Source organism: Nerophis ophidion, linkage group LG04 (genome assembly GCF_033978795.1).
Source record: "Nerophis ophidion isolate RoL-2023_Sa linkage group LG04, RoL_Noph_v1.0, whole genome shotgun sequence".
NCBI classification, from domain to species: domain Eukaryota; kingdom Metazoa; phylum Chordata; class Actinopteri; order Syngnathiformes; family Syngnathidae; genus Nerophis; species Nerophis ophidion.
This window is the reverse complement of record NC_084614.1, coordinates 34,136,396-34,208,484: the sequence shown is the minus strand read 5'-3', so window position 1 is coordinate 34,208,484 and position 72,089 is coordinate 34,136,396. Positions and strand designations below refer to the sequence as shown.

At 38.5% G+C, this 72,089-nt stretch overlaps 3 protein-coding genes across 10 annotated transcripts; all 3 read left to right on the top strand.

The window, feature by feature from the left end:
- Positions 1–760: 760 nt before the first annotated feature.
- Positions 761–21,376, top strand: frmd8 (FERM domain containing 8). Of its 4 annotated transcripts, none has more exons than XM_061897904.1 (11): positions 761–884; positions 3,378–3,475; positions 3,552–3,719; positions 5,430–5,531; positions 8,481–8,539; positions 9,201–9,367; positions 12,061–12,276; positions 12,352–12,475; positions 12,560–12,709; positions 18,180–18,408; positions 18,488–21,376. In XM_061897904.1, the coding sequence occupies exons 2-11, from the start codon at positions 3,385–3,387 to the stop codon at positions 18,598–18,600; spliced, it is 1,419 nt and encodes a 472-aa protein (XP_061753888.1). In that variant the 5' UTR covers positions 761–884; positions 3,378–3,384; the 3' UTR covers positions 18,601–21,376. The 4 variants fall into 4 exon arrangements, with proteins under 4 accessions (XP_061753888.1, XP_061753886.1, XP_061753885.1 ...); XM_061897902.1 differs by having other exon boundaries at positions 806–990; XM_061897901.1 differs by having other exon boundaries at positions 806–1,063.
- Positions 21,377–25,656: 4,280 nt separating this feature from the next.
- On the top strand, positions 25,657–42,083 carry vps51 (VPS51 subunit of GARP complex). Of its 3 annotated transcripts, none has more exons than XM_061897899.1 (12): positions 25,657–25,848; positions 25,938–26,139; positions 32,604–32,733; positions 32,812–32,958; positions 33,034–33,253; positions 34,603–35,509; positions 35,734–35,949; positions 36,783–36,866; positions 38,628–38,762; positions 39,420–39,541; positions 41,080–41,167; positions 41,230–42,083. In XM_061897899.1, the coding sequence occupies exons 2-12, from the start codon at positions 25,951–25,953 to the stop codon at positions 41,488–41,490; spliced, it is 2,499 nt and encodes an 832-aa protein (XP_061753883.1). In that variant the 5' UTR covers positions 25,657–25,848; positions 25,938–25,950; the 3' UTR covers positions 41,491–42,083. The 3 variants fall into 3 exon arrangements, with proteins under 3 accessions (XP_061753883.1, XP_061753882.1, XP_061753884.1); XM_061897898.1 differs by having other exon boundaries at positions 25,935–26,139; XM_061897900.1 differs by lacking the exons at positions 25,657–25,848; positions 25,938–26,139 and adding an exon at positions 26,567–26,700.
- Positions 42,084–47,591: 5,508 nt separating this feature from the next.
- On the top strand, positions 47,592–71,001 carry tm7sf2 (transmembrane 7 superfamily member 2). 3 transcript variants are annotated; one of them, XM_061897893.1, is made up of 12 exons: positions 47,592–47,696; positions 52,324–52,386; positions 54,849–55,045; positions 56,786–56,840; positions 57,064–57,258; positions 59,562–59,665; positions 64,439–64,558; positions 64,629–64,797; positions 64,876–64,956; positions 65,041–65,163; positions 68,363–68,526; positions 70,650–71,001. In XM_061897893.1, exons 2-11 carry the CDS (start codon positions 52,335–52,337, stop codon positions 68,521–68,523), a joined length of 1,257 nt encoding a protein of 418 aa, XP_061753877.1. In that variant the 5' UTR covers positions 47,592–47,696; positions 52,324–52,334; the 3' UTR covers positions 68,524–68,526; positions 70,650–71,001. The 3 variants fall into 3 exon arrangements, with proteins under 3 accessions (XP_061753877.1, XP_061753879.1, XP_061753878.1); XM_061897894.1 differs by lacking the exon at positions 47,592–47,696 and adding an exon at positions 51,001–51,090; XM_061897895.1 differs by lacking the exon at positions 52,324–52,386 and having other exon boundaries at positions 47,624–47,696.
- The last annotated feature ends 1,088 nt before the right edge of the window (positions 71,002–72,089 follow it).

Here is a 72,089-nt window from a genome sequence, read left to right as displayed (position 1 = left end):
GCTTCCTCCCACCTCCAAAGACATGCACCTGGGGATAGGTTGATTGGCAACATTAAATTGGCCCTAGTGTGTGAATGTTGTCTGTCTATCTGTGTTGGCCCTACGATGAGGTGGCGACTTGTCCAGGGTGTACCCTGCCTTCCGCCCGATTGTAGCTGAGATAGGCCCCAGCACCCCCTGCAACCCCAAAAGGGAGTAAGCGGTAGGAAATGGATGGATGGATGGATGGATAATATATTCATTACACATAAAAATAAATGAAATAATATATAATCAAAAACAATTATACTACTGTAAAATCATGTAAAAAATACAAAGCAATATAATGGAGTTTATTGTAATATAATAGGATAATAAACACAATTATTTCAAAAGAAAATTATATATAATATAATATAATTTATTATATTATATTATAATATAATATATTATAGTGTGATATAATAACATAAACATAATATATGCCGTAAGAACTATATCGGCTTGGATTATGTGACTGCATAATTATAGCTGCGTTGACGTTCTTATGCTCAAGTAACGGCGTGACGTCATATCATTGACGTCTGGTAACACATGGACTATTCACTTTTGAGAGCCGACCTTCTTGAATCAAATCAGTTCATGTTCGACTGATCGAATATAATCCAGTGATTTTACAGTACATTTCCAGATCATGTCTTCAAGTATGAAAATATATTTAAATTTTGTTACTTAAATGCATCTTCATTGATTCGTGAACATGTAAATGTCTGGTGTTTGAACGAAACCGTCACGACCAGTAAAGACGTATTCAGATAGAACAAGTCGTTCGTTACTCACCAACTCCGAAAGCCATTCGCGGTTGTCCGGAAAGCTAGTTTTGTTTTCAGCCAACCAGTTATACCGTAAGTGACCAAAACGCTACTTTTAAACTATAGTTTTGAATAAATTAAGCGGAAGTATTTGGTGCTGATACAAGACGCGAAGAGAGGAATCCATCCGAACTGACAGGTAGTTGGACAATTACAGAAGTCTTCCTCCAATTGCTAACATCAGAACATATCAACGACATGCTAACGCCAAAGTAAGTCGTTATCGCTAATAGTTGACATGTTACTGTACGCCTATAACAACACCGCCTACAAGGCAGACACAAACATGAACGGGCTGTTCTCTTGTCCTGACTGTTACTGTTGAAATTTAAATGTGGTAAGTGTGGATATTTCCAAGGAATATTTTAACCATATTTTGTGTTTGTTTGGGCATCATCAGCACAATGTGTTTAGCAAGCTAGCTCGCCGTGTATACATCTTTAACACAAGTGCGGTCAGCTGTTAGCTTTATGTGATACATCAGGTCATGTGGAATCTCTTGTTGATGGGCAGAATAGTGACACATTGAAAGGATCGGGCAAGTTGTATGATTGAGGATTGATGTTGTTATCGAACAGAAACAGGGTTGTTGAAGTATCCAAAGTATAAATATGCATGGATATTGGATAAAGGGCTGCACGGTGCTTTTAGGCTGGTGAAATGTATCTCCATTGCGATTCGATTTGCATTTTTTATGTTGTATATCTTGTAAGCACAATACCAATGGCGCGCAATGCGCATTTTGCAAATTTAAAGGCCTACTGAAATGAGATTTTCTTATTTAAACGGGGATAGCAGGTCCATTCTGTGTGTCATACATGATCATTTCGCGATATTGCCATATTTGTGCTGAAAGGATTTAGTAAAGAACATCAACGATAAACTTCGCAACTTTCGGTGTTAAGAGAAATGCCCTGCCTTTACCGGAAGTCACAGACGATGACGTCACACGTGTGGGGGCGCCTCACATATTCACATTATTTTTAATGGGAGCCTACAACAAAAAGTGCTATTCTGACCGAGAAAACGACAATTTCCCCATTAATTTGAGCGAGGATGAAAAATTTGTGTTTGAGAATATTGATAGATTAAAAAAAATACCGTATTTTCTTGAATAGCCGCCGGGGCGCTAATTCATTTAAAATCTCTTCTCACTCCTGCGCTTATTCAAGGGATGCAGTAAAAGTAAGCAGGCGCTAATAATTTTAAAACCTCTTCTCACCCCTGCCCTTACCAATGGCATGCAGTAAAAAATTGAGTGTGATGAAAAAAAACAAAATTAAAAATGTATTCTGCGTCCGGTGCCTGGTGTTTGGGCCCACTGTTCTACAGCATGACATCGCGCCCACTTTTACACCATGCTGTCTGCGTGCCGGCCGGACGCATGAATTTCGCTGCTTCTCATACGAGATTGCAATGCATACTTGGTCACCAGCCATACCTTTCACACTGATGTTTGTGATATAAACAACTGTAAAACTCTTACTAATATGCGCCACATTCTGTGAACCCGCACCAAGCACATTTCTGGAGAGCATTGGCTCTGTGGCACATTAAAAACGCAGGATAGGGATTACCCCTAATGCCTTGTATCCGTGACTCTTGGCTATTTTACACCCGCCCCCAACCCCTCCCACCTCAACCAAGGCAAGGAGTCGTGGATGCATTGCATTGTGGGTAGGTGTTGTGTTGCGTTTGTGGTGTGTTGCAGGGCATATGTTCTCCAAAAATGTGTTTGGTGTGGGTTCACAGAGTGTGGCGCATATTATTAAGAGTGTTGATATACCACAACCATTAGTGTGATCTGTATGGCTGTGGAACAAGACCCCTGGTTTACGCACCCTAGAATCAAACAAACTCCTCCGCCGTTTTGAATTGACGGCAGGGGAAGGGTCATTCGTGACGTCACAAATTTGACCCGGCGGTAAAAGTAAGTATGCGCTTATTAATTAGGGGAGCGAGTTTTGCCCGGCCGTATTCCAAGGCAGGCGCATATTACGTGCCCGGCGGCTATTCAAGGAAATACGGTAAGTAAAAAAAAAAAAAACGCGATTGCATTGGTACGGATTCCGATGTTTTTAGACACATTTACTAGGATACTTCTGGGAAATCCCTTATCTCATAAACATTATTTAGATTCACTCAGAGACCCTCCATCTGATCTGTCAAGATGCCTCTTCTTTCTTGTGAATTGCAAAAAAAACATTTGATAATGCTGTGCTCACTTGCCAATCGCTCAGAAACTCAAAAAATATGCAGAAAAATTATGATCAAAACGCTCACTTGCCTAATATTTAAAGTGTAGACATTGTGTTCAATTAATACCTATCTGACATTTTAATTTAAAACTCAGTGTTATCTTTTTAGTTTGTATTAGATCTTGTTACATTTTGCAAAATATACTTGTCATTTGGAACGAGCAAGGTGCAGTGTTTTTTTCACCTAATTGCTAAAGCAATGCATTGCTGTGCAGTTTCCACATAACTCTGTACTGTATTACAGTAGTGCTTTCTCTGTGTGTTGCAGATTTGAGATGGAAGGAGATGAATGCAGCTTCCCCGCGGACTCATCAGATGACCACTCGCAAAGAGGAAGTGTTGCTTCTTCTGCCACACTCTCCCATTGTATGTGCACTCACTTTGGTCATATGTTTCTCTTATTGCCTTCTTGCTTACATTTTATATCGTCGTTTCATTCTAGCCCAAGATGTGCTCATCTACCTATTTGGCGACAGCGTAGTGCACTTATCTGTAGAAGGGCTCGGCAGTGTCACTGTAATGGAGTTGAGCCGCTCTGTCCGAGAAGCACTTCATGTTCCAGAGTGTGCTCAGGATGCCTTTGGCTTTTGGCTGTCATCTCCCTTGCTTGGTAAATACATACATGTTTGGTCTACAAACGTCATGCCTCTGAGAGAACTGTGACTTTTTCTTTCAGTTTTAGGTTGTTCAGAATCGGAATCAGAAATACTTTATTAATCTCCGAGGGGAAATAAAAATTTTCAGCACAATCCCATTCAAGATCAGACAAACATTACAAGGAGACAGAACAGGATCGCTGACGGGTCTGTTGAAAAGTTGTATCCGATTTTAATTGAAAAAACACCAAACCAATGCCTTTTTAGATTCAAATGATCGATACATACGGTATATATAGCCCTGTTAGAATCATATGATAGATAAATACGGTATATAATATTGAGTGGAGTGTCTCCAGTTAAACTAGATATAAACTTTAGATTTTCCCATACAATTTAATAAACCATTCCAGTGTCAAATTTTCACCACCATAAAACCTTTATATTTAGTACAGACAATGTTACAGTATAAAGTACTGTAGGCTGAGGCTGTAGACTTGCTGCTTTGAATGTAATTGTATGTAGCTTCTAGGGATGTTCCAATCAGGATTTTATGGTGCCGATTCCAAAACTGATCATTGCTGAGTGAGACCGGCTGATACCCTTTACATGTATTACTTGTAAATGATTCCATTTATCTATGGTGACTGAAATTGATAGTTTGAAATAATCAACACAATATTTAGAAAACTTCCTTATTCTAATTAATTAAAATACAATCTTTTGAGCAAACAAAACAAAAGCACAAAATACTTTTATTACTCGTTTTTGACCCGAGGTCCTTCTGTGGCTAAGGAATTATTACCTGAGATTGTAAACATTTACAAAAACATCAACAAAATTAGGAAAATAAAAATATATACCTATTTACTGTTGTAACGGTGATTTACTGATACTACATGTGGTATTGACACCACCAATATATGGATCAACCCACCCTCCTTACATGTTGTGTGCTGACTATGACAATTCTGACACGGCAATCGTTTTTGTTATACTATCCTCTCTAGACCAGTGGTTCTTAAACTTTTTTCACCAAGTACCACTTCAGAAAACATTTGGCTCTCCAAGTATCACCATAATGACCAACTTTAAAATAAAGTAGCGTCGTAGGCCAATGTATTATTTCAAACAAGGCAGAAGTTTTATTCAACAAGTGCAGTTAATATTTTTGGCCACTGTAACATTGTAGCAACATTGTAGTAATTTCTATTAAATTTGAAATATTTACCCTGCAATTAACAATACAGTGGTAACTTGATTTTACTACGGCTATCTTTTTTTTTTTTTTTGAGTTCCCCAATTTCTTTTCCGTTTTTTATTTACAGTCTCGGTTATTGTATGACCAAACATTGTGCAAAACAAACTTGTCCGTTTCCTCTCATAGCATTCCTTGTAATGCAGTGCCCAAGCAAATAATTCCATAAATTGATGCTCACTCGATCCCTGGCTGTAAATTTTTTTTTAATTGATTATGACTGAAAAAAAGGGGCCAAATATGTAAATTGATGTTAATGTTGGAAGTGACTTTTCTGATCTTACAATGGATGAATTCGTTTTACATAAAATCATGGTAAGAAAAAAACAATTCCGATTCCGTACAGTTAAGTTTTTGCCTGTGCTTGGAGCAGCTAACTCTGGAAAACCGAGGTACCACTGTATTTTAAGAAATGTAAACAAATACTGTACTGTACTGTACTGTAGCTCTCTTTTTTACTCAACAGAGCTGCAATTAAAAGCAAGGCATCAACCATACAAGTTGTGTCGCCAGTGGCAAGACTTGCTGTATCGCTTCACTGAAGCATCAGAAGACGACATCTCACAAGGTGAAAGATTGAAATGTGCTTTATCCAGAGACATAATTTTGAGATATGATTTGTAGCCATTCTCAACAAGAGAGGGCTTCACATTGTACACTACAGATAAGTGAGAAGGACAGACTAATTTAATCTCTGGATGTGTTGGTGCAAGGGTCCCCAAACTGTTGTCCTCCAGGCACCGGTTTATTGTATGCATTATTTTCACGGACCAGCTTTTCGCATGTGGCAGATAAAAACAGAAAAAATAAGCATGAAAAATCCACTCACCATAACGCTGAAGTAGTGGGAGCCCGGGACATGTTTCTTTGCAAAGAGATGGTCCTCGGCATGTTGATGACATATACTATATACCAGAGTTTCTTAACCATAGGGCTGGGGCTCAGTGTTGAGCCGCGAGCGCCCCCTAGAATGTAATATACGTGTTTTTCAGCTGTGGTCTGTACAGGCAACAGTGGTACTCAGTTGTAATACACTTATTCACCACTTGTGGCAGTAATGACAATATTAAAACAAACAGAATAAGTCTGGCGCTAATGTCACAGAGACATATCTTAAGCGCGAAAGTTATGACTAAAGTGGTGAAGCTGTATTTTCATTTACAATTCATTTGTATTGACAGTTTAGTTATTATTATTAATTTAGTTTATTTATTTTAGCACAATATAATACATATTGTATATAAATGTATTGTTTATTTGGACTGATTTTTCAAATCAGCCTGACCTAATCCTAAAATGTATTTATTAATATTATTATCTTTGTGATTAACTCCTGCTTTTATATCATTTGACAATGAAGTAAACTGTAAGTATATTAAATATAAATCAACAGTAAGATCAAAATCAAGCGTAAGCTCACTAACTCAGTGTTAATTTTGGAGTGGTCCCGGGCTCCTCAAAAAGCTTAAAGGGAAACATTACCACAATTTCTGAAGGGTTAAAACCAATAAAAATCAGTTCCCAGTGGCTTATTTTATTTTTCAAAGTTTTTCTCAAAATTTTACCCATCACGCAATATCCCGGAAAACGGCTTCAAAGTGCCTGATTTTAACCGTCGTTATATCCACCCGTCCATTATCCCGTGACGTCACAGCGTGATCAAACAGAAACAAACATGGCGGATAGCACAGAAAGATATAGTGATATTAGCTCGGATTCAGACTCTGATTTCAGCGCCGTAAGCGATTGAACAGATTAGGCATGTATTGAAACGGATGGTTGGAGTGTGGAGGCAGGTAGCCAAAATGAAATTGAAGAAGAAACTGAAGCTATTGAGCCATATCACGACAGACAGCGGCACGGGAGGAAGCGCGGACGAATTCGGCGATCGCTTTCTAACCAACGATTGGTATGTGTTTGTTTGTTTAGAGTTCGGAAATCGGTTAAAAAAACATATGGTCTTTTTTCTGCAACATCAAGGTATATATTGACGCTTACATAGGTCTGGTGATAATGTTCCCCTTTAAGCACTCCTGCCATATACAATGAGCCTGCAGGGCACTGCAGATAGAAGTTAGCCTTTGGCTACAATATTGCACATTAAAGGCTTACTGAAATTAGATTTTCTCATTGAAACGGGGATAGCAGGTCCATTCTGTGTGTCATACTTGACCATTTCGCGATATTGCCATATTTTTGCTGAAAGGATGTAGTGGAAAACATCCACGATAAGGTTCGCAACTTTCGGTGTTAAGAGAAATGCCCTGCCTCTACCGGAAGTCGCAGACAATGAAGTCACACGTGTGGGGGCTCCTTACATATTCACATTGTTTTTAATGGGAGCCTCCAAAAAAAAGTGCTATTCGGACCGAGAAAACGACAATTTCCCCATTAATTTGAGCGAGGATGAAACATTTGTGTTTGAGGATATTGATAACGACGGACTAGAAAAAAAAAATGATAAAAAAAAATAAGTTAAAAAAAAAACGCGATTGCTTTGGAACGGATTCCGATGTTTTTAGACACATTTACTAGGATAATTCTGGAAATCCCTTATCTTTCTATTGTGTTGCTAGTGTTTTAGTGAGTTAAATAGTACCTGATAGTCGGAAGGGTGTCTCCACGGGTGTCTGCACGCGCAGTGTCTCAGGGGAGTCGACGGCAGCTATGGACGGCAGACGACTTTTAGCTGTGTGTGTGTGCAGCGCTCATATTTCATAACGGCCCGTGACGTCACGCGTACACGTCATCATTACGTGACGTATTCAAGAAAAAACTCCCGGGAAATTTAAAATTGCAATTTAGTAAACTAAACCGGCCGTTATTGGCATGTGTTGCAATGTTAATATTTCATCATTGATATATAAACTATCAGACTGCGTGGTGGGTAGTCGTGGGTTTCAGTAGGTCTTTAACATTGTATATGTCTATTAATGTGCATTGTCCCATGTACTATAACAAAGGAGTTGTAATATACATCTATTAACAAGCGTATTGATGTGTTTAGTGGGATAGTCGAAAATTAAGTCTGAGAATTTGTAAATTAATTAATGTTTCTGTGCGGCCCGGTAGAAAATGTGTCACGGACCAGTACCGATCCCCGGACCGCTTGTTGGGGACCACTGTGTTAGTGTGTTGTATTTTTGGCAGTATTAAACGGTAAAGTAAAAATACATTAACATTTAAAATTTTACAAGCGTGTAACATAACTACAGTAGTTGTCAAAAAAGCTGTAGTGGCCACGCTATTCATTTAAACAAGATACAACTTTGTTTTCTAGCCTAATCTCATAATAAACCAAGTACAGTATATATTTCAACAGGTGCAGCATTACCTCACCTAACCATGAATTGATTAACGTGGACCCCGACTTAAACAAGTTGAAAAACGTATTCGGGTGTTACCATTTAGTGGTCAATTGTACGGAATATGTACTGTACTGTGCAATCTACTAATAAAAGTATCAATCAATCAATAAAAGTATCAAACCTCATTGTTTTCTCTTTTCTTTTCTCAGATGAGCCATGTCTACAATACCGCCGGAATGTGTTCTATCCCAAATCTAAAGAGCTGCAGGTACTTCAGTGATTTATGCATACACAAAAATTGTATATTCTTTTTAAAAAAAAAATTAATTTATTGTACTTACTATGGGCAGCACGGTGGCACAGGTGTTAGTGTGTGTGCCTCATAATACGGAGGTCTTGAGTTCAATCCTGGGCTCGGCATCTTTTTGTGTTGAGTTTGCATGTTCTCCACGTGGGTTCTTTCCGGGTACTCCGGCTTCCGGGTACTCCGGCTTCCTCCCACCTCCAAAGGCATGCACCCCCAGATAGGTTGATTGGCAACACTTAATGGTCCCTAGTGTGTGATTGTGAGTGTGAATGTTGTCTGTCTATCTGTGTTGGCCCTGTGATGAGATGACGACTTGTCCAGGGTGTACCTTGCCTACCACAGGAATGCAACTGAGATGGGCTCCAGCGGACCCTAACGGGACAAACGGTAGAAAATGGATGAATGTACTTTTTATGATCCCTCAAGTTTCTCAAGGGAACATGAGTGATCATTGAATGATGAAGACACTTTCAAGGCTTTTGCCAGGCATTTAAAGATGTTACTATTTTAAAAAGTATCCTTATCAAAGGTTAGATACTTACCTTTTCTGTAGTTTCATAAGATTTTAGATAGATAAAGATCTATTCTATTCTATTTAATTACTTCTTAACCTGGTTTGCAGATAGAAGATGAAGGAATACTACGACTGCTGTATGAGGAGGCTAAAAGTAACATCATCACAGGAAAATATCCCTGCGATCCCGAACACTCAGCCACTCTCGGAGCCTTGTCTCTTGCTATTGATGAGGGCACAGGCCTGGATGGGCAGACATTGACTACTACAATACGGTAAATAACAATATCTGTATTATTGCTTTGCATGACAAATAACACACATTTTTTTAAATATTTGCTGCTGTTCATGTTTAGTGTTAGTTACTGTTGAAGAGATGATATTTTTCTGTATCTTAATGCACCTGACCTACAGGCATTTTTCAAAAAAAGGTTTTCTAAAAACAGTTTTTGAAGGGAGTTTGACACTATAAACAACAAATATTCCCATTCCAAATATTATATTTTATGCTCCTTACAGTCCTCGGTGTACTGTAATGAGCACCAATCTGCCGATGTTGTCTTTTTTAGAGTTGTAATCTCCTTCTTCCTTCATTGATAAACCATCCATCCATCCATCCATCCATCCATTTCCTACCGCTTATTCCCTTTGGGGTGGCGGGGGGCGCTGGTGCCTATCTCAGTTACAATCGGGCGGAAGGCGGGGTACACCCTGGACAAGTCGCCACCTCATGGCAGATTGATAGTCCAACAGCGCCATTTTAACATGTCTTTTAAAAAGAAAAAATCAACTTTTAGATAACAAATATTGCATAAAATGGTAGATTTAAATCATTAAAAATGTAAATAATCGTATAGCGCTGTTCTACCTTTAAGGTAGGGCTGGGCGATATGGCCTTTTTTTAATATCTCGATATTTTTAGGCCATATCGCGATATACGATATATATCTTGATATTTTGCCTTGGACTTGAATTAAAACGTGATACATGTAACCACACCAGTATGATGATTCTATGTGTCCACATTAAATCATTCTTCTTCATACTGCATTAATATCTGCTTATTTTAAACTTTCACATAGAGAAAGAAATCAAAACTAAGTCAATTGACCAAAACTGTATTTATTAAACAGTTACTAAGCAGTGGCACAAACGTTTCATGTTATTTACAAAACAGAAAGTGCAAGATTGTCAGAGACCTTTTAGGTGTCAAATAAAAATGAGCTGCATAATAGGAAATCAAACAGTGTTTAAATTCTATTTTTTTCATACGGTGTTGATGTGGAAATGTTTGCCTCTGCATTTTGACGGTCTGGTACCGAACAGAGATGTTGATATACAGTTTAAAGCACTCTTCATTCTATAGCGTGTAACTTTTCAAATGATGCTACTTATTAGCAGTAATGCTACTTTTTGTAGAAACGCCGTTTTGCCCCACACTTGACAAATTACGGTTGTCTGTTCGACATATTCCCCCTCTTGAAGCCGAACCACCACCAGATTTGCACCTTCTTTCTCTCGTATTACCACTCCCACGGCTCCGCTAGCATCACAGCTAATGTTACCCATGCTGCTACCTCTCTGCTGCGCGAGGGCGTACACGTACGTGACGTATGACGTTCTTTGCGAAGGAGAGACAGGAAAAAGCGAGGAGAACCTGTAGTGTAATGCCTGTAGCTAAAAGCAACTGCGTGAAAACGTATACTCGAATATCACGTAATAGTCATTTTCTATATCGCACAGAGAAAAACCCACGGTAAATCGTGTATATCGATATATCGCCCAGCCCTTACACATATATATATATATATATATATATATATATATATATATATATATATATATATATATATATATATATATATATATATATATATATATATATATATATATATGTATATATATATATATATATATATATATATATATATATATATATATATATATGTATATATATATATATATATATATATGTATATATATATATATGTATGTATGTATATATATATATATATATATATGTATATATATATATGTATGTATGTATATATATATATATATATATGTATATGTATATATATGTGTATGTATGTATATATGTATATGTATATATATGTATATGTATGTATGTATATATATATATGTATATGTATATATATGTATATGTATGTATGTATATGTATGTATGTATATGTATATATGTGTATGTATGTATATGTATATATATATATATATATATGTGTGTGTGTGTATATATATACATATATATGTATATATATATATATATACATATATATGTATGTATATATATATATATATATATATATATATATATATATATATATATATATATATATATATATATAGCTTAGATAGGCACTAGCGACCCCAAAGGGAATAAGCGGTAGACAATGGATGGATGGAGGAAAATGTGACCAAATCAGCTGGGTCACTCTAACCCAAAAAAATAAGAGTTGTGGAAATTCAAGACAGCCATGACATTATATCCTTCACAAAAGTATACAAACTCTTGACCACGACTGTATGTACACAGGGGTTAGTGTATATGCCTCACAATACGAAGGTACTGTGTTTGATCCCTGGGCTCAGGGTCTTTCTGTGTGGAGTTTGCATGTTCTCCCTGTGACTGCGTGGGTTGCCTCCCGGGGACTCCGGCTTCCTCCCACCTCCAAAGACATGCACCTGGGGATAGGTTGATTGACAACACTAAATTGGCCCTAGTGTGAGTGTGAATGTGAATGTTGTCTGTCTATCCGAGTTGGCCCTGCGATGAGGTGGCGACTTGTCCAGGGTCTACCCTGCCTACCACCCGAATACAGCTGAGATAGGTTCCAGCAATTCCTCTCCCTTTCCCATGCGCCATCTTGCTTGTAACAAAAAAAACACAACACAGGATATATTTTGAGCTACACATGGTTGTGACAATGGTTTGTTACTCAATTCACAGAGAGAAGAAGCTGTCTTCTTTTCTACCAGCGCACATTTCGATTGGGGGTGGCGGTTTATTCTCTACGCTGAGAGGAAAGTTGAGCCGTCAAACAGGGCTAGAGCAGAGCCTGTTTGAAGAATACAGAAAGATCAACACATCTGCTGGAGACTCTCAGCAACACTCGAAGCTTCTTCACCAATACCTCAGCATATGTCACATGCTGCCTTACTATGGGTATGAGATTTATCCATGTAGAAACTATTGTTAACACCTCAGATACCTGAGAACTGAGCTGAACTGTGCAAACAGTTGTGCTTTCTTTGAGGGGGAGATTGACAAACCTGTCCAAGGTATCCTCAAGAGGGGAAAACGCAAATCTGTCAGCGTTGGTATATGCCTCGAGGGAGTCTATGTGATGGATGTGAAAGAGAAGGTAGGTGCACTTTATTTCTATCTTTTGTTTTGCCCCACTCTGCTCCAGAAATTACAAATTGTTCCTCTTGAACACATGTTGCAGCACGTATTGCTTGGCTTGCGCTTCAACGAGCTATCCTGGGATCACAGCTACCCTGAGGAGGAGGGCGATTCACATATTCTGTGGCTTGAGTTTGATGGCGACGAAGATGGCACGCCAGTCAACAAGTTACTGAAGATTTACTCCAAACAGGTGAACAAATGAAGTGTGCATACTGAATTTTCCATTAGTCTACAAAGAATGTGATTCTGCATCTTCAATGATTTAAAGTGTTATATCCTTAATATAGCATTAATTTAATAACTGTTACTCAAAAACAGTAAAACAATTATCAAACCATACCTTATATTTTGAGAACGGCTTTCAGTTCTATCATTGTCATTGCCTTATCATCAAAGGTATCCATGAAAACCATCAGTGGAACGTAAAAATACCCTTTGTAAATAAAGAGATCAGGTGATATCTCACCTGTCTTGTGCATACCAACATTTGAATAAAGGGCTGCAACTAACGATTATTTTGATAGTTGATTAGTCAACGGTTATCTTAACGATCAGTTGACTAATCAAATAATAAAGTGTACACATATTTAATGGCTGTGATTTTTCCATCAACTTCTAAATGCAGCTTAAGTTAGTTAAGGCATGTCCTTACAAACAACAGATAAGACTAATTCATAAATATTTTTTATACTGTAACTGTGCTGCCCATACAGTTAAAATGACTAATACAATGTTGTCCATTTAAAAGAAAGGAAAGGGAAAGTGCTAAAAAAACAAACACATTATTAACCTTGTTTATGTGTTAAAATAGCAGCAATGAAAACACACAACAAAACACAAGTTTCTCAAAAAGAAAAACATTTTGTGATGTTCAAAAAGCTGCACACTGATATATTGACTATTGATTAACTATTGACAGTGTTAGCACTCTGATACTCAATGTGTATGATTTGATCTTCGACTAATTTAAAATATGTTGGCTATTTTATAGATAGTATGTTTAATCTTATAATAATAATAATACCTGGGATTTATATAGCGCTTTTCTAAATACCCAAAGTCACTTTACATGTGTGTGTGGTGGGGGGGTTGGGGGGAAGGGAGGATAAAAACCACTTTATTAGAAAAGAAAACTAAGATAAGCAAGCAAAAAAAGAAAAATAATAAACACTAAGAGCAGGGTCAGTTTGGAAAGGCTAGTGTGAAGAGGTGAGTTTTTAGGGTGGTTTTGAAGGTAGGGTGGGAGGGGGCATCTCTGATGTGCCTGGGGAGAGCGTTCCAGAGAGAGGGGGCAGCCACGGAGAAGGCCCTGTCGCCCCAGGTCCGGCGCCTGGTCTTGGGGACCTCCAGGAGGCCGGCATCACTAGACCTAAGGGAACGGGACGGGACATGTGGCTGGAGGAGGTCAGATAGATAGGGTGGAGCCAGGTTATGGAGTGCCTTGTAGGTGGTGAAGAGTGTTTTAAAGGTGATTCTGTATTTGACAGGCAGCCAGTGGAGGTCATGAAGGACAGGTGTGATGTGCTCTCTAGAGCGGGTTCCGGTGAGCAGGCGGGCAGCGGAGTTCTGGACATATTGCAGTTTATTGAGGGTTTTGAAGGTGATGCCGTAGAGGATGCTGTTGCAGTAGTCTAGCCGGGATGAGATGAAGGCGTGGATGAGGGTTTTGGCAGCAGAGGATGTGAGGGAAGGCCGGAGACGGGCAATGTTTCTGAGGTGGAAGAATGCAGTTTTGGTGGTGTGGTTTACGTGGGGGAGGAATGAGAGGGTAGGATCGAAAGTTACACCTAGATTGCCGATGTGGGTGGAGGTAGTGACAAGGGAGCTGTCTATGTTTAATGATAAGTCGAGTGGAGCGAGTGAGGGAGTCGAGGCCAATGATGATTATTTCAGATTTGTTGCAGTTGAGTTTTAGAAAGTTTTTTTGCATCCAGGTTTTTATGTCTGTGAGGCAGGTGGTGAGAGTTGAGTGGGTGGCTGTGGTGATGGTCGTGGTGGAAAGGTATAGTTGTGTGACGTCGGCATAGCAGTGAAATTGAAGGCCGTGGTGACAGAGGATCTGACCGAGGGGTAGGAGGTAGATGGTGAAGAGTAGGAGGCCAAGTACTGAGCCCTGGGGGACGCCGTGGGTGACTGGGGCAGTGGAGGAGGTGCAGTTGTTGGTTGAGATGAATTGCTGACGGTCAGAGAGGTAGTATTTCATCCAGGAGAGGGCAGTACCGGATAAACCAAGGGAGGAGTGGAGGCATGATAGGAGGATGGAGTAGTTGATGGTGTCGAATGCAGCACTGAGGTCGAGGAGGATGGGGATGGAGAGGGAACCAGAGTCGGCAGAGAGGAGGATGTCGTTGGTGACCTTCAGGAGGGCAGTTTCTGATACCTACGCTTCGGTGCCTGTGTGTGTTAGAGTATGAGTGCATGTGCACGCGCGCTTGCTCGCGCAGTTCCCATTCGTTAAAGTGCCTTTTTTCATGGCATTGCAAATAGATTAAATTCTATATTTGTTTCTTTAAATGTTGTCTATTTAATAAGTTGTTTCTTTATTTTTATGATACCTCCTCATTAGTGCCTGGGTGTGTTTGTGTGTGCGGTTCGCAATTGTTAAAGGGCCTTTTTTTTCGGCATTGCAAATTGACGCTGCTTTGAAACCTCCTTGAATTTATGTAGACAAAGTTTAGCTGGCTAACTTTGGATAAAATGATAGTTAAAGTGACTTTTCAAACAACTGTGTCTCATTCTTGTTAGCGAGCTAGCAAGGTAAATAAATAAATAAATGGGTTGTACTTGTATAGCGCTTTTCTACCTTCAAGGTACTCAAAGCGCTTTGACACTACTTCCACATTTACCCATTCACACACACATTCACACACTGATGGAGGGAGCTGCCATGCAAGGCGCCAACCAGCACCCATCAGGAGCAAGGGTGAAGTGTCTTGCTCAGGACACAACGGACGTAACGAGGTTGGTTCTAGGTGGGATTTGAACCAGTGACCCTCGGGTTGCGCACGGCCACACCCCCACTGCGCCACGCCGTCCCAAGATAGAAGCTAACAATCTTAGGGAGGCTGTATCCGTATCCTTTTTTTTTTTTATTTGTGTCGGCCGTAATTCTTTCGTGACGGGCCGCCACAAATAAATGAATGTGGGAAACCCTGCTTAAACTTAAAATGTTTTCACTTCCAATGTTTTTGCAAGTGATCCATTTCCGTCCGTGAAAACGAGTGATGATGTCTCGATTATTGTCGACAAATATAATTGTCGGTGACAAATTTTATTGTCTACTAATCGTTGCAGCCCTATTTGATCATGGTAAATTCCTCAAGATAATATGGGACATATGGTATTTTCAAAATAAGGTGCTAATTGTTAAACAATACGCAAAACTATCCTTGCCTAGTGTAACTGCGCAAGAGCTGCACATAAAGACCTATTCTTTCGTTTGCGCTCAAGTGATGTTTTAAAATGCTAGAAGTTACGCACGTTTGTCTTATTTGTTATTTAGGCAAAAGTGCTAACTTAAGTTTGTGAAAGAAGGCAATGTTTTTACTAATTAGGTGGACTTTGCCATGACGTCTTTTATTTCTGAGTTGTTTCTTTTTTGTTCTTGGAGTTTTACTAACACTTGTGCATGTTTTTGAAATCCATGAAAAAACTACAAAAATACAGGCCGTATTAATTTGGGCAGTGCCAGTCACATAACGAAACATAGTTTCACATGTTATTATAGCCATCCTAATGTAATGTGTTGTGTTAAGAGTTAAGAGTTAACAGCCGTCAGTATGGCTTTAGACGGCTGTTTGTGTTTGTGTCTTTTGTTAACGTGTGCTTGCGCACATGAGCCTAACAGCTGACATGTTGATATTAATTGTCCCAAAAAATCAACAGAATCAATTGATAGATGCTACTTTATACATGTATTTTATATTTAAAAGGGAACTGCAGTCTTTTTTAAAATGTTGCCTATCGTTCACAAATGAAAGACGTGATGATGGCTGTTATTTTTATTTCTTTTGCATTCTAAATATTAAATAAGTTCGATCAAATGTTAGCTTACATTGGAACCTATGGGAGCCGCGCAATTTTGCCTATAGAGCCCTTAAAAAAACATCCAGACACCATAACTGAGGTTTTATATACAAAATGTAAGTATATATGTAATATAGAAACAGCACATTCATCATAACATTTAATTTGTACATATTTTAAACATTTTAAAAACACATAACGTTATTTATTTTTTTTTCCTTCATCACTGATTATTACTCACTGCAGACCTTGAGAGCCAACAAAAACAATAAAACATCACTTACCATAGAAGGTTTTCTGTTATTAGGATGCCGACTGCTGGGGTGTTCATATATTTCCATTTAGGTGAAGAATGTCTCATAAACCTCTACAAAGAAACAAGATGAGTGGGCGGCGGGATCCAAGCGTCTTTTCGTGTCCTTCTTGTCATTTCCGAGTCCTAAATGGCTGTCAAAGTGTACCAACTTGTTAGAAGACCTACTTAGAATTCTTATGTCCAGGTGAGATGCATGAATTATGATCTAGAATAAACTTACATGGAGCAAGGAAGCAGCAGACCACTCAATGATGTAAACATAAAAAGACACGGAAGTGATCACGATGCCGCTATAAATAAATTGTCTGCGTTAGCGCTTATAATAACATTATCACTAATACTTGGTTAATATTCAAATCATAAAATGTAAATGGAGTATTGTCAGTTTTTGAATGTTTTTTATGGGTGAAATCGAGGAGCTCCCATTGACTCTGCTGTAAGCGGACTTTCATTTAGGTTTATTTAATATTTAGAACGTGTTAAAAAAATCCATCAGTTGTCATGTCTTTTATAATGATTGTGAACCATAGGCAAAATTCCAAATAAAAGTGCAGTTTCCCTTTTAACAGGCACATAGTTCAATTGTCACAGTCCAAATGAAATTGTTTTATGTTCCGTAGCAGGATTTCCAAACACGGCCGATATACGTCTGGTCCCCTTCCGCTGTGGTTGCACTCACGAGACAACGATGTGCATTTACATTTTTAAAATTCAGAGTGGCATTATGGTCCTTTTTTTCCTCATATTAATGGATGTATCCAATTGTTTGTCTCATGTAAAGCAATCAGAAAAGAGTTGATTGCCAAAAACATGCACCTGGGGATAGGTTGATTGGCAACACTAAATTGGTCCTAGTGTGTGAATGTGAGTGTGAATGTTGTCTGTTCAGAGTGTACCCCGCCTTCGGCCCGATTGTAGTTGAGATAGGCTCCAGCGCCCGCCACCCCCACCCCCCCCCCCCCCAACCCCAAAGGAAATAAGCGGTAGGAAATGGATGGATGCTTTTAGAGAGTTTAAAAAAAAAAAAAATCTGACTTTTAAGTGCATTAGAATGTTTTACTTCCCTGGGGCGCTAAACTTATTCCAGCCTCAGAAGCCGAAAATGTACCTAACTCGATGGGAGAATACGCGGACAGGGAATGCCCACATTTAGGGACTTCTTGGGTGAAGGCACGCAATGACAGACTTAATTCAAAGGGCAGAATGGTGCGCAGCCAAAATCTGCCCAATTGTTCCGCAAATGGCTTTGTAAAAGATGACGCATTTACAAACAACACTAAAATAAACTGCAGTTGATGGTATTGTGTCGTTTGAACAGGCAGAGCTTATGAGTGGCTTCATTGAGTTCTGCGTGGAGCTGAGGTCAATGTCTGAGGTAGGAGCTGCGACAGAAACTGACGGTGAGGCAAGTCTTTCTCAACTAGCCTCTGGCCAAGATGGCAGCAGCAAGAACGGACGTGGCGGGAGGCGTGGGATGATCCGTCGACAGGGCAGTGTCATGTGCAGCCGGGTCCATTCACTTCACACCATCAACTATGTGGACAATGGTGAGTCTATGCTTATAATGCAGAGACAAGTCATCACGATCAGAGTCGTTTAATTTGACTGCCTGTTCTTTATTTTCAGGAAAAGAGATCAAATGCTTAAAGCCAAAAAGAGCTGCATCCTTTTTCACCCGACAGGCATCCGCCCCCATGTACTCTTCTGTGCAAGTGACAGAAAGCCTGGAGCAGGGTTAAACTCACCTGTAAGCACTGCCTCCTGCTCAAGCAAAGACCAAAACCAAACTTTTTACACTGATATATAAAGGATAACTTGGACTGTGTGGTAATTTATGAACATACGAAGGACCAAGTAACAACTTGTAGTGTGAGCATATTTATCTTTTGAAGTTTTGTATATTTTGCAGGTAAAAAGTGATGGGTTAACTGATATGCCCAAAAGGTCTAACATACGCATTCATAAAGTGACAAGCGCTAACAAAAAAACTTAATATGTTCAAGACAAGCCTTATAGAAATCATCTGAAGCTGTTTGGCTTTTCTGCATTGGTCTCGTGTTGAAAACATCACAACATAACAGTGGAACTACTACACATTTTCCTGAAAAAGTGTAGCGCCCCCTTTGGGTTGTGCTTAATATTATTTTGAAGACATTCTGGCATCATTGTAATATTTACAGATATCATCAAGGGACAACAGTTCACTGACTTATGGGCAATTGTGATTTTAAGTCCTGTTGCTTGGTGGTGGCCATGTTTAAAAAAAACAAAAAAAAAACGTGCTTGTCAGCCTCCCAAAGGTGTGTGCATTTTGTGATTTTTGTCATTTCAAGTCAGTACAATTTATGGGGTCAAACAGCAGTGCCACCATATATACAAACATGGGTCTGTGTTTTGCCATATTTTCACCCTTTTGTGTACGATGATTCAAGAGTAGAAAAGTTAGTTGTCTATTGTCCTATTTTTTTTTTTTTATGTGACTATACCTCTCTTCCTTTGCACCTATTGTGTCTCTCTGACATTGCAATTTAACCCACTATATGACGATTCCTTGTCAAGAACTACCGGACAAATGCTTTATTTAACTTGCCAGTGCCTTTATACGGTGAACGTCAACAGGGTTACTTACATCAAAAACACGCTGGTTGATTAGTGACTTAGATTTTAACTTTTGTTGTTTGCTGACTCAGGCATGTGAGAATTTAAATAAATATCATATCCTAGTTTGCAGTTGCAGAACAGCAGGGAATTGAGATTGCACTTTTTTCTGTTGGGGACATTAAAGTTAGTCAAAAATAGCACTACCGGTATGCTGCTGTGAAACATAGTGGGCTAAAATTCTGCACCGTTTGTGCCAGTGATTCACCCATGTCTTATTTTGGAATGGTGTCACGCCATAAACCTAAAAAGAAACCATTTCGTTTTTAGTTCAAATAAGCCATTGCTTGTTTTAATAGACATAATTTTTGCAAACTGATTGAAATAGCCTTGAAATCGTGTATCTTTCTTAAACATTTGACCATACCACTCTCTAAAAAAATGTGTAAAAAATACCACCACATTGTTAGACATCAACTGGAATAATATTGTAACTTCATGCATATCCTTTAAGCTAGTGGTTCTCAAACTTTCTTTATTAAACCTCCCTTATGATGAAAACAATTGTATTGATGAAATTGATAACGCTAATAACTTTAGTTATAACGGTGTTTAGATTCAGATCAATTTGCTTTGCTGCCAACCAATAAGATACAGTGTGTCCAGTCTTTTTCCCCCTCCAGTTGAGAAACACTGTTTTAGCCATACTGCCATCCATTACGTTCCCTAATTCCCATGCAACAAACTCAACACTTTTTACTTTTATGTGATCATGTGAGGTTTCAATATGTTTGCTGTGGTATATAAACTACCCGCAATCCAATTTATAACTAATCCTATGCATGTCACATTGTAGAATAGGCATTCCAACATATTCTTAATGATGCACTGTTTGTAAATCTTATCTCTGTCTTCTGTTTTTTTTTTTCAATCTTATCAGCTTTTACTAAAAAGTTTGGTTTGGTGTTAGACAATATCCTTTCCTCGGTTGTTATGCAGACACGTCGAGTGCCTTTATTGTTTTGTGCTTTTTTTGTATTCAGATGGCTGTTTATAGTGCTCGGAAACTATGAATAGACAGGTTTTTTACTGTACTTTATACTTCTCATATTGTGATGTGAGTATGTCATTGACTAGAGGAAACAAAATGTCTTTCTGCTGAGCATATTTGTCAGCATTGCCTGGTGACAATGTTTTAATTTGCACTTCTTACAGAGTGAATGAATTAAATGAGCAAAGTCGTAATACATTTCAGAGTGACTAAATGTCTGGCTTTCATCAAACAATGCCTAACTTGTTATTACATGTCTACTTTTAGTGTTCATACAATAATGTGTAATACAATCCTGATTGATTGATTGAAACTTTTATTAGTAGATTGCACAGTTTAGTACATATTCCGTACAATTGACCACTAAAAGGTAACACCCGAATAAGTTTTTCAACTTGTTTAAGTCGGGGTCCACTTAAATCAATTCATGGTAATGAAGACGGACATGAAAGTTGCTTTGTTTCATTATGAATGCTACTGTGTGTGTGTGTGTGTAATCACCAGTGCAGCATAACAATAGAAACGTTTCAAGTCAACCAATTTGAGAAAGGCAGTCTTCTCACGCCATCTTAATGTTTCATATATTCTTCTCACATATGGAAAATATCTTTTTTACTTTTAGTTTATACAGTATCATAAAGTGTGTATGACTGTTGGACATCCTTACATTTACCTAAAAACAACTCACTGAACCCCAGATGTATCAACACCACTGCAATTGCATTTTATTCTTAACTAATTTGCAAATACCTTTCGTAGGGGTTTGTTACACTTTTTTTTTAAATATTATCCCAGATGCAGTATTCAAATATGTTGTTCTTGTTCTTCTGTTGTTAATCCTTGACCAATAAAAGTTGCTTTAGTTAGTTTGTGCTCCTCCTTCTATTTTAATTTAGCTTTGTGTCTCTTATTTATATATATATATATATATATATATATATATATATATATATATTCAGTCAAGAAAATAAGTATTTGAACACCCTGCTATTTTGCAAGTTTTCCCACTTAGAAATCATGGAGGGGTCTGAAATTTTCACGGTAGGTGCATGTCTACTGTATGAGAGATAACCTAAAAAGAAAAATCCAGAAATCACAATCTAAATGATAAATGGGTTGTACTTGTATAGCGCTTTCCTACCTTCAAGGTACTCAAAGCGCTTTGACACTACTTCCACATTTACCCATTCACACACTGCTGGAGGTACCTGCCATGCAAGGCGCTAACCAGCTCCCATCAGGAGCAAGGGTGAAGTGTCTTGCCCAGAACACAACAGATGTGACGAGGTTGGTACTAGGTGGGGATTGAACCAAGGACCCTCGGGTTGTGCACACCCCCCCTGCACCGCGCCACGCCGTCTATGATTTTTTTAACAATTTATTCGTGTGATACCGCTGAAAATAAGTATTTGAACACCTGTCTATCAGCTAGAATTCTGACCCTCAAAGACCTGTTAGTCCGCCTTTAAAAGTCCTCCTCCACTCCACTGTATTATCCTGAATCAGATGCACCTGGTGAGGTCCTTAGCTGCATAAAGACACCTGTCCACCCCATACAAATACAGTAAGACCCAAACATTCAGCATGGCTAAGAGCAAAGATCTGTCCAAAGACACCAGAGACAAAATTGTACAACTCCACAAGGATGGAAAGGGCTGCGGAGAAATTGCCAAGCAGCTTGGTGAAAAAACGTCCACTGTTAGAGCAATCATTAGAAAATGGAAGAAGCTAAACATGACGGTCAATATCAATCGGATTGGAGCCCCATGCAAGAAATCACCTCGTGGGGTCTCAATGATGCCAAGAAAGGTGATGAATAAGCCCAGGACTACACGGTAGGACTTGGTCAATGACTTAAAAAGAGCTGGGGCCACTGTTTCCATGGTCACTGTTGGTAATACACTAAGAAGTCATGGTTTGAAATCATGCATGGCACGGAAGGTTCCCCTGCTTAAACCAGCACATGTTAAGGCCCGTCTTAAGTTTGCCATTGACCATTTGGATGATCCAGAGGAGTCATGGGAGAAAGTTTTGTGGACGGATGAGACCAAAATTGACCTTTTTGGTCATAATTCCACTATACGTGTTTGGAGGAAGAAGAATGATGCGTACCATCCCAAGAACACCATCCCTACTGTGAAGCGTGGGGGTGGTAGCATCATGCTTTGGGGGTGTTTTTCTGCTCATTGGACAGGACGACTGCAGCCATGTATTGTGAGATTTTGGCCAAAAACCTCCTTCCCTCAGTCAGATCATTGAAGATGAGTCGTGGCTGGATATTCCAACATGACAATGACTCAAAGCACACAGCCAGAAAAACCAAGAAGTGTCTTCATAAGAACCATATCAAGGTTCTGGAGTGGCCTAGCCAGTGTCCAGACCTAAATCCAATTGAAAATCTTTGGAGGGAGCTGAAAGTCTGTGTTACTCAGCGACAGCCCAGAAACCTCACTGATCTAGAGAAGATCTGTGTGGAGAAGTGGGCCAAAATCCCTCTTGCAGTCTGTGCAAACCTGGTAAAGAACTACAGGAAATGTTTGACCTCTGTAATTGCAAACAAAGGCTACTCTACCAAATATTAATGTTGGTGTTCAAATGCTTATTTTCAGCTTTATCACATAAATAAACTGTTAAAAAATCATAGATTTTGGTTTCTGCATTTTTCTTTTTAGGTTATCTCTCATACAGTGGACATGCACCTACAGTGAAAATTTCAGACTCCTCCATGATTTCTAAGTGGGAGAACTTGCAAAATAGCAGGGTGTTCAAATACTTATTTTCTTCACTGTATATATATATATATATATATATATATATATATTTTTTTTTTTAATTTATATTTCGCAAATCTTCAATTGTTAACTACCAGCATTTGAAAGGCATTATTAGTAAATATAACCAACTGACTAAATGTTTTACAGCATTACACGAGAGTATGCGGTGCTTATGTCAAAATTACACTTTTCTTGCTGATGGATTAAATATTTAGCTAATAGTTTTCTTTACATTAGATGTAGAGATTAAATCGTTAAGTAAAAGTTAAAGTACCAATGATTGTCACACACACACCAGGTGTGGTGAGATCAACCTCTGCATTCGACCCATCCCCTTGTTCCACCCCCTGGGAGGTGAGGTGAGCAGTGAGCAGCAGCGGAGGCTGTGCTCAGGAATCAAATTGTGAACAAAAATGTTAAATCAAAATGTTATATTTTGCATATAAATGCTACATTCAAATCTAAACGTAAAGCTAAATATTTAGAAATATGAGGGATATATATCCATCCATCCATTTCTTACCACTTGTCCCTTTTGGAGTCGCGGGGGGTCGCTGGAGCCTATCTCAGCTGCATTCGGGCGGTAGGCGGGGTACACCCTGGACAAGTTGCCACCTCTTCGCAGATACATGTATGTAGCAGTGGGATATTTGCAAATATGTTCTAAATTTTAGCTTTACACTTGGCGAAACATTTCGATTTTAACATGTATTTTTCAATCCAACATTTATTTTTTGGATTCAGCATTTCGATTTAACATCCATCCACCCATCCATTCTTTACTGCATGTATCCATCCATTTCAACCGCTTATTCCCTTTGGGGTCGCGGGCAATTATAATTAATATTTAGGTTCTACATTTAAAGTCACAATTTACTTTTGACCTGAAATGTGAAGAAAATGGGCTCAATGTGAGAGAAGTGAGCTAAAAGTTCAAAATGTATCCGTTAGAACAGTGGTTCCCAACCTTTTTTCAGTGATGTACCCCCTGTGAACATTTTTGTAATTCAAGTAACCCCTAATCCAGGGGCCGGGAACCTTTTTGGCTGAGAGAGCCATGAAAGCCAAATATTTCAAAATGTATTTCCGTGAGAGCCATATAATATTTTTTAACACTGAATACAACTAAATGCGTGCATTTTAAGTAAGACCAACATTTTTAGGCTGTAATAAATTGGGGCGGTATAGGTCGGTTGGTAGAACGGCCGTGCCAGTAACTTGCAGGTTCGATCCCCGCTTCGCCATCCTAGTCCCTGCTGTTGTGTCCTTGGGCAAGACACTTTACCCACTTGCTCCCAGTGCCACCCACACTGGTTTAAATGTAACAATTAGATATTGGGTTTCACTATGTAAAGCGCTTTGAGTCACTAGAGAAAAAGCGCTATACACTTCACATCTTATTCTTTTAAATAACATTGGTATTCCAAAGCTAACCAATAATAAATATAATACCTCTTACCATTAATGCAACTTCTTGAACAGGTGCGATAGAAAATGAATGGTTGGATTAAAATGCATGAGAATGTTTTATAATTTGAATGTTATTTTTAACACTGTGATTACCAGCAGACTTATTCATTACTTATCGTGTTGAGCAATGTCAGCTAAGATTTATCTGAGAGCCAGATGCAGTCATCAAAAGAGCCACATCTGGCTCGTGAGCCATAGGTTCCCTACCCCTGCCCTAATCAGAGCAAAGCATTTTTGGTTGAAAAAAAAGAGATAAAGAAGTAAAATACAGCACTATGTTCTGATTTACAGCACTATGTTCTGATTTACAGCACTATGTTCTGATTTATTAAATTGTATAACAGTGCAAAATATTGCTCATTTGTAGTGGTCTTTCTTGAATTACTTGGAAAAAAAGGATAACAATATCTAAAAACTTGTTGAAAAATAAACAAGTGATTCAATTATAAAAAAAAAATTCTACACATAGAAGTATTCATCAACTTAAAGTGCCCTCTTTGGGGATTGTAATAGAGATCCATCTGGATTCATGAACTACATTCTAAACATTTCTTCACAAAAAAAGAAATCTTTAACAACAATATTTATTGAACATGTCCACAAAAAAATCTAGCTGTCAACACTGAATATTGCATTGTTGCATTTCTTTTCACAGTTTATGAACTTACATTCATATTTTGTTGAAGTATTATTCAATAAATATATTTATACAGGATTTTTGAATTGTTGCTATTTTTATAATATTTTTTTTTAAATCTCACGTACCCCTTGGCATACCTTCAAGTACCCCCAGGGGTACGCGTACCCCCATTTGAGAACCACTGCGTTAAAAAAATTTAATTTCTTGTTTACGTTTAAAGTAGTCTAAAAAAACAACAACATCCGCCTCTTTTACTTCGGAGGTACCCAAGCCGGAAGTACAACATTTCAATGTTAGTGCTTCTCTTGATTCCATGTTAATACTCTTTGGCAACACGACCCTGGGCGTTCTACACACGCGGAAGGAGTGTAGGAAACAATTACTATTGTAGCGCTTTTAATATAATTCGTGAGCCGACCCTGATATTCTGCACCGGGGTTCCCACTTTTGCGCTGTAAGTAATCGTAACTTAATATCTGCTAGCTGGGCGTACCTCATCTGACTCGGTAGTTTGTTTTGGTCATTTTAAACGTCAATCAGCAGGCCGTGGTTGGCTATGGACGCCATTGAAGCTGACGATCCGGCGGCGAGCTCCGAGGACCCCGCGAGGAGGCGCCGGGTGCACGGCATGTTGAAGCTCTATTACGGGCTGAACGAAGAAGGAAAGGCCGGTGAGACGCCACAGTCCCTGGATCCCTGTGACATCAACGGGCCGCATTTTGACCCCGAGCACTACCTAAACAAGGTAAGTGACTATTAAAACTCTTCTCGTCTCAATCGTAAATGCAGTAAAGAACTATGAGGTGCATACTGTGTTAAATATTGCACAGTCACTCAATGGCTACATCATACAAAACCAGTGAAGTTGGCACATTGTGTATATCTTAAATAAAAATACAATACGATGATTTGCAAATATGTTTTAACCTACATTTAATTTAATAGACTGCAAACACAATATACTTAACGTTCGAACTGAAAAAACTTTATTTTTTTTAAATATTAGCTCATTTGGAATTTGATGCCTGCAACCTCCATCCATTCTACCGCTTATTCCATTTGGTGGTGTTGTAAGCATTTCACCAATCTCGCGCACTTTGCAAATTATACGTCATTTCCATTGTGCGCAAACAATTTGCATATCGCAAGACGAGATTTTGTTTGAAAATGGCGCGACCGTGCAAATGGATGGTTTGAGGACGGCTGAAGAAGAATTTGCGGAATTCTGCACAGAAAGCTACATCGAACAGAAGAAGAACAACAAAACAGTCTCCCAACACTGCGTAGATGGCATCAAGGGGTTAGGGTTTGTAGCCAGAACTTCCAACACAATCAATATATAGCCGGAAGCAATTTCCAAAATTGCCAAAACGATTGTGCATTATAGAAATTGCGCCCATTGATTTGCAAAATGTGCACCACACATTATTTAAATATATAGTTGGAAGCAATTTGCAAAAAGATTGCGCATTATATAAATTTGCAAAATGCGGTTGCGCATTTTGCAAATTGCTCACATTGGTATTGTGCCTACAACAGCGTCCCAGGGGGGCGCTGGTGCCTATCTCAGCTACAATCAGGCGGAAGGCCGCGTACACCCTGGACAACACAGGGACAACACAGATACACAGACAACATTCACACTCACATTCACACACTAGGGCCAATTTAGTGTTGCCAATCAACCTATCCCCAGGTGCATGTCTTTGGAAGTGAGAGGAAGCCGGAGTACCCGGAGGGAACCCACGCATTCACGGGGAGAACATGCAAACTCCACACAGAAAGATCCCGAGCCCGGGATTGAACCCAGGACTACTCAGGACCTTCGTATTGTGAGGCAGACGCACTAACCCCTCTCCCACCGTGAAGCCCTGCCTGCAACCTGTTTCAAAAAATGCAATGATTATTGGCAAAAAAAAATGACGTTTTTTAATTCAAACATTGAATATATTGTTTTTGCAGTTTATTCAATTGAATGTAAGTTGAAAAGGATTTGTAAATCATTGTTTTTTGTTTTTATTTTACAAATTTCACAACGTTAAAAAAGTTAAAGTTAGACTACCAATGATTGTCACACACACACTAGGTGTGGTGAAATTTGTCCTCTGCATTTGACCCATCCCCTTGATCACCCTCTGGGAAGTGAGGGGAGCTGTGGGCTGCAGCGGTGCCGCGCCCGGGTATCATTTAAGGTGATTTAACCACCAATTCCAACCCTAGATGCTGAGTGCCAAGCAGGGAGGCAATGGGTCCCTTTTTTTTTATAGTCTTTGGTATGACTCGGCCGGGGTTTGAACTCCCAACCTACCAATCTCAGGGTGGACACTCTAACCACTAGGCCACTGAGTGGATGCCAACTTCACTGATATTGGGTTTTGTACTTATGGCTCAACAGGAAGCAAGATATTCTGATATTGTTCAACTCTTCATTACCGATACCGATATATACAGTTGTGGAATTAACACATTATTATGCCTAATTTTGTTGTGATGCCCCGCTGGATGCATTAAACAATGTAACAAGGGTTTCCAAAATAAATCAACTGAAGTTTTGGAAAAAAATGCCAAAATGGCACTGCCATATTTACTATTGAAGTCACAAAGTGCATTATTTTTTTTTAACATGCGTCAAAAGAGCAGCTTGGAATGTGGGACATGCTCTCCCTGAGAGAGCATGAGGAGGTTGAGGTGGGCTGTGTTGGGGGGGAGGTGGGGGGTAGGGGTTAGCAGGGGTGTATATTTTAGCATCCCGGAAGAGTTAGAGCTGCAAAGGGTTCTGGGTATTTGTTCTGTTGTGTTTATGTTGTGTTACAGTGCGGCTGTTCTCCCAAAATGTGTTTGTCATTTTTGCTTGGTGTGGGTTCACAGTGTGGCACATATTTGTAACAGTGTTGAAGTTGTTTTATACGGCCACCCTCAGTGTGATCTGTATGGCTGTTGATCAAGTATGCGTCACATTCACTTGTGTGTGTGAAAAGCCGCAGATATATATATATAGATAGATATATATCTCGTTTGAAGTCATGTGGATCATCCATCCTTCCATTTTCTACTGCGTATTCCTTTCGAGTTTGCGGGGGATGCTGGAGATTATCTCAGCTTTATTCGGGTGGTAGGCGGGACATTCATCCTGGACAAGTCGCCACCTTTTTACAGAACACTGATTTATTCTGAGAGGTTTTTTGGATAGGATAGAATAGGTTAGATCAGGCTTCACGGTGGAAGAGGGGTTAGTGCGTCTGCCTCACAATACGAAGTTCCTGCAGTCCTGGGTTCAAATCCAGGCTCGGGATCTTTCTGTGTGGAGTTTGCATGTTCTCCCCGTGAATGCGTGGGTTCCCTCCGGGTACTCCGGCTTCCTCCCACCTCCAAAGACATGCACCTGGGGATAGGTTGATTGGCAACACTAAAATTGGCCCTAGTGTGTGAATGTGAGTGTGAATGTTGTCTGTCTATCTGTGTTAGCCCTGCGATGAGGTGGCGACTTGTCCAGGGTGTACCCCGCCTTCCGCCCGATTGTAGCTGAGAGAGGCGCCAGCGCCCCCCGCGACCCCAAAAGGGAATAAGCGGTAGAAAATGGATGGATGGAAGGTTAGATCAGATCAGGGATCTCAAACTGTGGTATGCCAAAGAATTCATTCCATCCATCCATTTCCTACCGCTTGTCGCAGGGGGTGCTGGAGCCTATTTCAGCTGCGCCTAATTAATATATACAGAGTGTTACTGTTCAAACTGTGTTTAACGTTACAGTGGCCAATAATATCAAGTAAACTTGTCAAATAAACATCTGCCTTGTTTTTAATGAATATTTAGACCTACAATGCTACCGTTATGTATTTCAATGTTGATCATTATGGTGGCAATTGGAAAGTGTTTTCTGTGGTACTTGGTCAAAAAAGTTTGAGAACCACTGGGATAGATCATAGACTAGCGTATGTAGTTGCAGTGTAGATACAGAACGTCAAAATACTATTTTGGCTTTTTTAACTGCAGAAAGGTACTGCAGTAAAAGTAATGCACCAATTAAACAACACAACAGAGCCAAAGCAAGACAAACAAAAAAGTTAAAAAAATGACTACTCTGTAAGAACACCTCCACACCGCAAGCACTCATTTGGAGGCAAAAAACTGGAAACTCAACTGAAAATGAATCGCAAAATAGATGGGTAAATAATTTGTCCAGCAGAAATATTACCCAACCAGAAAAAGATGTATTGGCAAAATGGTTGAACTTTGCAATGATGCCACATCTGGTTTCTACAGTTGATTTGATCACAGCCATTCGGTAACAACCTAACAGAAACCAAAGGCGAGCAAATATGGTTGAAAGTGACTGCAGCTCTTTCTAATGCCAAGCCCACCCCAAAACTTCTCCTTGGAGGAGAGGAAGGCAGTAACATCACTGAGCAAGGAAAACATTACGATACTGCCAGCTAAAAAGGGGAGATGCATAGTAATTTTCAAAACAACTGACTACCCGAACCAATTGCTTACAGTCCTCAAAGACTCCAACACTTATAAAATACTCAAAAGAGACCCCACAAGTGGGTACAAGTGAATAACTATAGAGTACTTACAAACTCTACAAAAGTCAGAAGCCATCAACTGGGCATCATATTACTGATTATACCTACAAGAAACCATCTCTGGTATTTATGGCCTTCCAAAATCACACAAACATGGTGCTCCCCTCAGACCGATTGTCAGTAGCATTAAACGGTAAATGGGTTGTACTGGTATAGTGCTTATCTACCCCTTTTTAAGGAGCCCAAAGCGCTTTGACAATATTTCCACATTCGCCCATTCACACACACATTCACACACTGACGGTGGGAGCTGCCATGCAAGGTGCTCACCAGGACCCATCAGGAGCAAGGGTGAAGTGTCTTGCCCAAGGACACAACGAACGTGACTAGGATGGTAGAAGGTGGGGATTGAACCAGTAACCCTCAGATTGCTGGCACAGCTACTCTACCAACTTCGCCACGCCGTCCCCTAACTCGGTGACGTACAATATTGCTAAGTATTTGGCCAATGAGAGATCTAAAACTGGACAAAAATGAAACTATTCATAGTCAACTCTCTGTTCACCTGTATTCCAACCAAGGATGCAGTAGAGGCAATGAGGCAACATCTACTACGTGATCACACCTTGAATAATTGATTCACACTATACACAGAACAGATTTGCCTTTTGCTGGAACTTTGCCTTAACACTACTCACTTTCAATTCATGGTAACGTTTTACAGACAAGAACATGGTTGTGCCATGGAATCACTTGTATCCCAAATAGCAGCAAACCTTGACATGAAAGGAGAGCTTGGAGCTCCTTTAAGGGAACAGCACCAAGTCATTGGTACAGATATGTAGATGGCACATGAGTGAAAATCAAAAACCAAGAAGTGTACCTCAGTGGACAAAAACATCAAGTTCACACTTGAGAATGTTAAGACAATAAGTTGCCTTTGTTGACTGATGTCCACCGATCAATACCTACTGGAACACAAACTGGGCGTTATCAGAACCCTACAACACAGAGCTGATAATGTTCCCAACAGCCAAAAGACCAAAGAGAAAGAACATAGACATTTGAGGGAAGCACTTAAAACCTGTGGTCACCCCAGCTGGTCTTTTGTGAAAAGTGTATCCAGTTCCAGAAATAACAAGAACAGATTGCATAAGGAGGAAAAATGTGACGGATGCAAACATATTGTCATTCGATGTGTATCAGGTCTATCTGAGAAACTCAGAATAATTTTTGACCAAAACAACATCCCAGTAGACTTCAAACCAGGCAACACTATAAGACAGAGACTAGTGTATCCTAAAGACCGTACACTCCACACCCACAAAAACAATCTGGTGTATGTTATCCAATGTAATGATGAATGCACTGATTCATATACTGGGGAAAAAAAACCCCACTAAGCCGACACATGGCACAGCATACAGTAGATGGGCAAACACATCAGGCCAAGACTCAGCTGTCTACCTGCACCTTAGGGAAAACAGCATTCCTTCGAGAACAAAAATTTACAGATTATGGAAAGGGAGGATGGATGGTATGAAAAAGGAGTGAGGTAAGCCATCTATATCAAGGTTCAAGAACCATTCCTGAACAGATGAGTTGGTCTGCAACACCATCTGTCACCTACATACAACAATGTCCTTTCAACAATTCCTGACTATTTTGGACAGGTAGTAGTCGATCCACAGCGATCTTTCTGCCACATAATACCTCAATGCTAACAATGGGAAATTACACTTTGACTGTTGTTGGCTTTGACGGTTAGGATTGCTCAATTGCATCAAAACAGTTGTTTTTCTCACTACGATAGGGCGAAACCATCCTTGCCCAGGCACACTCTCCTGGTTTTGGAGTTTAATTATTTGGGGTTTTGGCACCAACCGCTAAATTAGATCTGACTAATCTAAGTCTATGAGCACAAACTAATAAAGCCTACTCGCATGAGAGGTGAAACGTCTTCTGGGTCTGGGACTGACCAAACAGTCCAGTTGCGATCGATTGAATGCCCTGAGATGACACTGACCTTGGGAGCATTCATAGACTTATGCACCACTGCAAACAAAAAACTATGATAATAAGAATAAAGTAGTAGAGCCCTACTCTTTGCTAGGGTTATGTTCCAAAATAGCAAAAAAGCGACAAATTAGTGCACCCATATAACTATTTAAAAATGCATTTATGATACTCTAAGCCGGAGATATTCAACTGAACTGTTTCGGGGGATACATTTACAAAACTACGAATTGGGGGGGCCGGACTTGTTTTTTCACTTTAGTCTTCTACAGTAGACCTTTGATTTTGGTCTGTTTATTCTATTTACGGAAGCGCTCTGCTGTTTTTAAGGACCTTCTGCAAAAAAGATTGTCAAAAATCACCTCTATGACTACACTTAAGATCTGAACGGTGATTTTTTTTCATACAGTATACAGTATTGTCCTTACTAAAAGTGCAGTTACTCAACATCACATCTAGTATCTTCTGCTGGAAAATGTGAGAGAAATTGTGAGACGGCGCCCTCTGCTGGATTCATAGCTGCAGCAGTCTTTTTCCACAGCAGATAGCAACATCAAACCACTTTCTAGTTCTTTATCCCAAAAATACTAATTGTATAAGTTCTTTTGTTTTAAATGAGCTTTGTTTGTGACATCTGTTTTTTTTTAAATTTTCTGTCCCAATGCAGCTTCGAAGAGAATGCACTCTATCGGAGCTGATGGATCAGGAGACCTGCATGGTCAAGCAGATCCGTTCTTTGGATAGCGACATGCAAACGCTGGTGTATGAAAACTACAACAAGTTCATATCTGCTACAGGTGAGGGAGGAACTTACAGTCTAATGTGCTGTCCAAACAGCTACATCTTGATTATTCAACAATTGTCTCTTTCTTCAGACACCATAAGAAAGATGAAGAATGATTTCAAAAAGATGGAAGATGAAATGGACTGTCTCTCTGCTAACATGGCGGCCATCACCGATTTTAGCGCTTGCATCAGTGGTACCCTTGAAGACCAGCATGCTCAGATTACAAAACTTTCTGGTGAGACTCTGAAACCGGAATGTTTGTTTTGTGGAGTTGCTTCATGGCCTTTGATTGTGCTTTTTCGTTCCTTAGGGGTGCATACTTTGTTAAGGAAGTTGCAGTTCTTATTTGAACTACCTGCCAGGTTAAACAAATGTTTGGAGTTGCAGGCCTATGCTCAGGCAGTGAGCTCTCACCGCCGTGCTCGCTGTGTGCTAAAGCAGTACAGCCACCTTCCCTCTTTCAAGGGCATCCAGGATGACTGCCTCGCGATCATGGAGAAACTGGCGCAGGAGCTGCGGCTTAAATTCAGGTCAGATTTTTATCCAAATTGACTTCACTGTCTTTGTCAAATGTGATACAGTGAAAGAAAGACTTTCGGTAGTGCGAAGTTAATTGTACAAATTAATACATGAGACAGAACATTCTTATTACTTCATATTTACAGTTGTTCCTTTTTTATCTGTTTTAATTGGTTGTGGACATGACTGCAATAAACAAGTGTATCCAAAGTAGAAAAATAATAAATCGAATATTTCTTTAGCTGGAGCTTAACAAACAGTGTATTACTTTCTAAATACGCTTTTCAACATTATGAGAGCCCTTTTGACATGAGATAATATTCATTAGTCACCTTTACACTCCAATATAGTATTGCTGCCTGAAGCTGAGCCAATCAGTGGCCACGATATTGAGCAGTTTGCTCTGATTAGTTTGGTATCATCTCGTGGCCAAAACTACTATAGTATTGATATTTTTAGTTTATTTAGCCATTTGTACAAAACCAGTGAGCTCCCAGACCCCCGGCTAATTTTCAGTCTTTTTCACGAAGTTTAAATAACATGCCTGCTTAGTTACCGCAGTTTGCGGCCAGTGTGCCCATCAGACAGCCTAGCTGAGGAAGGATCCGGCTGGCAGGAAGGGTCTACCTCGCATTGCCGACATCGACTCCCTTGCCACATTTGCCTTTGTGCACAGCTGACTTGCCCGCACCGTAAATCCAGCGGATGGTGGGGGCGGACTTATTACTACTTATTTTCCACCATAATTTACAAATAAATTATTTAAAATTCCTACAGTGTGAATTCCTGGATTTTTATGTCACATTCTGTCTCTCACAGTTGAAGTGTACCTATGATGAAAATTACAGACCTCTGTCATCATTTTAAGTGGGAGAACTTGCACAATCGGTGGCTGACTAAATACTTTTTTGCCCCACTGTAAGTAAGGGGTCCATGCTCTTTATTTCCATCAGTTTGGGGTGTTTTGCCTGGGAAACATTTAAGACCCCTGATTTAAATCAAACGTGTAGTCCGTGTATAACTTTTACAGCAGTATACATCTGCTATCCACTGAGAATTGTTTAACACAGCCGTTATTAGTAGAAAATAGCTGGTTATATAAATTAGTACAGAGACAAGTGTCTTGTCAACAAAGTTTTTATAGCAGTCTATATCTACAATCCAGGTTTTGGTCAATGTCATCTTTATTGCATCTAAAGTGTGTCCATTCCTACCAGAATTGCACTGATTATAATTGACTATAATGTCTTGTTGCAAATTTCAATCTGATGTTTTTCAAAGTAAGAATGTGCCTACAGAAGCTGGGGGAGGTTTTTTGTGTACATAATTGTGCTCTATTTCTTTGTTGGGGTCCTCACAGGGATGGTGGCTCCAGTGCTAAAGATTTATCAGAATGCGTGGAGCTGCTGTTGCAGTTGGATGAGCCGGCAGAGGAGCTCTGTGAGAAGTATCTTAACCATGCCCGTTCTCGCCTCGAAGTGGACCTGCAAGGTCTGGAGGCTGAGATAAGACCGAGCCCGAATGTTTCAGTGGCGAAAGATGCTGCTGTGCGCAAACCTTCCCCGAATAGCGCTGCTTTGTCGCCTGCTGACACTGTCCCCAAAACCAGATCCCTCCCCTCTCCTACCTTAAACACAGACATCCTGGAGTTTATCGACAGAGGCTGTAATGAATTTGTCAGCAGCCTATGTTTAGTAATTGCTTCTTATCAACAACTTTTCATCAATCATGCTCAGACCGGCGAGCTCGCATCCAAAAATATTCATCAGATGGCAAACAGCAAGCTGCACACTTTTGTGGATGACCTCGCCGTCCGATATTTCTCGCTTGTCGAGCGGAGGATACAAGAGGAAAAGGGGGTCGCGGATAACTCCCTCTTGGTCCGCGCCCTCGATCGCTTCCACCGCAGACTCCAGGCCGTGGCCAAGCTCATGCCAGGCTCCTCTGTGCCAAACCAAGGCACCCAGATCGTGATCCGCGCCGCAAACGAACGAGTCAAGCAGTACCTTGCTGCTCTTCAGAGTTTCTACATGGATAGCTTAACAGACGTGAGGCAGGCCCTTGCGACGCCTCGCCTATCGATGGCTGGTCAAGGGGGCGGGGGTCATCTAGGTGGTCCAGCCTCCAGCAGAGATGCTCCAAGCAGCCTCCCAGAGCTGCTCTCCTCCCTCTCAGCCTCGATCCTAAACCAAATAAAATCAGTGTTGGCCTCGGTTCACCTCTTCACAGCCAAGGACATCACTTTCTCCAACAAGCCATACTTTAAGGTAAATGGTTGCTTGGTTGTGTTTTAATCGGTAGTATGTGTTTTTTGTTTTAGTTTTAATGACAAATGTAATGTTTTTAAAGGTGTGATTTGTCATTCATATTTACAATTTGCATGCATGTCAATGACCGTAACAATGAATGTGAAGGGCATTTGTATCTTTGAAGGTGTACCCCTACGTGTTGGTTGTTCATCATCAGTCTGAGGCTTTTTGTCATCTTGCAGGGTGAATTCTGTTGCCAGGGTGTTCGGGAAAGCCTGATCGTGAGCTTTATAAAGTTTGTGTGTCAGTCCGCTCGCCAGTTTTGTGAGAGTGCAGGAGACAAGGGAGGGTCTACTCCTCCGTCGCTCTTGTTGCTGCTCTCTCGGCTCTGCTTGGACTACGAAACCTCCACTATCTCTTACATACTCACTCTTACAGATGAACAGTTCCTGGCACAGGTACGGTAATAACCTCTCAATACAATTATCTAATTAATCTATAAATCTTGGCTTCTCTTTCATTTCATGTAATGGAATATACTGTACAGTACTACCTTGCTAGTAGCCTGTTTTTTGTGACAGAGCTCTTAAGTCAAAGCACTTGTATCTCAATACATCACCCATTGAAAATGTATCAAAATTTAATTGGTGCTTGGCCTCCCTAAAACAGCACCATTTTAACATGTAAGATGCCTTTAAAAAAAAAAAAACTTTTAGCTGAAAACTATTGCAAAAAAAGCAATACAATCGCATGTACTACTCACAACTACTGTAGTTTTATGAAGTAATGTATTAATAATGTTTAGCATTTACTTTGGAGAACAGAATTCTATGGTATCTCCTTCCAGCTGCTCCTCTGTCTGTACTTATCATAGATATAGATATTATTTTGACATCCTTGGCTGGCATTAGCCTCATTCCGCTTCAATATGATCCAAAATATTTTTGAAGATTTATTTTTTTATTTCAATGAATATCATCTGCTTCTTTTTATTGGCACTATCCTTCACACTCCTTTTCTTCCTTCCCATGGTTGGAAAAAACAACATTTAATCCATTTATTGCTATTCGCTAATGCGAGTAAGACCGGACAGATCTTAAATGGTTGACTGTGACGTTTGCTTAGCCAACTAATGGCGAGGATGCATGTAACACATTTTTGCTTGCAACTTAAAGCGTAGTAATCAGTTAAGAGACAGCTCTAATCTCAAAACATTCTGAGGTTGTGTGACTCTTAAGTTGAGGTACCACAGTAGTTCTTGCTAATTGTGTCCTTTTTACTATGCTAACAGCACCACAGTCCAGTAACAGCCGTCACTGCTCTGTGTGCAGAAGCCAGGGAGGCATCACAGAAGCTACTGAACCACTATGTCAAGGTAGCTACTTAATTTGTTTAAGTATTAATTAGCAATGATTTGTTTTACATGGCACTTTAATTGTGGTTGTAGTTTGCATTGCTGTAGAACCACACAGTTTTTATTTTAAATTGTACCATACATCAGTTATCCATTACAGACTGCAACCAATATAATTATATATTATTACTTGTGACAGTTATAATCCAAATGTATAATGTTATGGTTTTGATGATTAAGCTCTTACATCTTACATCAAATAGAGACTCTAAGAGTATGTTTACATTCCAGGCTAAAGTTGCTCAAATCAAACTTTTTGGAAATCAGATTTTTTTCCAGCTTACTGTTTACATTGCAAGTGTAATCTTTTACATATCACTTGCATGCACAGTTCGATAAATAAAAAATAAAGGAGGTCGACCAGATTCCGTGAATGAACAAAGAAGTCGCTACTACTACTACAAAACAATAATAAAAAGTTGCCACACCTTAGAAATTAGTGGTGTTTTAACGATAAAATTACATTTAAATATTATAATGTATAAATGGAGATATATATATTAGGGGTGTGGGGAAAAATCGATTCGAATTTGAATCGCGATTCTCATGTTATGCGATTCAGAATCTAGTCTCATTTTGAAAAAAAATTATTTTTTTATTTTTAATTTTTTATTGCTTTATTTTTATTTTTTTTATCAATTCAACAAAACAATACCCAGCAATACCATAACAATGCAATCCAATTCCAAAACCAAACCTGACCCTGCAACACTCAGAACTGCAATAAACAGAGCAATTGAAGAGACACAAATACGACACAGAACAAACCAAAAGTAGTGAAACAAAAATGAATATTATCAACAGCAGTATCAATATTAGTTATAATTTCAGCATAGCAGTGATTAAAAATCCCTCATTGACATTATCATTAGACATTTATAAAAAAAAAAAAAAAAAAAAAAAGAACAATAGTGTCACAGTGACTTACACATGCATCGCATCTCATAAGCTTGACAACACACTGTGTCCAATGTTTTCACTAAAATAAAATAAATCACATTTTTGGTTCGTTTCATAGTTAAAACAAATTTACATTATTGCAATCAGTTGACAAAACATTGTCCTTTACAATTATAAAAGCTCTTTACAAAAATCTACTACTCTGCTAGCATGTCAGCAGACTGGGAAGGTTCTCATATTTCTATGGCTGTTATGTAAAGGTAACACGGACATCAGCGTTAGCTTTATTTTTCAACTCACATATGTAAACAATTTACACAATGTACGTAACATGTAAGCAAATACCCGAGAGTGTCAACTGCGGTCCTTCAAACAGCCTATTTGCGCACTATTCACAAGTGATGTACCAAAATTTGGCCGTCGAAAATAGACTTTGCTCACTGAAACCGGATGTTGTGATGAAGTATCCACTTCTGCTGGCGAGCTGCGTATTTCCCTGTGCACACGAAGAACGTAGCGCGCTCAAACTTGACGAAAAAGTCACATACGGTCGCGTTCAGGTTGCAATGCCGTTTAGACTAAAGACACATTTTAAAAGATCCGTTTCCAACCAGATTCAGACTACCTCCTAAATCTGATGTGAAAAGATCAGATTTGAAGCACTTTTGAACGTTGAGACTGGCAAAAAAATCCAATCTTTGCCACTTTATGGCAAAAAAATCAGTTTTGGTGTGCATTGTAAACGGGGCCTAATTGTCATGTTTGTCTTTAAAATGAATTAACGGATTGATAAAGTAGATCTTTCTGTGTTCATGTTTACAGGTTCAGGGACTTATTATTTCCCAGATGCTTCGAAAGAGTGTTGAAACACGAGACTGGGTCAACACCATCGAGCCACGAAATGTCCGCGCGGTGATGAAGAGAGTGGTAGAAGACACCACCTCCATTGATGTGCAGGTGACGTTTTTGACGCCTTTCTTCAAGCTTTCATTTGTGCAGAGCTCCTCATGGACCTATTCTTACTGCTGTCAAATGATAAAAACAAAAATTTGGATTGATTATGATATGTAATTAATAGATTTATAATACAGTAATTTATTTATTTAATCTCACTTAAAAATGCTGAGAAAAGCCCTCATCTGGAAGTAAACTTCATGTGAATGCATTACATTATCATGGCAGAACAAAAGATTGATTTTAACCAATGAAAAGTGGCTTCATAAAGTCATTTATTGCTACTAACATACTTTAAACTGGTGCAGTCTTATGCTTGCCTTTTACTACAAAAAACATCAGGTCAAGAAAACATGCTGTAGTTAAGATGTCAAAAAATGGTGAAAGGACTTTTCTTTGAAAAAAAGGATATTGAACGTTAATCTAATTGCTTTCTGTCTGTTTTAGATTACATTAAATAAATAAAACAAACCCATCAATCACAGCGCTGTAAATTACAGGAGAACATCAAATATATAGATGTTCATCATCACAAAATAACACGATGAGACTACAGAGACAATAGCGTTAAATATTAACAATTAGATTAATGCTGTTAAAAACAATGCACTAAATATGACTATATTTAATCTGACACCCCTATGTATTATGTCACTATAGGTTGGTCTTCTGTACGAGGAAGGTGTCAGGAAAGCACACAGCAGTGACTCCAGTAAAAGGACTTTCTCCGTCTACAGCAGCTCAAGGCAACAAGTCCGCTACGCTGCGAGCTACACACCAAGGTAAGCAGCTCAACACAAATGAATTGTACCGAAAGAAAAAAAAAAAGATAGTCTCTGATTCTTTGTACCCACTGCCAAATATTTTACATTGTATCATTATTTCAAACCTCACGTCAGGGTAAAAACATACTCATATGTTCACTTCCTGTCCTCTGGCATGTATGGAAATTGGAAACCAGGGATCGATATACTTAGTTGTACACTTGCACGTTAGAGATGTTGACCTGTGATGACGATCTCTCATCGTCTCCCATTCACCATTACAAATTCCTATGGCTCTCTCTCAACAGTTCACAAATGCTCTTACTTGCAGGGGTAAATTAGTTAGAACACAAATGAACGTTTAAACCAATAATAAACACAGAGAACGTCCACAATGTGTAGACGACAAAGCAGTATTTCTTTCTGTAATTATGATTCATTATTACGATCAATACTTAGAATTAATTTTGAAACAGTACAGTAATTTGACATTGAGCTCTGGGTATCAGAGCCCTGTATAGAGAAAGTATGGCCAACTCAGATTCGAAGTTGGAAGCAAACATAACGGCCCGTATTCACGTGAGGGGCTTTTGACCAATCAGAGAGAGTATAGTCAAAGGATCTCCGAAATGATTGATCAAAAGCCCCTCATGTGACTACAGGGCGCCATGTTTGCTTCCAACTTTGAAACCCAGTTGGCCATACTCTCTCTATACACGGCTCTGCTGGGTATGGCCTTAAACTGTGTTGTTGTTTTCTATGTGCGGTATAAAATGAGTAAAACATCAATACAGGAATTGGTTTAGTGCATCTGCCTCACAATACGAAAGTCCTGAGTTCAATCCTGGGCTCCGGATCTTTCTGTGTGGAGTTTGCATGTTCTCTCTGTGACTGCGTGGGTTCCCTCCGGGTACTCCGGCTTCCTCCCACCTCCAAAGACATGAACCTGGGGATAGGTTGATTGGCAACATTAAATTGGCCCTAGTGTGTGAATGTGGGTGTGAATATTGTCCGTCTATCTGTGTTGGCCCTGCGATGAGGTGGCGACTTTTCCAGGGTGTACCCCGCCTATCACCCGAATGCAGGCTTCAGCAACCCCCCGCGTCTCCAAAAGGGACAAGCGGTAGGAAATGGCCGGATGGATGGAACCCGCAACACCTGCAGTGAGCAAACTCGTCAAGAAGATGGCAGCATAGCACAAACAACACACCATTTCAGTTCTCTGCGTGTATTTAATGAAAACTATTGAACACAAAACATTACAGTATTTAGCAAAGAAAAATCCATAAATGAGTTGCATTGTTTAATTAGCCGCAGTATTTAAAGTGTAGGAAAAAAGTAGCGGCTTATAGCTCGAAATTTAAGGTACTCAATATTTGAAAACATTCTATATAATTTATATTTGCACATCTAACACTCGACACAATTGCTCCTTATTCAAGTTATGAATGATTACGGCCACATTGGACAACTACATCAACCTAATGACTCAAAATGTATGTACGTTTTATTTTGATTTTGGTGCTTCTTTCGTGACTTCTGTCATCTCTGTGCAGTGCTCCCATGGACACCAACCTACTCAGCAACATACACAAGCTGTTTTCTGAGAGGATTGACATCTTCAGCTCGGTGGAGTTCAACAAGGTTTGTCCACTTCTTTATCACATCTTCCTGTCCCCACTGATAATGACAGGGCTGTGTTTCAGGTGTCTGTGATAACGGGAATCATCAAAATCAGCTTAAAGACATTCCTGGAGTGTGTTCGGCTGCGCACCTTTGGCCGCTACGGGTTGCAGCAAATCCAAGTGGACTGCCACTACCTGCAGATGTACTTGTGGCGCTTTGTGTCTGATGAGAACCTCGTGCATTTCCTGCTGGATGAGATAGTGGGGAGCTCCGCCCACCGCTGCCTCGATCCGGCCCCGATGGAGCAGAGCGTCATCGAAGTCATCTGCGAACGAGGTTAAAGCTCAAAGTTCAACACCAACTGGTCTCCCAGAACACACTACTGGATATTAGCAAATACTGGAGTTGGAGATGATGTTTATTTATTACTGCTAAATGTCCATTTAATCTGTTATGGTGTCTATACAATACAACACCCTTATTAGATAAGTTTAACTTATAATTGCTTTGAAATGTTTCAGACACTAAAAAAAAGTTAAGTGACCACTATTAGTGATTGGGGCCTAAATGTCTGACTAATTTAGGCATTTAAATGGCTTTTACACAAACTTAATGTTAATATGAACATAGTCCCAACATTTGATGTAATAAAAGGTAGCCAATGGTGGAATTATTTCTCTAAATGTGATATATTTACTAATCATACTTGGTGTACTGAAAAATAACGATGAATATCAATCCCTATAGATCACAATTTGGGATTTGGGTCAAGTGTGGTAATGAGTCAAATGATACTCTACTGAATCGTTGATGCATTATGAAACAGAGTGATACTGTCTCTCTCGCACTCTCATGTGCCATTTACATGTGAAGTTATCAGGAAGCACTTTCAGCTCACAAGTTGCTATTTGTAATAAAATAAGTCTTAAGAGTGGTGTGTTGCGTTTGACATTGTTTTTTCTCTTCATTAGTCTAAATGGAACTAGTTTGGAAGTCAGATCTTTTTACTGAACTGCAAATTTGCTCAAAACTTAGTTACATTAAGTATGGTACAAATTAAGTGCACATTATGAAAGTATTTGCAGTTGGCAATAATCTTGCAAACAAGGTACAGTTACTAATCAATAATTTAGTAAACACACTCATACAAAACTTATAGTGTACCATTTACTCTTCTACACAGGATAAACCAACTGTGTTGTACAGTTGGTTTATCCTTGCTGTAATATTGCCTCTGCAAAGTATTGTAAGACAAATTTGCTGTGGGGATATGAATGACATCTTCTTGCAGGACTTGGTCTTTACAGATGTTATATGTCCAACATGCGGTGCCTGTCTGTTTAGCAAAGGCATATGTTCACCTTAACTGTCATACTTTTGTTGACACATTGAATGAGTAAACAGTAAACTCAACTGCTTTTTGTGGATGTAGCTAGAATGTTGCTAACAGCGCAAAGACAGCAGCAGCCGTCACTGTTCACTGTTGGTGATTGCTGCTTTTATATATATATATATATATATATATATATATATATATATATATATATATATATATATATATATAATATACACATGTATGTATGTATATATATATATATATGTACAAACCCTGTTTCCATATGAGTTGGGAAATTGTGTTAGATGTAAATATAAACAGAATACAATGATTTGCAAATCCTTTTCAACCCATATTCAATTGAATGCACTAAAAAGACAAGATATTTGATGTTCAAACTCATAAACTTTATTTTCTTTTTGCAAATAATAATTAACTTAGAATTTCATGGCTGCAACATGTGCCAAAGTAGTTGGGAAAGGGCATGTTCACCACTGTGTTTCATCACCTTTTCTTTTAACACCACTCAATAAACCTTTGGGAATTGAGGAGAGACATTTTTGAAGCTTTTCAGGTGGAATTCTTTCCCATTCTTGTTTTATGTACAGCTTAAGTTTTTCAACAGTCCGGGGTCTCCTTTGTGGTATTTTAGGCTTCATAATGCACTACACATTTTCAATGGGAGACAGGTCTGGACTACAGGCTAGCCCAGTGGTCACCAACCTTTTTGATTAATGTGAAGGGCTACCAGTTTGATACACACTTCAAAAAATTGCCACAAATAGCCAATTTGCTCAATTTACCGTTAATAAATAAGTCTATATATATATATATATATACATATATATATATATATATATATACACATATGTATACAGTATACATATATATATAAAATTGGTATTTCTGTCTGTCATTCCGTCGTACATTTTTTTTTCCTTTTACTGAAGGTTTTTTGTAGAGAATAAATGATGAAAAAAACACTTAATTGAACGGTTTAAAAGAGGAGAAACTGAAAAAAAATACAATTTTGAAACATAGTTTATCTTCAATTTCGACTCTTTAAAATTCAAAATTCAACCGGAAAAAAAATGAAGAGAAAAACTAGCTAATTCGAATCTTTTTGAAAAAATAATTTATGGAACATCATAAGTAATTTTTCCTGATTAAGATTAATTTCAGAATTTTGATGACATGTTTTAAATAGGTTTAAATCCAATCTGCATTTTGTTAGAATATATAACAAATTGGACCAAGCTATATTACTAACAAAAACAAATCATTATTTCTTCTACATTATCCAGAACAATTTTTTTTTTAAGAAATTCACAAGACTTTGAAATAAGATTTACATTTGATTCTACAGATGTTCTAGATTTACCAGAATATTTTTTTTTATTTTAATCATAAGTTTGAAGAAATATTTCACAAATATTCTTCGTCGAAAAAACAGAAGCTAAAATGAAGAATTAAATTAAGATGTATTTATTATTCTTTACAATAGAAAAAAAATACTTTAACACTGATTTCAATTTTCAGGAAAGAAGAGGAAGGAATATAAAAGGTAAAAAGGTATATGTGTTTAAAAATCCTAAGATCATATTTAAGGTTGTATTTTTTTCCCTAAAATTGTCTTTCTGAAAGTTATTAGAAGTAAAGTGAAAAAATAAATCAATCGATCAATTAATGTTTATTTATATAGCCCTAAATCACAAGTGTCTCAAAGGGCTGCACAAACCACAACGACATCCTCGGTAGAGCCCACATAAGGGCAAGGAAAAACTCACCCCAGTGGGACGTCGACAATGATGACTATGAGAAACCTTTGAGAGGACCGCATATGTGGGCAAGATCCACTCCCCTCCCCACCCCCCAGGGGACCGAAAGCAATGGATGTCGAGCGGATCTAACATGATTTTGTGAAAATCTAATCCATAGAGGATCTAACATAACCGTGAGAATCCAGACCAAAGTGGATCCAATATAGTAGCGAGTGTCCCGTCCAAAGTGGAATCAGCAAGAAACCATCCCAAGCAGAGGCGGATCAGCAGCGCAGAGATGTCCCCAACCGATACACAGGCGAGCGGTCCATCCTGGGTCCTGGACAGCCAGTACTTGGCCACCGGACTTCATTTATTTATTGTTGAATGAATTTATTTAAACAAGTGAAGACTTAAGTCTTTAAAATATTTTCTTGGATTTTCAAATTCTATTTGAGTTTTGTCTCTCTTAGAATTAAAAAAGTCGAGCAAAGCGAGAGCAGCTTGCTAGTAAATAAATAACACTTAAAAAATAGAGGCAGCTCACTGGTAAGTGCTGCTATTTGAGCTATTTTTAGAACAGGCCAGCGAGCTACTCATCTGTTTCTTACGGGCTACCTGGTGCCCGCGGGCACCGCCTTGGTGACCCCTGGGCTAGCCAGTCTCATACCCGCACTCTTTTACTTGCTTGGATGACAACTAATGTTGCTCCAAAACCTGTATGTACCTTTCAGCATTAATGGTGCCTTCACAGATGTGTAAGTTACCCATGCCTTGGGCACTAATACACCCCCATACCATCACAGATGCTGGCTTTTGAACTTTGCACCTAGAACAGACCTGATGGTTATTTTCCTCTTTGGTCCGGAGGACACAACGTTCACCGTTTCCAAAAAACAATTGGAAATGTGGAGTCGTCAGACCACAGAACACTTTTCCACTTTGCATCAGTCCATCTTAGATGATCTCGTGTCCAGCGAAGCCGGCGGTGTTTCTGGGTGTTGCTGATAAATGGGTTTTGCTTTGCATAGTAGAGTTTTAACTTGCACTTACAGATGTAGCGACAAACTGTAGTTACTGAAGTGTTCCTGAGCCCATGTGGTGATATCCTTTACACACTGATGTCGCTTTTTGATGCAGTACCGCCTGAGGGAACGAAGGTCCGTAATATCATCGCTTACGTGCAGTGATTTCTCCAGGTTTTCTGAACCGTTTGATAATATTACAGACCATAGATGGTGAAATCCCTAAATTCCCTGCAATAGCCTGTTGAGAAATGTTGTTTTTAAAGTGTTTGACAATTTGCTCATGCATTTGTTCACAAAGTGGTGACCGTTTCCCAATCCTTGTTTGTGAAAGACTGAGCATTTTTTGGGAAGCTGCTTTTATACCCAATCATGGCACCCACCTGTTCACAATTAGCCTGCACACCTGTGGGATGTTCCAAATAAGTGTTTGATGAGAATTCCTCAATTTTATCAGTATTTATTGCCACCTTTGCCAACTTCTTTGTCACATGTTGCTGGCATCAAATTCAAAAGTTAATGATTATTTGCAACAAAAAAAAAGTGTTTATCAGTTTGAACATCAAATATGTTGTCTTTGTAGCATATTCAACTGAATATGGGTTGAAAATGATTTGCAAATCATTGTATTCCGTTTATATGTACATCTAACACAATTTCCGTATATATATATATATATATATATATATATATATATATATATATATATATATATGTACACAGTGGGGCAAAAAAGTATTTAGTCAGCCACCGATTGTGCAAGTTCTCCCACTTAAAATGATGACAGAGGTCTGTAATTTTCATCATAGGTACACTTCAACTGTGAGAGACAGAATGCGAAAAAAAAATCCAGGAATTCACATTGTAGGAATTTTGAAGAATTTAGTGCTAAATTATGGTGGAAAATAAGTATTTGGTCAATAACAAAAATTCAACTCAATACTTTGTAATATAACCTTTGTTGGAAATAACAGAGGTCAAACGATTACTATAGGTCTTTACCAAGTTTGCACACACAGTAGCTGGTATTTAGGCCCATTCCTCTATGCAAATACTTATTTTCCACCATAATTTACAAATACATTATTTAAAATTCCAACAATGTGAATTCCTGGATTTTTTTTTTCACATTCTGTCTCTCACAGTTGAAGTGTACCTATGATGAAAATTACAGACCTCTGTCATCATTTTAAGTGGGAGAACTTGTACAATCGGTGGATGACTAAATACTTTTTTGCCCCACTGTATATATATATATATATATATATATATATATATATATATATATATATATATATATACATATATATATATATATATATATATATACATATATATATATATATATATATATATATATATATATGCCATTCATTTTGATGTGCAGGTCGGATTTCATGAGTAGCGTAATCCAACCGATGACGTATGACCAATATGAAACTGCCAATGTGCTATCTGTACCAACAGTGTGCCATACATTCACGGAGGTGTCATTTACCCATCGCTATAGTCAAACGAGGGCTTAACGGTGGAAGAGGGGTTGGTGCGTCTGCCTCACAATACGAAGGTCCTGCATTCCTGGGTTCAATCCCAGGCTCGGGATCTTTCTGTGTTGAGTTTGCATGTCCTCCCGTGAATGCGTGGGTTCCCTCCGGGTACCCCGGCTTCCTCCCACCTCCAAAGACATGCATCTGGAGATAGGTTGATTGGCAACACTAAATTGGCCCTAGTGTGTGAATGTGAGTGTGAATGTTGTCTGTCTATATGTGTTGGCCCTGGGATGAGGTGGCGACTTGTCCAGGGTGTACCCCGCCTTCCGCCCGAATGTAGCTGAGATAGGCGCCAGCGCCCCTGCGACCCCAAAAGGGAATAAGCGGTAGAAATGGATGGATGGATGGATATAGTCAAACGAGAATAAATTTGCCATGTATTTTACATGTAATACCGATTGGTAATTCAGTTGAACAAACTGGCTACTGAAACAGTGTAGAACTGTGTTTGATTAACTTCCTTATTGATCCCTATATATTTTTAATTGACTTTTGTTCAGCTTCTGCCACTATGTGCTCCTGCTGCCTCTCCTTTTCTTGCTCTGTGGGCTATAAACAAATCATCTTTAGAAATGGTGCCTACTTGTTAAATAAAATTGTATGTAAGTCAAGTTTATTTTTGTGTGTGCTGTCTGTACAATAAACTACATTTTCTGACGTTCAGGTGGTTCACAACAGCTGAACGTATGCAGCCATTAATGACGCCACATCATCATCTAATCTGATTGGACAACGTCTTCTGATCCCCGCCCTCTTCTGATCCTGTTAAGAGATTTGATTCGCTGTCGTAGCACGCGGCACCGAGACACTGAGGAGGCGGTCCGTCATTTAAGACAGTTAGACATCTGTTTAATATCTCCGACCTACTTCTTCCCGGTAAGTTACCACCATACTTTGTTTTGTAATTTAAAGCCAAATACCGTATTTTTTACTCTTAAGTCAAAATACGGTATGTTTTACTCTTTTGTCAGCTACAAATTTGACATTTCTGAAGCCTCGAATATTTGGCAGGCAGTTTTACCTGCACGTTGTCGAGTCAGGTTAGGTTGGTGAAGCTAGCACTAAGTGACCAACACATGTATTTATGGCCAAGCACCAGAGCAAGCACTGCAAAGGCCCTACTGAAATTGTTGTGTTTATTATTATTATTATTATTATTGTTATAATATTATTAATACTAATAATTATTATTATTATTAACATGCACAAAAAGTCCCCACATTTTGCAAGCGCGTCAAGTTCGGCGAAAATTGTTATACCATGGGTGTCCAGAAATTGAACTTTTAAAAATAGCTTTATCAATCACTCAATCAAAGTTTATTTATATAGCCCTTAATCACAAGTGTCTCAAAGGGCTGCACACGCCACAACAACATCCTCGACTCAGATCCCACACTAGGGCAAGAAAAATCTCAACCCAATGGGATACAATGAGAAACCTTGGAGGGTGACCGGTGTTGTACCGAAATCTGTTACCCATCGCCATTTGTAACTCCAGGGGGCGATGTTCCCATGGCATTTGTTTGATGGTTAAACGGCAAGGCCAAAGAGGAGGAGAAGAACAACGCTTGCGTAAATGGCGTAAACTATCCTTAAAGGCCTACTGAAATTAGATGTTCTTATTTAAACGGGGATAGCAGGTCCATTCTATGTGTCATACTTGATCATTTTGCGATATTGCCATATATTTTCTGAAAGGATTTAGTAGAGAACATCCACGATAAAGTTCGCAACTTTCGGTGCTAAGAGAAACGCCCTGCCTCTGCCGGAAGTCGCAGACGATGACGTCACATGTTTGATGGCTCCTCACATATTCACATTGTTTTTAATGGGAACCTCCTACAAAAAGTGCTATTCGGACCGAGAAAACGACTATTTCCCAATTAATTTGAGCGAGGATGAAAGATTCGTGTTTGAGGATATTGATAGCGACGGACTAGAAAAAAAAAAAAAAACGCGATTGCATTGGGACGGATTCCGATGTTTTTAGACACATTTACTAGGTTAATTCTAGGAAATCCCTTATCTTTCTATTGTGTTGTTAGTGTTTTAGTGAGTTAAATATTACCTGATAGTCGGATGGGTGTCTCCATGGATGTGTTGACGCACAGTGTCTCAGGGGAGTCGATGGCAGCTATGGACAGCACAAGCTCAGCTTTTCTCTGGTAAAAACTGACTTTTTAACCACAATTTTCTCACCGAAACGTGCTGATTAACATGTGGTTGGGATCCATGTTCTCTTGACTGCGCTCTGATCCATAGGAGAGTTTCACCTCCAGGAATTTTAAACAAGGAATCACCGTGTTTGTGTGTGGCTAAAAGCTAAAGCTTCCCAACTTCATCTTTCTACTGTGACTTCTCCAATATTAATTTAACAAATTGCAAAAGATTCAGCAACAGAGATGTCCAAAATACTGCATAATTATGCCGTTAAAGCAGACGACATTTAGCTGTGTGTGTGCGCAGCGCTCATACTTCCTAAAAACCCGTGACGTCTTGCGTACACGTCATTACACGACGTTTCGAAGATGAAACTCCCGGGAAATTTAAGATTGCAATTTAGTAAACTAAAAAGGCCGTATTGGCATGTGTTGCAATGTTAATATTTCATCATTGATATATAAACTATCAGACTGCGTGGTAGGTAGTAGTGGGTTTCAGTAGGCCTTTAATGCTGAAACGTCAGTTGTCAGAATTTCAGCATTAATATATTACACGTATTCTTGAAATCAATGACTTACTTTCATTATAGTATGAGTCCATTGTATCAGCTGTTGATTCTCTCTCACACACATACATTTTCCGGATTAAAAGCTATCATGGAATGAAACGTCAGTTGTAAGAAGTAAGTCATTTATTTCAAGAATATGTAATTTATTAATGCTGAAATTCTGACAACTGACGTTTCAGCATTAAGGATAGTTTACACCATTTACGCAAGCGTTCTTCTTCTCCTCTTTGGCCTTGCCGTTTAACAATCAAACAAAGGCCATGGGAACATCGCCCCCTGGAGTTACAAATTCCGATGGGTAACAGAATTGATTTAATTGATTAACGTGGACCCCAACTTAAACAAGTTGAAAAACTTAATCGGGTGTTACCATTTAGGGCTCAATTTTACGGAATATGTACCGTACTGTGCAATTTACTAATAAAAGTTTCAATCAATCAATCAATCAAGAGTGGATCTCGTTAATAGTGTGAGAGTCCAGTCCATAGTGGGGCCAGCAGGAGATCATCTTGAGTGGAAACAAGTCAACAGTGCAGACACGTCCCCAACTGATGTACAGATGAGTGGTCTACCCCGGGTCCCGACTTTGAACAGCTTGCGCTATATTGTCATCTAATGAATAAAATAAGTAAATAATAAAAACAGGCCCTGCGATGAGGTGGCGACTTGTCCAGGGTGTAAACCACCTTCCGCCCGATTGTAGCTGATATGGGCGCCAGCGCCCCCCGCGACCCCAAAAGGGAATAAGCGGTAGAAAATGGATGAATGAATAATAAAAACATTTTTAACATAACTCTTCAGGTTAGGGAGGTTTTTAGGGCACGTCCAACCGGTAGGAGGCCACGGGGAAGACCCAGGAAAAGTTGGTAAGACTGTATCTCCCGGCTGGCCTGGGAACGCCTCGGGATCCCCCGGGAAGGGCTAGGCGAAGTGGCTGGGGAGAGGGAAGTTTGGGTTTCCCTGCTTAGGCTGCTGCCCCCGCGACCCGACCTCGAATAAGTGGAAGAAGATGGATGGATGGATGGATGGATGGATGGATCTTCAAGTTAGTAGATCATAGTATGGAAATATTATCCAGCCATTTATTTTCTACCGCTTGTCCCTTTTTGGGTCGCGGGGGGTGCTTGTGCCTATCTTTCTAGCAATTATTATTTGATAACATGTCTTCCAATCTTTGTGTGTGTGATCCAATTCACGTGTGTGTGTGTGTTCAGATGTGTGTGTCATATCAATTTCTGTATTTTTGTGTGTTTTTAAGTTGTCTGTCCGTATTATGATTTGTCTGTGTGATCGGCTTGTGTGTAAAAAAATAAAATGTGCGCGTATTTAGATGTGTTTTTACGCGTAACTTTTGCAACACTTCTGCTGTGTACAGCTGTCTATCAGTACAGCGATTTGAAGTGTAAAATGACTTGTCTTTAACTTCCCTTTTCCTTTCCTTAAACTCACCACGAGTCGGCGCCTTGCAGCCAATCCTAAATCCTCAATACATTAAAAGTTCTTTGGAATGAGCTCATCTCCATCTCATTAGGGTCACAGGTAGGTTGGAGCCTATCCCCACTGATTTCTATGTGGACTGATTGCTAGCCACACAGAGGGCACATACTGGATAAAGTCTATACAATATGTAGTATGGGTATTCAAAGTCTGCGATGAGGTGACGACTTGTCCAGGGTGTACCCCGCCTTCCACCCGATTGTATACTGTAACACTCAATATTTTGAGTTTGAGTTTATTTCGAACATGCAAGCATACAACATGATACATCACTATTTCCAGTTTCTCTTTCCAACATGTTCGAAAAGGAGGAGGAAGAAGCAGAGCTTATTTAATCCTACCCCTTTTCTTTACATAACAGTTGCTAAAACTTTTGTTCACTTCCTGTTCTCAATGTATTCACAATGTATACTCCATAAGTAATAAGTAATCACAATACAAATAAATAAATAAATAAATAATTGCTTAAATTTTAATCCATACGATGAGATAAATCAGATTACTTTGAAAATGAATGTGTGAGTAAAATCAGAATGTTTATCATGGTTCTTAATTTTTGTACTTTGTTAACACTTCCAGTTTGAAGAGTTTCTTGAAATGGATCATATTAGTACATTGTTTGATTGCTTTGCTTAATCCATTCCATAATTTAATTCCACATACTGATATACTGAAGGTTTTAAGTGTTGTACGTGCGTACAAATGTTTTAAATTACATTTTTCTCTAAGATTATATTTCTCTTCTTTTGTTGAGAAGAATTGTTGTATATTCTTGGGAAGCAGGTTATAGTTTGCTTTGTGTATAATCTTAGCTGTTTGCAATTCCACTATTGTAGCTGAGATCCGCCCCCCGCTACCCCAAAGGGAATAAGCGGTAGAAAATGGATGGATGGATGGATGGATGGTATTCAAAGTTGGCCCGCCAAGTTGTTTCACTTGAGCGCCAAAGAGTGGCTTCCCAAATGTAAAACGTATTCATTCTGGCCTCATTCAAGCTTACACAAATATTGATGACTCGTTGCAGTCAAGAGATAAACCGATTAAGTCATTTTGAATGGCTCTTTTAAGTGAACAGTGATAACTGATTTGTAGTTATTTGTACTTTTTTGTATACATTAAATTCTAATTATTTGTGCTGAAAAAACTTTGGGGTGTGGTGGCAAGCCAGAACACCTATAGAAAATCCTTGCAGGCATGGGTAAAGAATGCAAACTCCCGGGCCAAATTATATCTTATGTTAATTTTGTTGTCTTTTTTTTTTTTTTTTTTTACAAGAAAAACTTGCAATGAGTCCAAAGAATCAAGCAGCCACCGAGAGGGAATTTGGAGGAACCTTAGGTGAGTCTCCTCTTTTCACTTTCAATGTCATTTTATTTGACATATTACGGCATTTTACGGGTTACTTTTAACACATCATACAATTAACTAAATAAATACTTAAGTGTGACTATTTTTCATAAATGTTACAATTGCAGTGCCTTCGATTCAAGATGGTTCTTTCATTTCAATAGATAAGGAAAACCTTGGATCATCACCAATAGTGATGCTCTGTTTCAGAGCATCAGCATCTCCAGTGTTTACAAGCTTGTATACACATGTATGTATATATATATATATATAATGTGTGTGTATATGTTGGGAAATTGTGTTAGACGTAAATATGAACAGAATACAATGATTTCCAATTCTTTTTCAACCCATATTCAATTGAATGCACTACAAAGACAAGAAATTTGATGTTCAAACTCATAAACTTTATTTTTTTTGCAAATAATAATTAACTTAGAATTTCATGGCTGCAACACGTGCCAAAGTAGTTGGGAAAGGGCATGTTCACCACTGTGTTACATCACCTTTTCTTTTAACAACACTCAATAAATGTTTGGGAACTGAGGAAAGTAATTGTTGAAGCTTTGAAAGTGGAATTCTTTCTCATTCTTGTTTTATGCAGAGCTTTAGTCGTTCAACGGTCCGGGGTCTCCGCTGTCGTATTTTAGGCTTCATAATGCGCCACACGTTTTCGATGGGAGACAGGTCTGGACTGCAGGCGGCCCAGGAAAGTACCCGCACTCTTTTACTACGAAACCACGCTGTTGTAACACGTGGCTTGCCATTGGCTTGCTGAAATAAGCAGGGGCGTCCATGGTAACGTTGCTTAGATGACAACAAAAGTTGCTCCAAAACCTGTATGGACCTTTCAGCATTAATGGTGCCTTTACAGATGTGTAAGTTACCCATGCCTTGGGCACTAATACACCCTCATACCATCACAGATGCTGGCTTTTCAACTTTGCGCCTATAACAATCTGGATGGTTATTTTCCTCTTTATTCCGAAGGACACCACGTCCACAGTTTCCAAATATAATTTGAAATGTGGACTCGTCAGACCACAGAACACTTTTCCACTTTGCATCAGTCCATGTTAGATGAGCTCCGGCCCAGCGAAGCCGGCGACGTTCCTGTGTGTTGTTGATAAATGGCTTTCGCTTTGCATAGTAAAGTTTTAACTTGCACTTACAGATGTAGTTACTGACAGTGGTTTTATGAAATGTTCCTGAGCCCATGTGGTGCTATCCTTTACACACTGATGTCGGTTTTTGATGCAGTACCGCCTGAGGGCTCAAAGGTCCGTAATATCATCGCTTACGTGCAGTGATTTCTCCACATTCTCTTAACCTTTTGATGATTTTACGGACCGTAGATAGTAATATCCCTAAATTCCCTGCAATAGCTCGTTGAGAAATGTTGTTTTAAAACTGTTCGACAATTTGCTTACAAAGTGGTGACCCTCGCCCCATTCTTGTTTGTGAATTACTTAGCATTTTTTGGAAGCTGCTTTTATACCCAATCATGGCACCCACCTGTTCCCAATTAGCCTGCACACCTGTGGGATGTTCCATATAAGAGTTTGATAAGCATTTTCTCAACTTTATCAGTATTTATTGCCACCTTTCCCAACTTCTTTGTCACGTGTTGCTGGCATCAAATTCTGAAGTTATTTGCACAAAAAAAAGTTTATCAGTTTGAACATCAAATATGTTGTAGCATATTCAACTGAATGAGTTGAAAATGATTTGCAAATCATTGTATTCCGTTTATATTTACATCTAACACAATTTCCCAAATCATATGGAAACGATATATATATATATATATGTGTGTGTGTATATATATATATATATTATATATATTATATATATATATATATATATATATATATATATATATATATATATTATATAATATATATATATTATATATATATATTATATATATATATATATATATATATATAAGTTCTATTGGGTTCAGGTCAGGACTCTGCAGGCCAGTCAAGTTCACCCACACCAGACTATTTCATCCATGTATTTATGGACCTTGCTTTGTGCACTGGTGCACAGTACTGTTGGAAGAGAAAGGGGCCCTGATTGCGGCCCATTCTTTCACAAATGTTTGTATAAACGGTCTCCATGCCTAAGTGCTTGATTTTATACACCTGTGGCCGGGTCAAGTGATTAGGACACCTGATTCTGATAATTTGAATGGGTGGCCAAATACTTTTGACAATATAGTGTATGTATGTATATGTATATATTATGCATACATTCATACATGTGTGTGTATGAATGTATCTATGTATGCTGCTCTTCTTTTCAATTAGGCATCAAAACAATTGTTCTTTAAAAAAAATAACACTTTGGCTGACACCGAAAAGCTTCACAGGCTTTAAAAGTGATCTGCTTGTTGTAACTCCAATTTCTTCAATTTACAATATTCCATTTCTGTATTGTTTCCCAAGGGGCCGTTTGCATTCCCATCTTTCTGCCATTAACGGTGCTTTTCTTGGTCTGCGTGAGTCGATCTCCTGAGGCAGCTGTACTCCAGTGGCCCCCGCCTCTCCCTACCATTGACCAGCTCTGGGACCCCCTGGCGGCTCTCCTCATGCTGAGTTGGATATCTTTGCATGCTGTCCTGTATTTGTTGCCATTTGGAAAGGTACATCATGCAGTACAAGAGGGAAGAACCTGCTTAAGTTAATAGAAAATTATATGTAGGGATGTGCAGATCGATTGGTCACCGATCAGTATCGCCCAGTTTTCTTGGAAAAGTATGTGATCACCTTTGCAAATGAACACCTTTTTACGCTGATCAAAAACACCATTGCCCTCTGGCTGATGTTGTATTTATTTTTAGTTCTCCTGGTTAATTAGTGGGTAGCAGCTAATAATGAATGTTCATATGGGTTTTACAGCGTATTACTGGAAATAGAAAAACAGTACGACTGTTTCTTTTTAATGTCTGGTAACTGAGCTGCCAGGTTTTTTTTTTTTACCTCCATTTTTCCATTTACAGTAATACACTGTAGAACAAGAATCACAGATTTTACGGTAAAAACAACCTGGCAGCTTAGTTGCCATAACTTTAATGTAAAAAAAACAACGGTAGAGTTTTTCCCAAATTACAGTATATGCTGTAAAAACTGTACATTTTAGCCTGAAATATTTTGTCATTTTTACAATTAGCTTTGAAATTATAAGTCAAGAAGATGTTAAAGTATTTATTTTTATTTTCACGAAAAATGTTTACAAAGTATGACAATATAATAATTGACGCAATATTGGGGAATATCAAACTTTAAAATGTATGCAATTTCTTACAGTGCATATACATATTTTTGTCAAAATGGAAATAATACATTTATCAGGAAAAGACAAAGTTCTTTATTGACACATCTTATTTCCAGGCATTCGCGGGCCACATAAAATAATGTGGGCCTTAATTTGGACACATGTGGTCCAGATATAGGTAATATAACAACAACTATTAGTGTGTCAGCATTGTCACAGTCAGTATGAGGAGGGGGTATTGATCCATTAATTGATCGTGTTGATACCAATGGTAGTATCAGTGGATGATTGATACTAGAGTGATTAGGTAAATACAAACCACGTTTCCATAGGAGTTGGGAAATTGTGTTAGATGTAAATATAAACGGAATACAATGATTCGCTAATCATTTTCAACCCATCTTCAGTTGAATATGCTAGAAAGACAACATATTTGATGTTCAAACTAATAAACATAGATTTTTTTTTTAAATAATCATTAAATTTAGAATTTGATACCAGCAACACGTGACAAAGAAGTTGGGAAAGGTGGCGATAAATACTGATAAAGTTGAGGAATGCTCATCAAACACTTATTTGGAACATCCCACAGGGATGCAGGCTAATTGGGAACAGGTGGGTGCCATGATTTGGTATAAAAACAGCTTCCCAAAAAATGCTCAGTCCTTCACAAGAAAGGATGGGGCGAGGTACACCCCTTTGTCCACAACTGCATGTGCAAATATTCAAACAGTTTAAGAACAACGTTTCTCAAAGTGCGATTGCAAGAAATTTAGGGATTTCAACATCTACGGTCCATAATATCATCAAAAGGTTCAGAGAATCTGGAGAAATCACTACACGTAAGCGGCATGGCCGGAAACCAACATTGACTGACCGTGACCTTCGATCCCTCGGATGGCACTGTATCAAAATCTCTAAAGGATATCACCACATGGGCTCAGGAACATTTCAGAAAACCACTGTCACTAAATACAGTTTGTCGCTACATCTGTAAGTGCAAGTTAAAGCTCTACTATGCAAAGCGAAAGCAATTTATCAACAACATCCAGAAACGCCGCCGGCTTCTCTGGGCCCGTGATCATCTAAGATGGACTGTTCTCCACAGGTCTCTGAGGGATTAGTGCTGCGGGATGGAACACGCCTCAAGTACCCAATAAACGGTACAGTTTGCTTTTTGGGAAAAGTGTCATATTTTAGGTTTGATTATATACATGATGAAGGCCTCTGATATTTGCCATCTATTTGTATAATGTGAACACTGTTTCCATGCCAGACCCTTTAGCTCATTTACATTAATACTTTCTAAAGCCTTTATATTTTTAAACTATCCAATATACCTTCACTGAGGCCAACATTTATTCCATGTGTGTTTTTTTGCCTTAGGTTTCCACAGCCTGTGCATCAGTGGTGTGCTTCTGATTTTGCTTCTGATGCTCAAGGCTCCTTTGGGGCGTCTGTACGAGCTGACGTTGCCTCTGGCTGCGTGTGCAATAGGAGTCTCCTTCATACTCTCCGTCTTCCTATACTTTCGTTCCTTTTTGGCTCCTCCTCATGCTCTGGCATTAGGGGGCACCACAGGTAAGAAAGAAGGTTTATCTTTATCTAGAAGAAGCTACTACTGATGTGTATATATTTGCTGCAGTGTGTGCTAAATGTTCCTTTGGGTAAGTGGTGGAGAGGTGTGAAACGGCAGTGGGGAACCAGAATCATGTTCTTGTGATGTAACAGCTTTCCAGCAGCTTACACTTGAGGCATGACGCGAACATTCTCAATAAGCATACACTTGTATATCCACTGCACTTGGATCTGCAGCACCAGAGAGCTGAACTTTAAGAACATCTAGTTTGCTATTTAGCCACAACTAAATGGGTGACAATTGCACACTCTGTTAGTATGCTATTAGCCAATAAAGTATCCAAAATATTACAAAACAACCTTGAGAACGATGCAGTATAGTTCTACACTACAAAACACACTGTTTGGAGACTGTTAATCAAAAAATATCTTGCTTTAGTGGTTTCTTAATGCAAATGTATGTATATCTACAAAGGTGCACAAAAGGAAGGAGGAATTTTGCTGTCAGTTGTCCCACTAAATAAGTTGTGTGCATTCAGACAAAAAAAATATTTAATATGCATGAAAGAAGAAAAGTAAATTACAAGATAGTGATGAATAGACATAAAGATTGTCGCGTAGAAGGGGAGTCCAAAGTGAGGCCCACAACTCCAGTTTTGTTGGCCCGCAGCGTTTTGTTGAAATAAAATTAAACAAAAAAAAACAGCAAAAATTAAAAGAAAAAAACCCAAAACACTTAATGTAATGAGAAAAAACTCACATTTTGAAACTAATAATAATATGCATTGTCACCAACAGCACAACGCTGTTTTGTCACAGGGATGGAAGGAAATTAAGATTTTTTTTATCACGGTTATTGTGAACAGAAATTATGACGGTTACCAATACTGTGATAATAATAAGTGTATAAATGTAGTAATACATTTGATAAGAGGCGCTAATCAGCGCACTAGCTGTGCACTACTTAAGCTGCATCCTGGCAGGATCACCGCGCGGTGAGTTTCTTGAAGTGCCGTAATCATACACTAAAAATAATAATATTTTAATTGTTTTTTTATTGTTTTATTGGTGGGCAGCACAGTGTAACAGAGGTTAGTGCATGTGCCTCACACTATAAAGGTCTGAGTAGCCCTGAGATCAGGATCTTTCTGTTTGGAGTTTGCATGTTCTCACCGTGTTCTGCGTGGGTACTCCGGCTTCCTCCCACCGCCAAAACCATGGACCTGGGGATAGGTTGATTGGCAACACTAAATTGGCCTTAGTGTGTGAATGTTGTCTCTGTGTTGGTCCTGCGATGAAGTGGCGACTTGTCCATCGTGTACCTCGCCTTCCGCCCGAATGCAGCTGAGAGAGGCTCCAGCATCCCCTGCGACCCCAAAAGGGACAAGCGGTAGAAAATGAATGGATGGATGGATTTTAATTGGTAATACTAACAGTTAGGAATTTGTACTGCATTTTATCAATAATACCAGTAACCGTTACATTTCAATTGTCTTTAAACATATGTCTAATTTTTTATTTATTTTTATTTTTTTAGAAATTAAAAGAAATGGCCACCATGTGGTTTGGCTTTTCAGTATGCGGCCCTTGATGGAAAAAGTTTGAAGAGAAAAAAGAGGCAAAACTGATTGAGTCAGACAAAAAATATGTATGTTTTGTATTGGTTATTACTTATTGATTTTTGCCACTTTTCCCTTGACCAACCCCAGCACGACCCCCACCACCAAGGCAAGACTGACCGCCACACATCACCCACGTGCAATAAATTAAGCATTGTGCTTACTCTGTATTTTTGCGTGTATTCCTGTACTTGTGCAGTGCATTAAAAAGAGAGGTCGGTGGTGCGAATGGAACACTACTATTCTACAAAACACAAATCGGGCATTGTTCATTTAACAGGATCTTGCTTTAGTGGTCTTTTCACGCAAATGTCACTTAGTAGATTCACAAAACATACTTAACCAAAAGTAACAGTTTCAAAGTGTAATAATCATTCATTAAACCTTGATCCTCGAAACATCTGCTTTAGACTAAACATTGCCGAAAAAGCACAGGTTTGGCATATTTTATCATCCTTTGTTCAATATAACAGTAATTCTATTTATCGTGAGCATATTCTATTTAGTAAGTGTTTGAATATACTGTAATTTTATTATCTATGTTTCCTTCCCTTTGCAAACAGGTTTTGGCTAATTACAAATAAATGACTCGAAGAAGCTTTCCTTTTTTGCTGTAAACACAGTAGCTGTGATAACCCAACGCTGAGATGTCTTTTTAATTCTATCAATCTTTTGCAATTTTTTTAGGAAATTCCCTCTATGACTTCTTTATCGGACGGGAGCTCAACCCACGTATTGGTCATTTTGACCTGAAGTTTTTCTGTGAGCTCAGACCAGGACTGATTGGCTGGGTGAGTTGACACAGTTGCTATTGTTTTGTATCAGAAGAAGTAGTCCACTAAAAAAGAGCTGACAAAATATAAGATAAAAAGACCAGAATTCAGGAAACAAATACTAAAAAATAGTGAAATTATCCGTCCATGCAGCTAGTTAATTTTACTTGATAAGACATCCTAAATTAAAATTTATACATCTAGAAATTAGCATGACTTTAAAGATAGAAATACATATTTTATTCCGTAAACAAGCAGATTTTTAAACAGGATATTACATTTGGAGAAAACCAAAATAGCTTATTTGAATAGTTACTTTCTCAGTTTTAACATTTTTAATCTAAAATAGACAAAATATAAAATATTTATGCTAGAATTTGGTTTATGATGTAAACTAGGAACATAAAAATATTGCCAAGTGGCAAATAATTTGCAGTGTATTACAATCTTGTGAGGTGTGGAGATGATAACCTAATACTTCCACAAGGTGGCTATATTAGCCTACTTAAGACATTACAGTATTTTATTTCTTTGACCTTGGATTAAAAAAATGTTTTCCTGTTGAACTGACTTAAGCTATTTAATAGGGGACATACCTGTAGTTACAATTTATCTTCTGTGTGTGTGTTTTTGAGACTCATTACAGTTTTTAAAGATACAGATTTCACAGAGTTACAAAAAAGTAATAAATCAGCATAAGTATGTGTTTTAACACAAAACAGTGGTTGTGTAACTCCAAACAATAATTTTTTATCAGGTGAACATCAATCTTCATCTTCATTTTACAGCAAAAATATCTGATAGTTTTAAAGACAAGTGTGGAGGAGAGGACACAAAAACCTCCCACTAACTGTGTGTGGGAGATAATGGTTGCATTTTTTTGACAGCATCTCGAATTGCTTGAATATCTGACTCTTTTACAGACTCACCTTAAAACTAATTGCAGCATATACAGTTTGTGAGTAATCATCCAATGTTGTCATAATGTAAACTTTCTAACAAACAACGCTTAAATATGTGGCTCCTCATCTAGGAACCCTGATCTAAAGTTAATTTTCAATGCAGGAAGGATTTATTTAAGTGCAGTCACACGGTTTAGTCCTCTGTCGAAGTCTGTTTGGCATGTGACGCAAACAAAAGCATGACATGGAACAGATGGAACATCAATATATGATATTGTTTTGTCCAGGGTGCAGTTCATGTAAGAATCACTGGGAGGGTAAACTCAGATCAATTATAGATCAGTGTTATGATTAAGCTGATGAGAAAGATCAACAATAATGATACTTTATACCAAATCAATGCAATAACTGTCCCACTTTAATGAACGCTTAGTCCTTGTTTCCATCTAGTCTCGAAAGGAATCAAGGACAGAGAGAAGAGATGCAACATTCTCATCAGGTCTTTCTTGGTTCTCATGCCATCAGTATCTTCAACCTGAACGTGAGCAATGTAGAAGGATGTAAAATAACTTTATTTTAATTCAGGGTATGGATGAATAAATACTGCGGTAAGGTGGCGACTTGTCCAGGGTTGACCCTACCTTCAGCCCGATTGTAGCTGATAGGCACCAGCACCCCCCGCGACCTCAAAGGGAATAAGCGATAGAAAATGGATGGATGGATGAATAAATAATAAAGCATACACTTTTTGTCTTTATGCAACTTAACCAGTCTTTCTGTGGCCCAAAATAATTTCACTCTTTATATAACTTGCTGTAAATTATCAATAATAATGCTTTGACAGTAATCAGTAGACTGAGACAAGTGATCGGAAATAAGTACCTAAACACTGCTATACTGGAACAACCATATACAATCAAGTTATTTTTTGAGTTAGCTAACAGCATTTAGTGCATCGTAAGTAATATGTAGTTTTTTTCTGTTGGCAAATTATTTTGCTTATTTTAAGAAGTGCACTAAAAAAATAGATACTTATTTTTAAAATGTAAAAACTTTCATAAAATGGCCACAAAAAAAAACTATGTGTATGAAATTTCATGTGTTGAGCTATTGAATTTATTTATTTGGTTTGTTGTACTACAGCAAGTTCATTAAAAGAATTTACAATGAGGATTAAAAAATCAGTGCAACTGTATACTTCAGAATTTAGTACATACAGTATAATCTAAAGATCTATGTTGATAATTTCCATTTTCCACACTTCCTTTCGATGTAAATCAGTGATTGTCAAACTTCCTTCACCAAGTACCACCTCAGAAAACACATAGCTCTCCATGTGCGACCATAGTGACCAATATTAAAATACAGTAGCGTAGTAGGACTAGGAAGTGTTTTTATTTGTTGAGCGAGAACAACCAATTCTCTCTATATTTGCTTGATACTTTCATTTTTATGAAAGTCAAACACTAACTTTTAGGTGAGTCAAAAAAAATATTTAGGATTTTCAGATTTTATCGCGATTCTTATTTGTAACAATTCTTAATCGATTAAAAAAATAGTTAAAAAGATTTTTTTTTGTTTTTTTGTTTTTTTCCAAATCTGTCCTGTCCATCCACTCAAACAAATCCTATTGTTGATGTACATGCCCATATCTGCTGTACAGATTTACTTTAGAAAAGAGAAGTGTTGGATACTTCTCTTGTTAAATTCTTATTAAATGTGTGTGAAGAATTTTATTAAACAAAACCAGTATACTTTTAAGTAATACAGAAATTGATAGTAACTTTTATCTATTTTCATGGAAGAATGTAGATTATCATAGAACTGCAGTCCAATGTTATTACAAAAAGTATAGATTTTGAATCAAGAATTGTTTCTGAATCCAATTGTTTACCCCATGAATCAAATCTAGTCAAATCGTTATGTGCTCAATTTAAGATTCACTGCTGTACTAAGTTCCCCTCACACCCGAATAACCATTTTTTTGGAGCCATTGTTCAACGCGCAACCATTAAAGTCGCAAACAGCAATGCAACGTACAGCTTGAAGCAGAGAGGAAGATGGGGCTGATCGAGGGCTAGCATTCCCATATAAGTACGTACATTGACTCAGTGTGACACCGTAGTAAAAAAAAAGGAAAAGCTTTCAGAGGCATCCAAAACTTCTTGCAGGCTCACATCCAAATGCTTGAACCTTATCATTTGTTGTTTGCCACGTATCCGATATTGTAACATTTATAAGTCACAAAAGTGGAAAATAATTTTAGGTACCCTTTAAACACATTGCTAGGATTGGTAAGAAAAAAATATTATTGTTTAATACCGGTTTTCGTAACGATATCCAATATGCTGATACTGTCCAGCACTTAAATTTCAATACCGATATAAACTGAAATCGATATATGATACATCTCTCCACTTAAGCTAACACCAGTTCTTATATCGTGTAAGGAATGAACACATTGTGCCTTTTCTACTGCAATACACTAAACACTGTTTCTGCAAAATAGGACCATTACTGCAGTCTAAGTTACAGAAAAACTGTCATATTTTGGTCATTAAATGCAGTAGTAATTCAAAATAATATAAGCAATAGAAAACTAAAATACCATGTTCTCCTAATATAAAGTAGTAATATAGATTAATCTTTGGAATAAATCCGATTTAAATAAGCCTGACAACTATGACATTTTAAGTTGTCATTTTTTATGTGGCACAAACATCCTTATCAAAACAAAGTAAAATGCAAAGTAAGAAACTCCTGAGTAACACAGTATGTCAAAACACACCAACAGGTACCACCGCTCCCTTCTTAATAGTTTGCTGCATAAATGCTGTGTGTGGTTCTTCCTGGGACCTGTTATTCGATTAGAGTGCTAAGGAAGGTGCCATGGCAAGACATGCTTGAGCTTGCTCCATGACCCCAGGATGCAGAGACAGAAGTCATTGTGCAGGTACAAATATTTAGTGATGAAAAATCAGGTTGCACCTGCTTGGACAAAGCAGTGTCCCACGGGTGAGTTACAATGCCAAATGGGAGCCATTGCCTTCTTGCTTGGCACTCAGCATCAAGGGTTGGAATTGGGGGTTAAATCACCTTTAATGATTCCCGGGCGCGGCACCGCTGCTTACCACTTCACCCCCTAAATTCCCAGGGGGTGATCAAGGGGATGGGTTAAATGCAGAGGACACATTTCACCACACCTATTGTGTGTGTGTGACAATCATTGGTACTTTCACTGGGCAAACATGTAAATCAGTAACCAGAGCATTGGCAAAAACTTACTGGCATGTAGCTGTGTGGAGCAACGCATATGCCGGGTGTAAAAACAGTGCTCTCTAACTGACAACGCTGCTTTATAAACACACCTGATTGCCAATCAGGACCAGGTTAGGAACCAGTGTTCAAAGATACAGTAAACATTTATCAACATTTTATAAACAGTGCCTCCTGCTCGTCATTATAAAGAAGTGCAGTGTTGTTTTTGTGGCTTCCGGCTAACGCTGCGGCGCTAACGGTGTCATGAGGTCTACAGTTGGTGGGTAATAGTCAGCAATGAAGTTTAAAAAGAGCGTCAGACTGTGTGTGCTTCTGTCAGGTTACTCACAAGACGTTACTTGTACATTAGTGCCGCTTGTTGCAGGTGGCTGAGTACATTTCTTTCGCACTAAAATGAGGCACAGATTGTCTTCTTTTTTGGTCTGGTTGCTGTGGTTTAAGTTGGTACCAGTATTTTTATGGAATCTGGTTTTAGTGCCAATCCCGACTAATATGACACAATGTCTCCTTAAAACTGAAAAAAGTTTGACCTTTCTTTATCAAGTGACTGTAAAAAGATAAAAAGGATGATTGACAGTATTCAGTCTTTACTTCTGTTGCGTTCTCTCAGGTGGTCATAAACCTCGGCATGCTGATGAAAGAAGTGGAACTTCAGGGTTCCCCCTCGCTTGCCATGATTCTTGTCAATAGTTTTCAGCTGCTGTATGTGGCTGACGCTCTGTGGAATGAGGTAAGACGTCCATAAAGATGACTTACAGCTTCAGTCCGTTTTCAGCATTATGAGTTGTGATTGTTCACAGGAAGCTGTTCTGACTACGATGGACATTGTGCATGACGGTTTCGGCTTCATGCTGGTCTTTGGTGACCTGGCCTGGGTTCCCTTCACATACGGCTTGCAGGCGGCCTTTTTGGTCCTACATCCTCAGGCTTTAAGTCCCCTAGGAGCAGCAGCAATAATAACGCTGAATGGTAACCACACACTGTAAATTTTCCTATTTAATGTTAGTTTCCATAGTTAAAAATACAATTCATCTCCTTGTTTTTTAGGTATTGGATATTATATATTCAGGAAATCCAATTCACAGAAGAATCAGTTTAGAAGAAATCCTGCACATCCAAGTGTTGCGAGTTAGTCATCACATTTTTCTTGAGAGATGATAATTAGTTGAAGTGATTGCAAGATTCTTCTCTGTTATCCACGGCTCCTCGTAGGGCTGGAGACCATCGCCACAGCAACAGGGAAGCGTTTGCTGGTGTCTGGCTGGTGGGGGCTTGTTCGCCATCCTAATTACTTGGGTGATCTCCTCATGGCTTTGGCATGGTCTCTGCCATGTGGTAAGAGCACACATGCTTACATTTTATTCAATTCTTAAGTTATTCAGTGGGATGATGAAGCCCTTTAAAATAATTGGGTTAGTTATGCAACAATTTAACGATGTGAGATTGTATGTACAGGACTGAATTTCATTGATAGTATGTACTGTATGTATTGTATTGATAGTAAGTGTATGAAACCTCCAAAGTTGACACACTTTCTTTCTTTCTTTCTTTCTCTTAGTTTATTTCGAACATGAACACACTTACAACATAATACATCAAACAATCCCACATCATGTCTGAAAAGGAGTAGGAAGAAGCAAAGCTTATTTAATCCTACCCCTTTCCCACTTTGGAATTCATGAAAGAATACAAACCATAACTTTCCTGGCTGTAAATTATAATATGGCAAAAATGAAAATAAGTTGTAATGTACACAGGGAAATGGTGCCAAAAAAAACTCACCTCTTCATCAAAGGATACTATTAACAGTGTTAACTTATTTTTCTCTATGTATTCCACTACAGTATTTCAACGTGTTACTTGTCAGTTTCAATAATTTCCTTTGGGAAGAAAAAAAATTATCCTCAATCCAATCAAATCGTTTGTCCCCCTGATAAAGGCCAGATGTCTGAAACGTGTTGGGGCTGATTTAAAGGTCCACTTTTAAATTATAGAACAATTTTAACTGAAGAACAAAGTGCCTTGTTTGTTTTGTTTTTTGCATTTAAAAGAAATGTATGTCCCAAAGAGTGCCTCTTTTTGATTACCTTTCAATTTTTTAAGGCCCCAGCATCTTCAACCTTTTTTGACATCGTACTGTAAGTCCAGGAAGTTTTTTTTTTTTTTTTTTTTGCTTTTTAAAAAAAATGTATGTCCCAAAGAGCGCCTCTTTTTTGATTACCGGTACCTTTTCAATTTTTTAAGGCCCCAGCAGCTTCAACCTCTTTTGACATTGTCCAAGAAGTTCACCTGAGAGATTCCATGTTGTTCGCCTACCTAGCTGTCTTAAACCTTCTTACCTTCACCAGGAGGTTGTGTATTCGCCATGGTTTGTCTGTCTGATTGTTTATTTATTTTTATTTTTTTTTTGCTATTTTGCCAGACAAGTCAAAAAATTATTTATTTTGATGAACATTTTAGGAAATGACCCGGATCATTTGTACTAGTACGTCTTTGTGTGAGTAGGTTAGTGGCCCCGCCTACACCCACAAAGACAACTACAGCGGATGACCGACAACAGGGTTCACTCTGATTATTCCTTTTTGCTATAAAACAAATGCACCCGACTGCTGAGACCGATACAAAGAGTGGACCCTCTTGCAGCCTGTTGGGAAGTGAGACATGAAGAAAACAAACACACACCGACTTTTACTTTTGGAATAAAGAGGCTGTTTGCAACCTTTACGCAGATGCTGAGAGGGCGCTAACTTTCCAATATAATTTAATCATCATATTCAACCCACGCACAGCTTTTAGGACATCTCATTTTTATTCACTATAATAACTTTGAAAATTTGAAAAATATAAACATTTAAAAATATATGTATATATTTTCTGTTAAACCGCTAATAGTAACACAAGCTAGCCAGTGGTGCTCTTGTTATATTTATTGGTTTAAAACAATTAACAAATTGCAGGCAGCACCTTTAATTACTCCTGCCAGGAGGTTTTGTATTTGTTGGGGTTTGTTAGTTAGCAACATAGCACAAAAGTTTAGGTAGAATTTTAAAGAAATTTTCAGGACATGGCAAAAGTGAAAATTAAAAAAAAGTGGAATACAGGATTTTTTTAAGGGATTCTTTACTAATAGATATAGGGCCTGGCTGAGTGTTTTTGTAATTTAGGATTTTTTTTATACCAACGAGTTTAGGAAGCAATTTATCTTAATTTTGGAACTGTAAAGGGCACTTATATACAGGCCGCACCTACTTAATTTTTGGACAAATTTGATTATGTACACATCGCTTGCACATGTCTATTAACTGAACATTGAATTATGAAATACCACACTTCCTTGTGGTGTAAATTACATGTAATGGTGTTTTTTTGGTCATAGATTCCATAGATTTTTTAAATTTTTTTAATTTTTTTTTACAGACCATCTTCAAGCTGCTTTCTAACTGTCTCTTCAGAATTCAATGTTTTGTGGGCAGTCTTATTTACCTGTCAAAATCCTCCTGGCAAAAACCCATTCGAGTGCATCTGCACCGCGTCAGCCATGTTGTATTTTATATCAAGTCTACTGACAAATATAACTAAGAACTTTACGCTACTTTGTATTAGAAAAAGCAACAGTGGAAGATCCATGTCCATGTATGAGCCAGTCTGCCCCACAACAAGAGGATAAAGAGAAATAATTAATTTGACTACAACTCTATTAAAATGGCGGACTAAACCTTAACCTTTACCATGTATGGCGAAGTCTGCTTCCGCAACTAAGGCAACATCGACACTAAGGTCTCAAATTCCAAATGGCTCGTTTGGAGCATGTTTGGAAGATTGAAATAACGTTTTAGAAAATTATGGGGATCCCAAATACCCCAACAGGTAAGAAAAGTTAGTTTAGCATAATAGGGCCCCTTTAACACATAACGCAACCTCGTTGATCTGAACCTTAGATGGAACAATAAAAAATGTTGGAAAATTGTTAACACTTCATACTCCTCCCCATTATTGATAACTGAAGTGTTTCATTCCGATTACCACAAATACCAAAATCTGTACATTAAGAACACCTACTCCAAGTTTTATTGATGGATTATTTGTTGAAAGAAATCGTTTATAAACCACAGCGCTGCCATTCTTTCATTATTCAATAATGGGTTTGTCTGCTTGACGCAGCGACGGTTTGGTCTCATTGTTTCTGTCTAGCATGCATTTTTCCAAATTGATGCTGTCAGTCCTTTGTTACCACTGATGCGTACCGCTCCGTCTATTGTTACTCATTATTTGGCTGCTTTTGTAACTGAGAAGTACAAAGGTTTCATAAAAAATAAATCTGGAAACATGCAATTAGGAAACCCTCTGACCAAACTAACTCAAAGGGCTGTTCAATCTAGGACACAGAAAATAAAACCCCTTATTTAGTCAAAGCTGGGAATGATCACACCCACCCACCATATAGCGAAAACATGCACAGGTTGAATATAGCTATTTGGAAAAATAAAGATCCTCCTTTCCTCCCTCATCTTTACCATCTGCTTCTTTTCAATAGGTTTCTCACATCTTCTGCCTTACTTCTACGTGATATATTTCACCGTCTTGCTGATCCACCGCGAGGCCCGTGACGAGAGACATTGTCGAGCCAAATATGGACTTGCATGGGAGACATACTGTCAACATGTCCCCTACAGGATCCTCCCTTATATTTATTAAAAGGTAAAGAAGCCCACAAGAGGACAGAACTGTCCAATGGGGACTTTGTAAGTTTTTCAGTACACATTCACGCCTTTACAGAAAATTGCTGTCCAGTTACAGTAGGAGTTTCTATCCAGAAATAACTGATTCTTTTGTCTTTATTTTGAAGGCCAAAAAAAAAATTGAAAGATTAACTGCTTTTGAAATACTCCTTGCTTTTAATAGACAATATGAGATTTCTCAAATTATAATTAAAAAAAAAAAAACGATTAATCACACAATTTTAATTTGGATAATTGTGATTAATCACAGGTTATTACTCACTTGCATGATTTCAATTAACCCAAAAGAAATAAAACATGATTTAAAAAAGTAATAACGACAAAATATGAAAAAAAGCTTTTTTCATTGAACAAACAAAAAAAAAAATTAAATTACAAAAGTAAAAAATATGGACACAAATGCAATTTTATCGTCAGAATGTCATCCACGGACATTTTCTAAATATGTTTTACTTGAATACATGTTATTTATTTGCTAAAAACTTGGTAACTGTTTTATCTGAAGTCCACTTACAGTTTATTTTGAAGTAAAATGTGCCATTGAGCACACCACTATTCCGGGTCTCCTCAGTCATCTTTGCATGTGTGCATTGACCTGTACAACAACCTTTCAGGTAAAATCTGCGGTTAAGGTAAAGTAGCGCGTTCAGTGAAAATTAATTGCGGGATCAATCTGCGTATATACGTGATTGTGATGAGTGTTTTGTGATTAATCACATGAGTTAGTGTAATTTTTGAAAGCCCAGGAAAACATGTCTAGTTTTGATGCAACTGTTTCTTTTGCAACATCCATGCTAATCTCATTGTATCACTTAGGTCAGGTTTTAAAAAAAAATTTTAATGACCGTTTTGAGACCAATTTGATGTGGCCCTGCGATGAGGTGGTGACTTGTCCAGGGTGTACCTCACCTTCCGCCCGATTGTAGCTGAGATAGCCACCAGTGCCCCCCGCGACCCTAAAGAGAAAAAGCGGTAGAAAATGGATGGATTTTGAGACCAATTGGATGTTTTATTCAATTATACTCCAGTCCTGTATAAATATTTGTACATTTTGAGTACCTCAAAGATAGAATAATATGATAGCGGCAGGCCTTATGTTGTTGAAAATCATCATCTTTGTAAGGTACTTGACTCAAAGTAACCCCTGATAAAATAAAAGTTCATGTTAAATTTGTTAACCGTGACCGGTCAGTTGTTTGATTTACAGCCGTGTTTTATTCACTGACTTTTGCATTGGATTGAAGAAAAACAAAACATGCATTTGATTTGCCTTTACTGTCTCTAAACAACATTGTTCTTGACCTGTAAATATTATTTCTGTCACATGCAACGAGTTGTGCATATAGAGGTGAGAGTGTACCATGTTGATGGACACTTTCTATTGTCACCTTCATGCACCCACTTAAGTACTCATTGCTTCTGGCTTCGCCCACGCCGCACTCAAGGTATTTTGTGCTGTTTTTCATCCGCAGTGTGCTAATGAAAAACGGGCTGGGATGTCATGCCTACGTTGTGTCTGTAAAATAACTTGAAAGATACATTAGCATCATACATGGGTATGTGCAGATAAGGACACGCGTGCAGAATATATTATACTGATCTTTTTGGACAGCCTATTGTGGCATTATGATTATACTGTTAATCATAACGGGAGTTGAATTGATACTGTTGTATTATTAGGATGTGGAAAAGCAGCACATAAATAATTTGAAGTACAGTCAGTATAATGTGTGGCTTATAGTGTAATGCAAGTAAAAAACAAGAATCTGAACTATGAGCAAAAGTATCACATTGTATTTCATCCAGTGCACTACTGCAATGTCAATATGGCCGCCAAACAATTATTTTTTCCCCTTTTTATCAGATTTATTAATTATGTACGTTTATATTTAATAACCATTTTAGCTGTCAAATGGAATATATTGGTCAACACTTTTGATATAATAGAGTGCAGCCTTGTGCTTCACATCTGCACAAGTAAAAAAAATAATAATATGCATCAACCGACACTGTCTTGTGTAATAATGAATTAGCTATTCACTGTGTGTGCACTGATGTGTATGCCAATCTTACCGTTTCCAGCCTTGCAGTTGTAGCCAGTTTCCATGGCAACGTGTCTGTGAGAGTGCAGTGACGTGGGAAGAGAGGGGAAAGGAGTTGAGACAATTATGGCGGCACGGAGGAAGAAGAAAAAGGAAGAGCCCAGACTGATGAGTGTGAAGCAGTGCGAGTCGTGGGAGAAAAAATGCATTGTGTGTTTGTGTATCCGGTGCTGAGCCTACGTTGGTACATTATACATAAAACATGTTTCTCATTGCAAAGTGCATGCCTGTGCAAGCACAGATGTTGATTCCTCTGAACATGTATGTAATGTGCAAAGAAATGCTGCAAGGCAATTGACATTGTATATAAACAAGATTTTTTTCCCTTTTGAGTGAGAGCCTCTGAGTGAGTCAACTGGAATGACGAATCCAATTGGGTTTCCATGGTGACAGTGGAGAATATGTCCTTTTTCATAAAGAGAAAAAATATCTCCTGGGTGCCTTGTTGCTCCTTTGTTACCTATGTAATCACTGCAGGAATTGTCAGAAAAAAAAAAAATTAGTAGTATAGAAATTCAACAACAACTAAACATGTGAGACTTGCTCAGATTAGCTTTTTTGATGTGAAAGACATGTGTTAGGCACATTTTGATCTTAACCCTGTTCAGGACACTATTGAACCTCCAAAGGTAAATAAACTTACATTTTACCAAAATTGTCAGGGAAAGCCTGCCTCTAAAGCAGCACAAAACAAGTGTCAAACGAGCATAAACGTAGTAATTTAGGGCAGTGGTCCCCAACCACCGGGCCGCAGAAGAATTTTTTATTCATTTTTATTTAAAAATTTTTTTTTTATTAAATCCACATAAATACAATATACACTTACAATTAGAGCACCAACCACAAAAAACTCCCTTTTTCATTACAAAAAAAAAAAAAAAAAAAGCGTTGACCGGTCCGCGGATACAAAAAGGTTGGGGACCACTGGTTTAGGGCACTAATCTGTGTTTTGCTTTTTCAATGGCAATTTTTTTTAATACAACTTCAGAAATGTAGAGGAGAAATATGATGTACAATAGACCATAGAACCTTGTGTATATATACAGTATATATATGTATGTATATATATGTATGTGTATGAAGTTGCAAACTTTGAAGCATTATGTGGTGAGGGACGACTATATGCAAATTTTACTGGTTTAACGGCATGTATTTTGACGTCCATATTGCTTTAAAGTGTAGTGTAGATTTGATGGCACTGTTCAAGCAGTTATCAGTGCCATACTAGTAAGCAGCAGTAGCGCCTTGTGACACATTAATCCTAGTCACTTTTTACTAATTATTTTTGATTGGCACAGTAATAAGAGACAAAGAATGTCTCCTAACTCCATCCCTCCATCCATTTTTTACCGCTTGTCCCTTTTAGTGCCGCTGGGGCCTATCTCAGCTGCGTTCGGGCGGAAGGCAGGGTACACCCTGG

Coding starts and splice junctions, on each gene's coding strand:
- frmd8 (XM_061897901.1), top strand. Junction 9,368..12,060: donor ACATTGACTACTACAATACG/GTAAATAACAAT, acceptor CTCAATTCACAG/AGAGAAGAAGCTGTCTTCTT. Junction 18,409..18,487: donor CATCAACTATGTGGACAATG/GTGAGTCTATGC, acceptor CTTTATTTTCAG/GAAAAGAGATCAAATGCTTA.
- vps51 (XM_061897899.1), top strand. CDS start 25,951: ATGGACGCCATTGAAGCTGACGATCCGGCGGCGAGCTCCGAGGACCCC. Junction 33,254..34,602: donor GAGCTGCGGCTTAAATTCAG/GTCAGATTTTTA, acceptor GGGTCCTCACAG/GGATGGTGGCTCCAGTGCTA. Junction 36,867..38,627: donor TACTGAACCACTATGTCAAG/GTAGCTACTTAA, acceptor TCATGTTTACAG/GTTCAGGGACTTATTATTTC.
- tm7sf2 (XM_061897893.1), top strand. CDS start 52,335: ATGAGTCCAAAGAATCAAGCAGCCACCGAGAGGGAATTTGGAGGAACC. Junction 64,798..64,875: donor AGCAATAATAACGCTGAATG/GTAACCACACAC, acceptor CTTGTTTTTTAG/GTATTGGATATTATATATTC. Junction 65,164..68,362: donor GGCATGGTCTCTGCCATGTG/GTAAGAGCACAC, acceptor TCTTTTCAATAG/GTTTCTCACATCTTCTGCCT.